Below are 72,089 nucleotides of genomic sequence, written 5' to 3' on the forward strand. Positions count from 1 at the left end.
AATATATTTATATGAAGTTTTTGAAAAGTTTAGCAAAAAACAGATCTGAAATATATGATGAATTCTGATTTACTTCAGAGGAAAAAAATATAAAAGCATAATTCCATTTAAAACTATGTATAACCCTAAAACTTCCTCTTGTCGGTGGAAAAAAAATATATGCAGTAACACATTATCTGTGACATATTTTTTAGTTAAAATGTTTATTCTTTCTCTCTAATGGTTGTCTAGCTCAAGGCTCATCAGCCATGTCCATGAGTTATATGTGTGCACTTTCTGAACCTCTAAAGCTGAATAGAATGTTTGAAAACATGACTCACACCTGTCAGAGACAAGGTCAAATAATTTGGAACAGCAATTTATGCTCATAATATTCGACTCATCATAATATTGAAAGAAGCTTTACCTTACATTTTGATACACTCCTCAGGAAAACATAGAGTCATGTCTTCTTCTAACGTTAGAGTATTTGTGTGATTGCCACAACAGCCAGTGATTAAATTTTTGAAACCTAGAGCACACTTTAAGAAGGTAAGAGGGGGGCACCTGGATGGCTCAGTTGGTGGAGCACGTGACTCTTGATCTCAGGGTCATGAGTTCAAGCCCTATGTTGGGCATAGAGCTTAAATAAACAAATAAATACCATATATACCTCATTTGAAAAAAGAATATAGAAGAGCCACCAGCTTAGGACTAAGTGTATTTACTACTGGGATTCAGGTATGGCTGGTGACAGATTCAGGTATGGCTGGTGACAGACTTCCAAAACCCCATTCCATTCAAAGCTCTGCTGGACATTAGGGTGCATGGCGGCACGTTGGTGTTCAGGAGACAGAGTGCTGCATAAAAAAGGAGGACATCCTTCTAGCTTTTGTGGATAATAAAGCATAACTTTCATTGAATCTGTAGTTCAAGAATAGGGTGTCCATGGGCACCAAGCAGGTTTCAAGGCCTTAATTGTGGTTGTGGAGGCATTGACAAGACACAGCTGTGGGAGCTTCAGCCAGTGGCCGAGTTGGCACCAACGATGTCCTGCACATGCTGCTAGGGGGTAAGCTAACCTGTGGCTAGAAGAGGTCTCAGCAGTGCAGTTGGTGGAACTCAAAGAAGGTAGACACACCCTAATTCTTCTGGTCCTAAAGCCAATTTTCCTTAATCGCCATGCTATGATGTTCGTTATCTTGCTCAAAAGGGGTCATAAGAATCTGACACGCATGCCAGTACCAGCAACAAAACTGGAAATAAATGTTTAAAGTACAGATATGAAGAATTTGATGCTCACGCACTGGTATCTCTAACCAAACTCTTCAATTCTTAAATAGTTAAATGGCAACAAATGAAATCATGCATCTCAATATGCATTCATGTTATTGGGTTGTTTTTTCCCCTTGATAGGGCAATCAGTCTTCAAAAATATTCAGAGCAGTACCTACAGTGGCCACTTGGTGTCAGGAGCTGTTAACTGTTCTTATAAAGGAACAATTCTCCGTCTGGAAAGGAAACAGGAAGAATATTTTTAAATGAGTTGCCTACCTAATTTTCTCCAGTTCTAATGCAATTCCCAATAATTTGGCTTAAGATATTCATAATTAGAACTGTTCTGAGTTTACTAATGTTAAGATGATTAATAAATCTCAGCTGCATATTAATTTAATATTTGTGTTGATCTGTTTGTCAAATCTAGTTATATAATAAGTAACAACTCTGGGGATGCTTGAGTATATGTCCTCCTCAACACCATGACAGAGATAGTCTAAAAAGCACAGGGTAAAGAAGAAAGAGAAAGAGCTTTGGTGTCAAGCAACCCTAGCTTTAGTAGCCCAGCCAACTTTTTTAGCTGTATGATCTTATATAACTAACTTGAGTTTCTCTTTCCTCACTTGAAAAATAAGGATAATAATACCCACCTTAACAGAATTACTGTATTGATTAACTGATATAATCAATATTTGTTAAGTGTCTGGCACAGCATGGGCGCTTACCAAATTACATCTCGCATTATTTTATAATGAGTTAATATCATGTGGACATGACTATTTGAACGTTCTATGATTCAGGTATCCAGAATTGTCTGAGATTTTCTTCAGTCTTTGTTAAATCCTATTCAATGAGGAATCAAAATGGATCAATATCTGATGTTCATTTTATTACATTATTTTAGTTTTCAAAATTATTTTGAAATATTAGGAATGAATTGATTGAATCATCTTTTATGCCCTTTCATCAATACATCATTTCATAAACATAATACATTAATATTAGCAATTATTTAGAGATTTTTTTACCCATTTTTCTCTTGTATGTTGTATCTTCCAACTTATTTATCTCAGTCTTTTTTAAACTTTACTTTGTCCTCAAATTTATACCATTTTTATTTTTTCATGACCCAAGAAACTAAGAAATTTTCCCAAAATGGAAAAAAAGGAAATATAGGTCATAGTGGAAATTCTGAGGATAGGGAAATAAGAGAGTGTATGGAAGTTAGGTTTTCACTCCTGCCCCTCCAATTCTAATAGGCAAGAAGGTATCGGAGTCAAGACAAGGATGAAACAATATATTGCCAAGTAGACAAGGTTAAGTTTTGGCACCATATCTTTATTTAGACTTTTCTTTTTCTTTTTCCCTTTAACTATCCCCATTATAGTGGGGATACATTGTAATCATTAGAGGTGGACTTACAGTCAGACACTTAGGTTCAAATCCCTGCTTTGCCACTTTCTTGCTATGATACTCAGCTTAAGGTACTAATTTTCTCTGAGCCTTAGTACATAATAGAAGTGCATACAGTGATGTAGTGAGTAAATAAGAAAATATGTCAATCTCTCAGCAAGGTGCCTGGAGTATATTTAGAAATCAAGCAAGCAAGCAAGCAATTAATCATACATACCTTTGCTCCAGTTCATGGCCAAAGTTCCATTTGTGAGAGTTGTTTTTAACCCTGGCTCCATAAATCTGCCTACTTTTATTAAAAATATGGGTTCTTTCTAGAAGAGGGAAAAAAAAACATTGTTGGGGGACAGAGAATATTTTGACACTAGTTACAAACTTTAGTTCTACTGGTCAAGACCAAATCCAATATATATTTCATTCTTTCTTAGGGCTGACAATAGAACTTATACCTACTAGCACCCAAAATTGGGAAAATGTAGAGGGAGATCTCTTCCAGAGATAGGGGGGAAGAATTTTGAATGGTTCCTGGAGACCAACACAAGTATAGAAGTCTCAGAAAGCAAAATTCTGCACCTATGAGAGAACTCACGTGGACTTGCGGGAAGAATTCTGGATGTGGACTCAAAGCCAATTAAATTGGTATTTCTATGAAGGTCTGCTAATGTCTTAGAATATGGATATGGAAGGATTTGCAGTGACTGAACTATATATAATGACTCATGTAACAGCTCCTTAGGATGGATTATGCCAAAGCATGTCCTTTGATTTCTGACTAGGAGAATCACCTCAATGTACTCTCCACCAGGTAATTGTATAAAGAGGCTTGCAGGCAAAGAACATCTAAGTAAATTTCTTGAGGAATTATATGGTTCATGGGAACAACCCAAATTCTTGTTGTTTGTAAATATAATTAGGACTAAGGAAAAGAGGAAGCAGTGGCTGAAAAGAGAAAAAGTTTATGTATGGGAGGAATACCTAATGAAACTTACGATCTTGAGAGGTAAGGGTTAACTCCACAAGACGACATTTCCTTGGCATGAAAAATAGGCTCTACTGTCTTGATTTGGTCACATTCTGAGGCCAGCACAGGGTTTGGGTAGGAGACCTCAGTGGAAAGAGGAAATGTGATATGGTCATAACAATGGCTGGGTCTTTCACAGGCCCCAGGGTAAGTGATATAAATCCCAATATAGTGGAAATTGGAGATCATCTCAGTAATTTTTTGGTTTTGATGATAATGACTACCTAGTGGCTCTAGGTCCCCAGAGTTTCTTTTTTTCCTGCATCCCAGAGAATACAGATTTAGGGGAAAAAAGAGCTTAAACTAGAGATGTCATATTTAATTAATGCACAGTTAAAATTGAATCTCAGATCAGCAATGATTTTTTAGTTTAAGTATGTCCCAATATTTCATGGGACATACTTATAATAAAACATTTTTTGTTTAACTGAAAGTCATTTATCTAGGTATATAGTATTTTTACCTGGCAATCATATTTAAGTACTTACATAAATGTGTTTGTTAATAAGAAATTACTATAGTGAGTTCTGTCTGGCTCTACCTAGCATTTTCTCTAGAGTATCTAAGAGGAGGTATACTAATTCCCAACAAAAAAAGTTAGGGGAGGTGTTTTCTATCAATACACAAAGGCTATGAGCAAAACATACTATTAAATATTAAAAAACCTCTTTTATGACATTTGACAACACTGGAAGCATCTACAAAAATGAAAATTTAGAAGACTTCCTCTCTACTTGTGACTAATAGAATGTCAAAACTACTAAAGAAGTATAGCAATAGAATTAATAGGATTGGCTGTTGTTACTAATTTAATGAGGAGTGGGGAGATAGAAGAAAAGTTTGGAATGATTTATGGGTTTCTGGTTCAGCTGGACAAATGGCATCATGAGCCAAGAAGAAAAAGGGGAATATTGAATACTTGAGGAAATACTGAATCCAGTTTTGAAAAGTTGATTGAGATGCCCTGTGAGATGTCTGCCATACAGTTGAATACATGCATTTGGAACCTAAAAGAGGATCTGCGTTAGAGATATGATCGGTAGTTGAAGCCATAGAAATGGGAATAATCGTGGACATATAACGTATAGATAATGAACAGCAAAGGGCCAATGATGGAACTTTGGAGCACATGTATATTTAAGGGAGAGTTAAAGGAAAGAGAACACACAAAATAGACTAAGAAGAAAATATAGAAAGCTGGGAAAAAATGGTGTCATAGAGGGAAAGAGATGAGAGCTTCACAAAGGAAGTGCTCACAAGTGCCAAATGCTGATGAGGTCAAGTAAGATGTAATATAAAAAAAGGTCACTGAATTTGACAAGTGGAATGCCACTGGGGATATGTGCCAAAGTATATTTATATTGAAGCAGTGGGAAGCCAAAGCCAGATTGCTGTGAATTGGCAAGTCACAGAATTAAGGAGGTGGAGAATAGTGAATGCAATCAGACAAGGAGGCTGACTGTGGATAGAGGAGGCAGAGGTGTATTTAAAGAGGACATGGGATTGAAAGAGAGCTCCCTGCTATTTTTTAAAGAGAATATGGGACTGAGACTTTTTCTTTCTTTCTTTCTTTCTCTTTCTTTCCTCTCTCTCTCTTTCAATAGAAACTCGATCCTGTTATGAGTTAGTGAGGTTGAGAGTGAGACTGCAGAAGAAAGGACCACAAAAAATGGTCAGGGTCCTGAAAATAAAGGGGTGGGAACAAAGGGACAGTGGGGGTTTTAGTCTTGGAAGGAGAGATGGCATGTTTTGTATACCATTTCCTGTACTGTGACTAAATAGAAGCAGATGAAAGTCAGTGAATTGTGTGGGTAAAAGGGAAGTAGGAAGAGAAAAATAACGTGGGAAACACATCATCTTGCCCTCTCGTACTTAACCATAGATGAACGTGTCTGCTACATAGAAATACTCAGTCGTGTTTGCAAGTCTTGACTGAAGTCTAAAGAATGACGGACTCAAAACAGACAGAGTCAAAAAACCAGAAAGACTCAACCAAAAGGACTCAACTCAGACAGCACAGCAACTAAGAAAAAGGGTGGGAGGTGCAGAAACTGGCCATGCACATTTCATAGATTCAGGGAGCAGGTGCTCGGTCAGGTCTACCTGGCAGGTATACCATACTGAAAGGTAACATGGACGGTCCTAGTGACGTTCAGCTTTCAAAGATTTTACTTAACTTCCTTTGTTCTTATTTTATTCTAAGAACCTTTTAGAAATACCATTTGCCTGGTGTGGATGGTTATACCATCTTCAATTAACTTGCTCCTTTCAAACGAGTCATTTTGCATTCTGATTTTGACAATTTAGTCTTTTATGAACTAGTGAGTCGACTTCTGTAAGCTAAATGAACAGCAACATGATTAGAGATAACATTTCAACTTGCATATCTGACAGCTGGATGCTGGATTCTGGCATACATAGTTGTCTTGTGAGGCTTCCTAATAACAGTTGGCCCAGCTTTCCCAGGGACACCTCAATCCAGATAAATAATTTTCCTTATTCCAATTCTGCTTGGAATATGACTTTCAAGTCTTTTGTGTACGTATCTCAAGCTTCTGCATCCCACCTTAGCCAAGGGAGCTAGCTTAGAACAGTGTCTCTATATGAGCTCTGAAACCAGACCAACAGAATCAGAATCCATCTCTTCTATTTAAGCTGTGAACTCAGGCAAGTTAACTAACTTCTTGTTACTTTGATTTCCTCATCTTAAAAAAATGGATATAATACTAGTATTTACCTAATATTGTTTTGTTTTGTTTTGTTTTTGAAGATTAAGTGAGTTAATACCATGTAAAACTCTTAGTATAGTGTTCAGCACATAGTAAGTACTTAAATAACATATTAAATAACTAACACTTAAATAACTATTAGTATTAGCTCCAAACTTGCCATTTCCCTAGACATCATAAACCATGTCCAAACTTACTTATTATCTTCTCTCCATTTCTTTCTTTCTTTAATAAATCTTTATGGAGCATCATTTTTATGCTTAACCTCACAGGGCTGGATGCAAAAGAAACAAGGGTGAATAACACAGAAAAAGATCCCTCCCCAAAGAACTTACTATCTGGTGGAGAAAGAGGATGGTCAGATAATAGTTCAGCAAAACACAATAAGATATCACGCCTGTCCTTTAATGCCATAGCATGCAACTCAGTACCCTAAACAAGAAAACCGTATTTTCTGTGACCTCTGTCTTTTCCTACATCCCCTGTACCCAAGTCACCAAGTAGTTTTAACTGTGAATGTTGAGGAATGTGACTTAGCATTTTATTTAGAGTTTAACCTCTTAGAGGCATTCTTTATTTACCTTCGTGTCAGCAGGCCCCCAAGATCTTCTCACCTTTCTGATCTATAATTCTATGTGTAGGTCCTTCACCCTTATACTTATTGCCTCATGGTCACAAGATGGGTGTTGCACATCCAGGCCATTCTGTCCACAGCGCAGGTAAAAAGAAAGGGAAATGGGAAAAAGGATGGCCTTTTCCAAGTGGGCTTTATCCTTGTGAACATGAAAGGGAGCCCTTCCTAGGGACCCAATCTACATCTTTTTAGCCAGAATAACATCATATGGCTGCCCATAGTTGAGAGGAGGCTGTTATATCAGCCACGTAATTAAGTTATACTGCTGCCTTAAACAAACAGGGGTTCTATTAGGAAGAAAAAAGTGTGGAAAGGAAACAAGGGCAAAAATGAACTATCAGGACTTCATCAAGATAAAAAGCTTTTGCACAGCAAAGGAAACAGTCCACAAAACCAAAAGACAACCGGCAGAATGGGAGAAGATATTTGCAAATGACATATCAGATAAAGGGCTAGTATCCAAAATCTATAAAGAACTTATCAAACTCAACACCCAAAGAACAAATGATCCAATCAAGAAATGGGCAGACAACATGAACAGACATTTTTCCAAAGAAGACATCCAAGGGGCCAAGAGACACACGAAAAAGTGCTCAACATTGCTCGGCATCAGGGAAATCCAAATCAAAACCTCAATGAGATACCACCTCACACCAGTCAGAACAGCTAAAATTAACAAGTCAGGAAAAGACAGATGTTGGCAGGAATGCGGAGAAAGGGGAAGTCTCCTACACTGTTGGTGGGAATGCAAGCTGGTGCAGCCCCTCTGAAAAACAGTATGGAGGTTCCTCAAAAAGTTGAAAATAGAGCTACCCTACAACCCAGCAATTGCACTACTGGGTATTTACCCCAAAGATACAAATGTAGGGATCTGAAGGAGTACATGCACCCCGATGTTTATAGCAGCAATGTCCACAATAGCCAAAGTATGGAAAGAGCCAAGATGTCCATCAACAGATGAATGGATAAAGAAGAAGTGGTATATATATACAATGGAATATTATGCAGCCATCAAAAGGAATGAAATCTTGCCATTTGCAATGATGTGGATGGAACTGGAGGGTATTATACCGAGTGAAATAAGTCAATCAGAGAAAGACATGTATCCTATGACCTCACTGATATGCGGAATTCTTAATCTCAGGAAACAAACTGAGGGTTGCTGGAGTGGTGGGGGTGGGAGGGATGGGGGGCTGGGTGATAGACACTGGGGAGGGTATGTGCTATGGTGAGCGCTGTGAATTGTGTAAGACTGATGAATCACAGACCTGTACCTCTGAAACAAATAATACATTATATGTTTAAAAAAAAAAAAAGAAGATAGCAGGAAGGGAAAAATGAAGGGAGGGAGATTGGAGGGGGGACGAACCATGAGAGACTATGGACTCTGAGAAACAACCTGAGGGTTCTAGGGGAGGGAGTTGGGGAGGGTCAGCCTGGTGATGGGTATTAAAGAGGGCACATTCTGCACGGAGCACTGGGTGTTATACGCAAACAATGAATCATGGAACACTACATCAAAAACTAATGATGTAATGTATGGTGATTAACATAACATAATAAAAAAAAAAAAGAACTTCTTATCCAAAAAAAGAAAGAAAGAAAGAAAAATGTCATGGAGTTGCTAGCAGTACTTGCCATGAAAAAAAATAAAAAATAAAAAAATAAAGGAGTACGTGTGGTTTAATACTAAAGGAACTTTTCTCAATCTGGTATTGTTTTTAAGATTTTATTTATGTGAGAGAGAGCACAAGCAGGGGGAAGGTGGTAGGGAGAGGGGAAAGGGGGTTAGGACAGAGACAGAGGGAGAAGCAGACTCCCTGCCGAGCAGGGAGCCTGACATGGGGCTGGATCCCAGGACCCCGGGGATTATGACCTGAGCCAAAGGCAAACGCTTAACCAAATGAGCAACCCAGGCACCCCTCTTAATCTTTTATTTAATAATAATAATACTTCCATGTTCACTGTAATGCAAATACCTACTCTGTAATTTTTCTTTGTTCATCATTACTGACAATATAGTATTTAGGACAATATTTTTACTCCTTAGTAAATACAGTTGCAACTCACATTTTGTAACAAAGGTCAATTTAACAAATAAAAGCCCAATATATTTTTTATTTCCACTTTCACATTATACTTTTCCTGGTACCACTTTGCTTAACCTGAGTGCATTGTAAATCTTTCTATATTTCTTGGTGGTATAGATTAAGTTGATTTTTAAAACTATTAGAAGGCCATTATTTTAAGTATTACTTTGATACCTCAAACAATTAAAATTGTTTTAATTTGTTTACCTGTAGTATTTTCAGCACTATTTATCTGAGTATTTTCAGCATTATTTATCTATTTATCTATGACCTTTGTTGGCTAGAAAACAAAAATTATGTGAATTTGTAAAACCATCATTCTAAAAAAGTCACCATTTCTATTAGAATATGACCTAAGATGTTGGCTATATTTTTAAGCCAAATTGTATAGGCATAGTCATTTAAAAAAAAAAGTTTGGTTAATACCTTTCTCCATAAAGGGTGTTATATATCCAGAGTTTCCAATTGTCACACGTGCCATCCCATGTAAAAGGGCTTAAGGGGCTGCCTCTTTGAAAATAAATTTAAGCACAGATCCAGCATGTAGGGACCTTTGAATCACCAGCACAATGGTGAGCCATTAGGATAATAACAGGAACAAGAGAAAAGACCTTTATATTGAAAATGCCCAACCGTATTCATCTGTTATAGACATCCATTTGTTGTGAATTCCTAAAGTTCTTTATCTCAGAAATTAAAGCCAATTATTATCCCAAATATTCCAAAGGAATACTGAAGTAATGGTGAGGACAACCAAGGTGATTTTGACTAACAGCATGATTTCAGTAACTGCATTAAGAGCTTCTTTTTGAACTGAAAAGCCATTATTCTTCTCTTAAGTTGTTTGTTTTGGTAGAGGAGGGGTTACTACTGCATTCAGTCTGACTTCTAAAGCTACAATTTCCTAACAGAGTAAACATCAATGAGCACTCTGGAGAGCTAATTATAGGGCTGTGGAAAACACTCACAAGCAAGAATGCCCAGAGCAGTATTATTCATCATAGTTCAAACGGGAAATAACCCTAATGCCCATCAATGACAAAAAGGATAAGTAAATTGCAGATTATTTCTAAAATACATACTATACAGCAATAAAAAGAAATTATAGCTACATGCAAAAACATGGATGAATCTTACAAACATAATGTTGAAGCGAAGTCCAGAAAGGGATGTTACAAGTTATAATGGTGGAGATTTTGAAGATGTTGGAAATGTTTTGTTTTTGTTTTGTTTTGTTTTCTATTATCTTAACTGGATACTGATTACATGGGTGTTTCCACTTTGTGAAAATTCATAGAGTTGTACATTAATTTGTATTCTTTTCTATATATATGCTATATTTCAATATCCTTTAACAAAACTGATCCATCTATGGCAAGTGGGGTTTTGGAGAAGCTGATGATAATCTACTTTTTGACCTGGGATATGGTTAATGTGTTCACTCTGTGAATACTTTGTGTACATTCATGATTTGCACACTTGTCTATATGTAAGTTACACTGAAGCTAAAAAACTAAAAAAACAAAAACACTCAAATTGCTGGCCATTATATTGTTATGCTGTCTGGCTAAATGTCTTCTTGCAATGAGATATATGAATCCAGGCTTAGAATTTGACATGGCAAGGGTGCTTGGGTGGTTCAGTCGGTTGAGTGACCAACTCTTGATTTCGGCTGGAGCTGTGATCTCAGACCTTGAGACTGAGCCCAAGTTGGGCTCCACAGTGGGCGGGGACTCTGTTTGGGACGCACATGCCTGTCTGTGCACGCTCTCTCGCTTGCGCTCTCTCTCTCTCATAAAGAAAATGAATAAAATCTTAAAAAAGAAAAAGAATTTGACACTCCAGTGATAGTGAGGAGTAGTTATCATCCCTTCTGTTGTCCCTTCCTTAAAATCAAAGGGACATCTTTCTCCAGTGAATCTTATTGAGGACTCAGTATTCTGGCTACAGATCATGGCATAGCTTACTTGGTTAGGCTGCTGGGAACCTTTCATGTGTGCATAGAATGTCTTTACTTCCTTAATGTTTTGTCAAAATTTATCAGGTTAATTTCTAATACATCTTTCACTGACAAGTAATAAACACTGAATTTTAGCAGAAAGTCTCATGGATATTTTTAGAATAAGAGTCCCATATTTCTTTGGATGTTTTTTCTCCTACTTAGGACAATTACGGCAAAATATCTAGTCACTGAGTCTAGTTTGTTTTTTGCTTTTCATTTGTCAGAAATATTAAGCAGTTTAATATTTTTAAAATCCTATTTTGATGTTCTACTACCCTCTGCTAATTCTCAATGATATGGACAGTCAAATTCTATAGAATTTGTAAAGTTTCATAGACTTAGTTACAAAGGGCATGCCTACCCCTGTCATTTTGATACAGATATTTCAAATTCGGGGAAGAACTTCTTTAAAATCTTTATTAATAGTGGCTTACTATGTCAGCATTGACAAGCTTCCATCCATCAGGAAAATAAACACACAAATAAATATATTCTTTTTTCATCTGAATAAACTCAAGCCAAAGATGATACTATTTGAAGAGAACAAAAATTCTGATTTTTTCTTTTTTTTTTTTTTTTGAGTATCATGATTGATTCATGTCTTCCACAGCCTTGCCTTGCTTTAAGTAACTATAATATTTATTCTTTTTCTGGTAATCCAGTTATCACAACTTGGCAAGTAAGAATCCACAGAGTCCCAGAAATTTAGACATCTTTGTTTTCCTGGCAACCAAATATTCCAAACCATCTTGAATTTTTTATGTCCCCAAATAATGTATCATCTACTTTCTGTACAATCCTAGTTCCTTTTACTAGAAAATAGTATTAGGGACCAAAGCCTAATTATCAGGGATGCAAAGCAGACTAATGAGTATTTATTATAGTAAAATAGTTTTTAGGACATGCTAATAAAAGAGCTAGAAAAATTATATTTGAAAATCATCTATTTAAGGCACTCTCATGTACTGCCAGTTGGATTGCCCATGAAGGAGAACTGATACCATTAAAATTACAAATATAGTTATAGTAATTTATAGTTTGGGACTAGCAATCCCACTTTGGGGAATTATCATATAAATATATTTGCATCAGTAAAAAAATGACATGTTGTTTGTAATGACAAAAAGATTTGAAAACACCCAAGGTTCTTATCAAAAGACGATCAGTATATTCATAGAATAGACTACTTAAAAAAAAAAAGAGGTTATGTCATTGGCATGGCTGCAAGAGAGGCCACTGCAGGGAAAATGGTGGAAGGGTAGTCAGGAAAGAACTGGAGCCACCAGAGTAATGAGGGGAAAATTCCAGTTGTCATGCCTAGAAGCTGTGAGCTCCAGAAGCAGCTGTGGACTTCCAAACAAAGCTTACAATGATCTGCAAGTCTGGATTTACTAGAGTCAGACAACAAAGATTCCATCAAACTTGGATCAAGTAAGCCTAAGGAAATTGTTCCAACTCTTGCTCCAAAAGCCCTCTTTGTAGCAGCAGCTGTTAATGGAGCTGAAGATAGTGAAGCACAGGAAATACCACCAGAAGCGAAGATGAGCATGAATAATGTTGGATGGGATACACCACCCCCAGCAGCCCGATTGCCTTCCATAAAGGAACACATGGGTTTTCTGATAACCAGAAACTATGGGAGCAAAATATAAAATTTCATCTTGGAAATGTCCATGACCAGTACAATCAAATGTATGAGTTTTGAAATTGGGTATGAGGACAGTATGAAGTTAAAAGAAATAGTTTCCTTTTATTTTTTTTTAAGATTTTACTTATTTATCTATTTGACAGACAGAGATAGCGAGAGGGAACACAAGCAGGGGGAGTGGGAGAGGGAGAAGCAGGCTTCCCCGCTGATGCGGGGCTCCATCTCAGGACCCCGGGATCATGACCTAAGCCAAAGGCGGACGCTTAACGACTGAGCCACCCAGGTGCCCCAATAGCTTCCTTCTTAAAAGACCAGTAGAAAACTCTTTGGAGTCAGAGCCAAGTGTTTTGTTTGTTTGTTTTATTTTTTAAGACTGAGTTGTACACTAATAAATGAGAGGTGCTTTGTTTTACGGATAGATTTCAAGACATTTGTTAATTTTGTAGTTTTATGGGATTAGTTTCCAAAAGTTATACAGGTAATAAAGAAACCAGAAATGCTATCTTTTTTAAGATTTGCATACTTCTTAGACCCAACTATTAGCCATAGTAAGAGAGAAGCAAAAGTTATTGTCTATTTAAACTGCAAGCAGTTTCTCTCTAACTTGCACTCTCATTCTCTAAACTGTCTGGCTCCCAGAAATAGCCACATAGAGAGGGAATATTGTATTAGGAGGAAAATATTACTGGACTATTGCCAGAATTAAGTAGTTCCTATAAGAATTTAAAAAAAAAATAGGAAGTTCTCTTTGCACTGATACAGAAAAATCTCCAAGATATATTGTTCAATGAAAGCAAACAAGGTACAGAATAGAATGGTTTTTATACAAAATCACATGTAAGAAAAGGTGAAAACTTAACCATATTTGCAAAGGGAATCTCTGAAAAAACTGATAAGAAACTGTTCATGTGTTACGGTTAGGGTTTGGAACAGAGTGACTAGCAGACAGGATATTATCAAGACAATTTACTGTATACTATTTTAATTTTTTTAAAAGCATGTGTTTTGAATTATGTGTATTACCTATTCAAAAATTTAGAAACATAAATAAAACATGTAGACACACTAAAAAATAAGTAACTAAATAAAATGTAAAGCTTAAAAGATATGCTTATGCATCTGTATTGATCTCATTAACATTTCTCTGCAACATAATCACATAATTTTTTAACCACTCAAGTGAGGTATAATTGTACTCTCTTTTCTTTTATAATTTAATAAGCCATATAGTTTTCCATCTAAGTGAAAAGCTGATGCAAACTAATGTAATTACTTATTTATTTTCTATACTAACACAAAATACAAATCCAATATAACAATACTTAAACTACGGAATGAATAATATTAATATTATAGTTTCTTTTGGCAGCCATCCTTTGAATATATCCACAACCATTGTGCAATCAAATTACTTTGCTCGAGTCAACAGTAGTAATTCCTCATTCTGTTGTGATTATGTCAAATTTCCTATTAGATACTGTGTTACAATATTTTAGGTTCATTTTATATTTAAAACTGCTGTTGTTCTGATAACAGAAAGTGTTTACTTGATAGCAGCTTTTAACTACTAGCTCTTACATACAGAGCAGTGGAAGCTATTCCTACCCTTGCAAATATTTAAAGTATCTTTTAGCCATTGGGGCAAACAATATCAGTGATCACCATTGTTGTGTTTTTGTTTTTGTTTTTTTTCTTTTCCTCTTCTTCCTAACAACCTTTTTCTTTTCAATGTTTCTTATCATTAAACAGTATGATCGTTTGACTGAATTTTGGCCAATACAGTGAGAGGTCAATGATGTTGTTACTTTTAGGTCTGGTTCATAAAAACCTCCCATCTACAATTTTCTTTTTCTTTTTCTTTTTTTTTTCAATCCATGGACTAAGTGAAGAGGAGTTTCTGGAGAGAAGGGCATGAACAAAATGGAAAAGAGACTGGATCTCTGAATGACTGCATGGAGCAGAAACGGCCCACATCCCCTTCAACAACATTCGTTGGGCTCAATAAGTATTCAGTATTGATGGTGTTAAGTCTTTGACAATTTGTTGTTATTATAGCAGTTTGTCTACCTGACTGATCGAGACAAACCATCTGATATATTTGAGATATGATTACAATTAGCAAAATTTTATAGACTAGAGAGAGTATAACAGTATGTTTGACTAAGCACTCAGGTTTGCATGTCCCATTCAAGTTGAACCTCATTAAAATCTTGTCCTGTGGGGCATAGGTTTTAATTTACCTTTGGTCTTTTCTGAGTTATTACCATTTTTCTCTATATCATATTTATTTTCTCACTAACTTTACTATATGATATGTTGATATAACAAAGTCTTTAAATATCACTATTTCCAAATCTTACAATTTTAACATGATTTAATCTTACTCTGTTTATTAATAATCTTATTTAAGTTTTGGCTTTAGGATGAGAATACAGATAAGGATACAAAAATGGAGCTCATATGGAGATTATAACAAATTTTGCTTTTTTGTTTTTATTCTCCTTGTTAATATTATCTAGTATTTAGCAAATTATTAGGTATCTAAAAAGAAAAAGTACCATTTGAGAGTTATAAAGGAAGAGAGACATCAGTGAAAATTAGAATATTATAATATTTTTAGAAAAGTTTAAATTTAATAATTTAAAACATATACATACATATTTTAGTGGTTTTATGTGAAATTCTCTTAACCCTTTATCTTTATGAACTAAGCCTGTGTGCATGTGCACACACGTGTGTGTGTGTGCTTGTGAACACTGTGTGCATGTGCACACACGTGTGTAAACCTTGTGTGTGTGTGCGTGCTCGTGAACCCTGTGTGCGTGTGCACACACGTGTGTGTGTGCTTGTGTATTTACTACTGCCATGGATGGCTTAGCATTATAAATTTAAAATGTTACCAAACTGAGAAATAATTTTATCAATCAAAACCTAACCTGAAGGCACTAGAAAAGGAAGCACAAACTAAATTCAAATCTAGCAGAAGGAAAATAATAAAGATAAAAGTAGAGATACACAAAATAGAGAATACAAAAACAAAGAATAATAGAGATTTGAGATTAGGTGAAAAGTATGATGTAGTGTAATTGGAATACCAAAAAGGGAGGAGAGAGAGAGAGAATATTAAGAGATCATTGCTAAGAATTGTCCAGACTCCTTAACCTGCCTTTTAAGGCCTTTCACAGTCTAGATCCCACAGCTTTCTAGTTTTGTCTTCTGCCTCCTCCCAGAGAAAGAAAAATGGCTCTTCCTGATCTTTGCTCAGGATGTCTTCTGCCTGACAATGTCCCTCTTCACTTATCTGCATGTTGAAATCCTACTTCTCTCTCTTTGGGCAATTGAAATGTTTTCTGGTGTCTTCCTAATTCCCTAACTGTTTTCATCATTGGAATTTCACAAGCTCTTTGCTTCTTTTCAAATATAGAACTTTCTGTAGTCTGACTCCTATAATTCTTTCAGTCACCTTTCTTCTCCGTTACACTGTTCAAAGAAAGTTTTGTGATATTTTTATCTTTCACCAGAAAAGCAGTGGCCAAAAGAAATTTAATGCTCAAGGAAACTTGTTAAGTCAATCACAGAAGTATGAAAGAAAGACAACCTACTAAGATTCTAGCACTCTCATAGGCATATCCCAAATAAATAAGGAAATAAGAAGACATCATAAGGGAGGGAGGAGTCTAATAGCATTAAGATTATAAATTTCAGGTTCCTGGTGGCTCAGTAGGTTAAGTGTCTGCTTTTGGCTCAGGTCATGATCCCAGGGTCCTGGGATCGAGTCCCACATTGGGCTCCCTGCTCAGCAGGGAGTCTGCTTCTCCCTCTACCCCTTCCTCCTCGTGACCTCTCTCTCTCTCACTCTCTCTAATAAATAAATAAATAAAATCTTTAATAAAATTTAAAAAATTGTTTACAAAAAGATTATAAATTTCCAGGGGAACTGTGTAGGTTTAGACTATATCTAATAGAATATTGGTAACCTCAGTGTTTGATTTCCTGCATTGTATAGAAGGACATTAGCCATCAACTCTGCTTGTGTCTGCAGAGACAGATTATATTATTCTGTCTGTCCCCAAGTGTTCATCACATCACATAGTGAGTATGACATTAATAAGGGAAGAAAAAAGCTTAGAAATGAGATACAGGGGGTGCCAGGGTGGCTCAGTCAGTTGAGCATACAACTCTTGATTTTAGCTCAGGTCATGATCCTGGGGTGGTGAAATCAAGCCCCATGACGTGCTCAGCCTGTTTGGGATTCTCTCTCCCCCTCTCCCCTACTCCTCCCTAAACCTGCTTACACTCTCGCACTCTCTCTCTTTTTCTAAAAGAAAGAAAGGAAGGAAGGAAGAAAGAAAGGAGATACTATTGTAAGATTTTTCTCAAGAAGTGGTCAAGTTAAAAAAAAGAAAAGTGTTACAAGAGTGATCAAAAGCTTCCTCAAAATGTGTATCACCAATAAAAAAAATTGTATTAAGTGCCTACTTGTGAGTCATTAAGTGGCGACTCTTCTGTAGGCACATAATAAACAAGAAACAGATTTAATTTGGAACCACAGCATTCACTGAATTTTTATATCTTATTAACAATTCCTTCAGAGATCCCAGTAGAATTCTGAGGATATACAATACAATTTATTATTTGAATAGTAAGTACACTTTGTTAACGTAGCTATGGCAATTCATTTCCTGAAATTCAATTGCGTTAACCTTGTGAAAATAGCAAAAGGTAAATGTAACAACATGAGATTCTTTCTTAGAACTTAATTCAATTTTTTGGTAAGACAAATTGCAAAATAGGAGGAATAGAATCCTAAGGAAATAAAAGCGTTTAAAGGTTCAATTACAAAGGTTTCCTCCTCTCAACTTACCTGGAAACAGGTGAGCCAGAAAAATACACATGCCTTTTCCTCATGCAATATTCTTTGACTTAACTCTTTGTAATGTGCTCCCTTTAACAGACAGACGGGGATCTGATATTAAGCTGTACTTTAGGAGGATAAAAATTCACTCTAACACCATTTCTCACATTCAGTGGGGAGAGTGGAGAGTTGAATGGGGAAGAGGGGAAGAAGTCAAACTCTGAATGAGACAATTACTGCTTAACTGCTCAACAAGAGATTTGTTGTCTACTTTGGGCCTTGAAAGAATAGAGTTGAATGTCTGCAGATGCAGGTGGGATTTGTATGGGATTTGAACTTCCTTCTCTATACAGTGCAAGAAATTAAACAGGTTACTAATGTTCTCAGTAACTCAGGTTACTAATGTTCTCTCTGATACAATCTAAACCTTCACAGGTCTCCTGATAGTTTGTAATCTGGAGGTTATTAGACTCAAGCTTCTTCATGTCAAACTCGATTTATATTAGAAGCCAGGGAATCTGGACAGGAGTAGAAAATCTCTGAAGATGTATTTGGGGAAGAAAGCATATGGAAGGTGAAATTCCCACTAAGGTGCTGATCCATTTCCAAGACAAGTAGTAAAAAACATCAGTGTTTTAGATTCTTTGGCAAGATGTTTGGCCCAATGTTTCCTCTCAGTGAGATGTACCTAGGTCTTTAGATTTTTTAGCATAGGTTTTTAATATTTACAAATATTTTGTAGCTGATCTCAACAGAAGTAAACTGATCTCAATATAACTCCTTTTAAAATTGTCATAGCTTCATGGTGAAGAAACGCCGGCAATGGCCAGCCATCCCTTTACCTACGGATGAAAGATGACTCCAAATTTTACTGTGAAAGAGAGAAGAAGGCAAGGGGGTCAATGCTCAGAGACGAAGACCCTCTGCTTTTCTTTGCTCTCACCTTTATTAGTGCTTCAGGGTAATCATAAATCTTTATTACTCTGTTTCTCAAGCACGTGATGTGTGGCAAGTGTTCTTACAGAAAATAGAAGAGTCTGATTACGGGAAAGATACAATGTGCTGATCAGCTGTTCTACGAGTTCTGCTAAACATAGCTTTAGGGGACAATGCAAACATTTCTTAGATCGCAGGGCGGCTGTTTCGGCTAAGGAAGCTTCCGGGAAGGCAGCTCCCTGCATTCCTACTGCAGAATGGTCCCCCCCGGGCCCCGGGCCTCGGCATTCCAAAGGCCCATGCCCTTCTCAGAAACGTTCCCTCGCCCCCAGCAGCCTCTGTGTTACATTTTAGCAAGTCAGGTATTAGGGCTGATTTCATGCTCTACATTAACCCCAACAAAGAAACAATGAATCAGAATCAAACAGACGTCCAATGAAGTCGTGTTTCTATGGAGAATGAAGTGCAAAGACTGCTTTTCAGGAAACAGACCACTTAATCAACCAGCTCTCTGATGCACTATTATGCTTTACAGTTAATGCCAAGACTGTATATGATCCGTCAAGATGTCCTGTATGATGTTACTTCAGAAACTAGTCGCTTCTCATCACCTTTACTCCTACCAAGCCACCATCCTCTCTTACCTGGATTACTGTGATAGTCTTTTCTTCTTCTATTCTCTGTTCCCACGCCTTTTCTCCCTGAGTCTCTTCCAACACAAGTGTGAGAAGAGCGATTCTAATTATAAGCCAGATAATGTCACTTCCCAAACCCTGTAGTAGCTCCCATTTCACTCACAGACTAAAAGCTAAAGTCCTTAAAACAACTGACTTAATTTGGGTTCTTTAAAAGCAAAGCCCGAGATGAGGATTCTTGTAAAAGAGCTACGGTGAAGGTGTACTCCCAGGTGCACCTGTAAGGGAGACGAAGCAGGATAAAGCAGGGGAAAGAACTGAGCAAGGATGTAATCTCAGCTAAAGTCTCCCTTGGCTTGATGCACAGCAATAGGGCTCTGGTACACAAATGGATCATAGAGGAGACCAGCTTTCTAAATACTCATATCTGTCAACACATTGCACACTGGCTGTATGCACAGGGGCAACTTCCAGGTCATGTGGTTCCTATCAGCTGGGCAGCAGTGCATATGCAGTACATATATTTTTTTAAGATTTATTTATGTATTTGAGAGAGAGCACACATGAGCAGGGGGAGGGGCAGAGGGAAAGAACCTCAAGCCGACTCCCCGACAACAGCGGAGTCCCTTGTGAGGTTCAACCCCATGACCCAGAGATCATGACCTGAGCCAAAATCAAGAGTCAAATGCTCAACCCTGTGAATCACCCAGGTACCCCAATATTCAGTACATATTTTTTAAAGGTAGCATTTATTTAACACAACTGATTTATAAAAGTGTTTCATGAGCTTTTTGGTTCCAAAATGAGTTTCATTCTTCCTTTGATAACATATTCTAACTTATCAGTAGATTCAATGTCTGCACCTAAAAAAACACCTCCTTTTTACAATCAGATATACTTGCCAGGAAAATAGCAAAAACTCACTTCATCAGTTTAAAAGTATACTTCAGGGGCATCTACATGGCTCAGTCAGTTAAATGGTTAAGCATCTGCTTTCAGCTCAGGTCATGATCCTGGGATCCGGGATGGAGACCCACATCAGGGTCCCTGCTCAGTGGGGAGCCTGTTTCTCTCTCTCCCTCTGCTGCTCCCTCTGCCTCTCCCTCTCTCTTTCTCAAATAAATAAATAAAATCTTTTAAAAAGTATACTTCATATAGCAAGTAAGAGACCTTGATGGGTATTAAGGAGGGCACGTACTGCATGGAGCACTGGGTGTTATACGAAAACAATGGATCGTGGATCACCACATCAAAAACTAATGATGTATTGTATGGTGACTAATATAACATAATAAAATTTAAAAAATTTTTTAAAATGTTGATTTGAAAACACAGACCATAATACAAAAGGAGAAAACAATAGTCATTATCAAGAGCTAAAAAAACCCCAAAAAACTATTTTTCTTGAAAGAAGAATTCCAAAACCCACTTTAATTCTATCTGGTTTATCTTGCTCTACAATTCTAGGAGATAACCATGGCTTACTGTCTGTACTCTGCTCTAAGTATGCACACCTTAGAGACAGATGTAAAAAGAAAGGAGAAGGACTCCTGAATAGGTAGTGGTATCCTGAACTTCTCATGTACACTCGCTTCACCGAAATGCACACGCACATGCACACACATACACACATACCCCACACTTGAACACAATTTTCCCAGCTTGGAAAAATTCAGTATGCCATCCTTCCCCTTTCTGACCTTTATTCCATCTCTTTCCACTTCCCACATTTCCCTCTTATTCCCTTATTTATTACCATATTGTCATCTTCAAGCACCCCCTCTCTGATGGCCCACGAGAAGGTGCCTTGTGGGAAAGCATCCTCAAGTCTCTCCCTCTCCATGAAGACCCGAGGACTCCTCTTGCTTTATTCATTCATTGATTTGGCAGCTACGGGTGCATTCTAAGTGACAGGTACTGGAGAGGCGAAGATGAACAGGTTGGCCTCACCTGGATCTAGCCAAACTAGTTATGTACCCACATCGATCATGTTCTATATATACTCTTGTCCCATTTACTTCTCGCAAAAACAAAAGTATTCTCCTCTGCTCTGAGAGATAAGAAAATTATTTCACTAAAGTTCAACAATTTTCCAATGTCACCCAGCTAGTAAGTAGAAGAGCTGAATTAACCCGTTTCTGACCCCAAAGCCAAAGGTCTTTCTGCTGCACTTCTGATTGCCCTGACCAACTAATCTAGCCCAGTGAGCCCTCATAGCACAGTGTGGCTGCTTGTGTGATCTGAGTCCTAACGTGCTCCCCTTTATCCATAGGGTATGGGGGTTGTTGAGATTCTTGCTTCCATCAGAGCCAGAAAGTAATTTCCTCAATGACCAAATCTTACCTGCAAGATCTTCTCCCTGTATCCCTGTTTCCTCCTTCTGTTCCTCCAGTGTTATATCACTTGACTTTTTGTAATCCCCACCCTACCTCACCTGCCCCGTATAAAGTGAAGATGATCCTCATGCACTTTGCATAAGGTGGGACGTTCAATAGTGATTCCTTATAAATGTAAAACAATTTCGACTCCTAATTCTAGGTTTAGGAGTTCTCGTTTTTGGGTTCTCAAATTTTTAGGTTCTCAAATTTTTGTGTTATCGCTGAGATAAATGGTATAAATGAGGTATAAACTTTGTAAACAGAGATAATACAGGTTTGGTCTCCAGTGATTTTTGAGGAGCCATCCTTTATCACTATTAAACTTAGGCTTTTCCTATGCTTATTAGGGGTAATGGGTAGAAATCTAGACCTTCTTTATGAATACTCCCCATCTGACACCCTACAGAAACCTCTGTAAGTCTACAAACTCACTCTTGAAACTTCTAGTTCTCTGACTGTATGAGTCACTCCTCCAGGTCCCTAGCATCTGCCCTCAAAATGAATTGTTTGCTATCACTTTTGTATTATTTTAAAAACCTGTTTTCAAGAAAGTGTGGTTTGGTTTGGTTTTAATCAGAAACAACTATAGTGCTCTCTGATAAGTGCTTTGGCTGAAGTCCATTTTTATCTCTTATTTGTTACCTCGATCTTAATAGGTATGCAACTTGGCAAAGTTTTGGAAAGAGAAAAAGCAGCTCAACCAAAAAAATCTCATGATCTATTCTTTATTTTTAACTTGATATTTATGATTAGAAATATATAAACTCTTGTAAAAATAAATAAAAAAGAAACTGAGACTACAGACACATTTAAGATAAAAGAAAAGACCCTTTATATCATATTACCAGGACAAATTACTTCAAAACTTGGGTAAATGTCTTTTTAGACCTCTATGCATTTCACTGAAATGGGAAAAATGAACAGAAATGATCAAAGTATTTAAAACATGTTGTCTAGTGGTATGCATCTTCCATGGCAAGGTAAGGCTATATCAGAAACTCTGTTTTTTTAGCTTTTGTTTATTTATTTGAGAGAGAGAGCAGGAGCAGGGGGAGGGACAGAAGGAGAGAAGCAGATTCCCTGCTGAGTGTGGAGCCAATGCGGGGCTTGATCCCAGGACCCTGAGATCATGATGTGAACCAAAGTCAGACACTGAACCAACTGAGTCACCCAGGCACCCCTATGTTAGAAATTCTTGTCCTCGCATCTATTTAGACAGAAATTAAAAGTCTGATTTAATTAAACTTATGGGAACACTAGGGTAATATCAAGTTTGCCTAGATTTGGAGATGCTAGTGGAAGACAGTTATTCCACACTTAAGAATGCTTGACTCCTAATTCTTCACCTAATCCTCAAATGTTCTAACTCAAGATGCTAACTGGGATCCTTTTGTTTTCCAAACCCTTAGTATGAGTGCTCTTATCTATCTCCATGGCTTCCCATATGTAAGATAACCCTCAAAGAAACTTAAAAACTAGTAGAAGAGAATGAAAAATATGAAATAAACACACTACAAGGCAAAAGTCAGCCAGGACTATAAGAGGGATAAAACAAAGTTAATTGTGTGTTCCAAGGAGGGCAAGAACACATTCAATGTTTTCTAGAAGAAAAGAGGAAGAGTATAGGAATGGTCCATATAAGAAGTACCTTTGGTGCTGGACCCTGAAGCATGGGCAGGATTGAGCCAGGTGGTGAAGGAGGAAGATAATTCTACGTAAAGAAGCAAGCAAGAGTGACATAAAGGGGGGAAACCCACAAAGAGAGTTCGGAGTTCTTTTTCTTTGTTTTCCTGGAATACAGGTCACATATAAGAAACTACTCAGAAATAAGAATAGAGGTATAAAGATTATATTGTAAAGCACCCTGAATTCCAAACTAAAACATCTCTAATTTTATTTGGTAGGAAATACGGAGCCTTAGAATATTTCTGAAGAATGTGTAACAAGAGGGGCGCCTGGGTGGCTCAGTCAGTTAAGTGTCTGCCTTCAGCTCAGGTCATGATCTCAGGGTCCTGGGATCAAGCCCCGTGTTGGGCTTCCCTGCTCAGAGGTGAGTTGCTTCTCCCTCTACACCTCCCCCTGCTTGTGCTCTCTTTCCCTCTCTCTCAAATAAATAAATAAAATCTTAAAAAAAAAAAAAAAAGAATGTGTAACAAGATAATGACTACACGTTAGGTAAATTAAACAGCAACATCCTCAAGGGGCCTGAAATAGGAATGCAAGGAGCATTGTACTCTAGGAATGTAGGCATAAGATTTGGAAACAATTGGTTGAATATGAAGAGGTAGGTGATAGAAAGGGAAAATCAAAACTTTTAAGCCCTCGTGACTGGACAGCTGATAGTAGGCCAATACTAGAAATGATAAAGTGAGGGGGAAGCCACTTTCTTTGATACTATGAAAGACTTTGCGTTATATTTTTATAGTGCCCATAAACATCCTACATAGAGATATAGTATTTGGAATCATCAGTATAGCTAATTCCTTTGGAATAATGAGATCTCTGAGGTAGGGAATGTATAAACAGATAAAGATAATAAGGGCAGAATAGGAACAAAACAGATGACAGAGAGAGCTCCATCAGGGCTGTAGAACTACAGGATCCAATTCAGTAGCCACTGGTCAATATGTATTTGGAACACCTGTGATATGACTAGTCCAAATGAAGGTGTATCGTAAAATATGTACTAGGTTTCCAAGAGTTAGTATGAAAAAGGCAGCTCTCAGGGGAAGAAGCTTGTGTTCCCTCCAGTGTTACAAAGCATATAAAAAAAAATTATCCATAGCTGAGCAGAATGCAAACAAAACAAAACAAAACAAAACCAATAACAAACACGCACGCGCGCGCGCGCACACACACACACACACACACACACACACACACACACACACACAAAATGAAGATGAAGAAAAAACTTTAACCACGCATATTTGTTTACCTGGATGATGCAATGTTGGTAAAGGGGAAACAATATTATCTAAATAGAATGGATCGATCAGGTTTCTGAGAGCCACTACTCTCCCCCAAAAAACACGTATAACAGGCATATAATTGGAATTTAATAAATATTTGTCAAGTGGATGAATGAACATTACTGGATAATTCAGGTTCCTGGCATAAAATGGATGCCACACTCATGTAGGGAATTGAAGAGAATTTGATAAAAGAACTATTTATAAATAAGTGGGCAGGGTAAAAAATAAAAACAGGGAGTGACAACATTGTGAAGCTATTTCCACCACCAGGTCTGAAGAGACATGGAGAGGAAGCAGTTATTGAAATTTGGGACATCCATAGTGGATTGCCTTGTAGAAGCTTGACCCAAGTTGGAAAGATTCAGCCAAGTGAAGATGACCTCAAAGGAGGAAGCCCGTGGAATAATTACTCTGCCCTCCTTCCACCAGCTTGTTGATCCTTCACCAGTGCTGACCACTGGCTGAAACCAGCCCAAAACCCTATGGCAAGGGAGCCTCCTGGATGTAATCCTTCAAGCCAATTTCTAAGAGCCATGTGGATGTGGAGAGGCAATCATAAATTACCCAGTACAAATTCTTATAAGCTTTCATTATTATTATTTTCAATCCAACTAGAGACACTTTTATTTTTCCTGAGGAATACTCATGATTTTGTCCTCATCATTGATCAAGTGGTGAGAAAAAATTTAAGCACCTAGACAATGTTCTAGACACTGGGAATATGATGATAACCAAAAAAGACTAGGTCCCCCACCCTGAGTGAGCAGATAGTCTGGTGGGGGAAGAAAAAACATCCTAGAGCTCCATAGATCCCCTTTGTAGAGAGAAAATCATAGACTTTAGAATCAAACGGAAACATTATTTGGCAACTAACCTACTTACACTGAGTCTCCGCTTCATATGTTAAAAGGAAATTGTGACACCTCTTTCTTAAGAGTTACTGTGTAATTTAAAGGCTATGTATGCAGCATGCTTAATATAGGTACAGGCAAAGAATACCTAATTATGATTTTAAAAATGGCAAGAGATATACCTCTACATTATAAAGATCTCACCAATAGGTTTATATTTTCTCACATCGCCTCTTCTTAGGCAGCCCCTGCCCATGTCCTCCCCACTTTAGTTCTCTGCTTGCAAAGGACTGTGTATTAGTCAGGATTCTTCAGAGAAGAAGAACCAATAGGAGATATACAGAAAGAAATGTATTATAGAAATCAGCTCCCATGACTATGGAAGCTGAGAATTCTCATGATCTGCTATCTGCAAGCTAGAGGCCCAAGGAAGCTGATAAGGTAGTTCCAGTCCAAACCCAAAGGCCGAGAACCAGGGGAGCCAACGGTGTAAGTACCCATCTGAGACCAAAGGTCTGAGAACTGGGAGCAGCAATGTTGGAAGACAGAAGATGGATGTCCTTCCTAGCTTAAACAGAGACCAAATTTGCCTTTCTTCCACCTTTTTGTTCTATTTAGGCCCTCAATAGATTGCATGGTGCCCACCCACACTGATGAGGGTGATCTTCTTTACTCTGTCTACCAATTCAAATGCTAACCTCTTCTGACAGACATACCCGGAAATTATGTTTTTTTCAACTCTCTGGGCATCCCCGTAGCCCAGTGAATCTGACATGTAAAATGAGCCACAGCCTGCAGAGCACTGAACACAAACATGGCTGGCCATTAACTGACCATAACTGCAGCACTGTCTTCCCTCCACAGCACATCATTTCTCTTCCATTTTACCAAACATGGGAACGATGGTTGGGGGTGAGTGTAGCTTCATGTGTCCAGGGGACGCAGGAAGTGGAGAATTCCTGTTGCGACGTTTTGGGTTGTCCCAGGCCGTCATCTGCCCAGGGAGGGCCTGCACTGGGAGCATGTGGAGCATGGCCATGGGGGCAGCGAGCTCTTTCTCTGTTCACAGGACACAGCCCTGATCTCCCCTGAACTTGTCTACTATTGGAATGCTTACTAAACGAACTGCGTGCAGAACAACAGCCTAAGGTCTTCTGAGTAATAAGCAAATAATCTTCTTTATTTTTTATAAATGTTGCATGACCTTGTTTAAGAGACTTTATGCTAGATGCTAAAAGAAAAATTCAGGTGAATAATCAGTATAACTATGAAAGAGAAAATGAAACACTTCAAATTGTGAGGGAGAAAAAGAAAAAAAGAAGAAACCATCTTAGCAACAATGCATAATAAAAGTTATTTTAATGACCCAAACAGCAGGTTGTTTTTTTAACACATTGGAGAACAAGCCAATGCTTTATTATAACAACTATAAAATAGAAATTTTTCGACATCAATATGTCCAAAAGGAACTGAAAGCTGTTTTACAAATCTTTTTAAAAATACTTTCTTAGGTGTGAAGACCACATATAAGATGCCAGGTCTGTAATCCTCTTGGTTTTCTTTAGTTTCCCAGCTAGACAGAGGGCTCCTCTCCACTAAATTTAACGTTAATACAATTTGATTCTTGCAGATCTCAAAAAACAAACTAACAGAAAATTATTCAGGCCTCCTTCTGCTTCAAGTTTTATATTTTTACTTCCTCTAGGCCTCTATGTAACAGATTGTTAAGTATAGCAGATGTTTACATTTGTTGTGAACTGATGGCAAATGAGGCTCAGGCTACGTTTGCTGAATATGTAGAAGTAGGCCAGCACACCTAAAGAAAAAATTACAGCTTCGGTTATTTGGCAGGATTCTTTATTCATTTCTTAATTCACCATGCACTCATTCAACACTAATTTTCTTCACTTACACGTGCAAAGTATTAAGTTAGAAGCAGTGAAAGGAGGACTTATATGGCATGGTATCTGCTTTTTTAAATATATATATATTAAAAATTTTATTTATTTATTTGAGAGAGAGAGAGAGAAAGCATGCATACAAGCTGGGGAGAGGCAGAGGGAGAAAGAATCCCAAGAAGGCTCTACACCCAGGGCAGAGCCCAATGCAGGGTTCGATCCCACAACCCTATGAATCATGACCTGAGCCAAAATCAAGAGTCAGATGCTTAACTGATTGAGCCACCCAGGCACCCCAGGCATGGTATCTGCCTTGAAGAAGTTGATGTTTCTGCTAAAATAACTGCGCATGACCAAACCTTCCATTAGGTGAGGGTTCAAGAGTTATTACAGAGATCCCAATGTTTTTAATTTTTTAAAAAAGGTTTGTCTACGTGGTAATGTCACTTGTATGCAATCAAATCAAGAGACTGAGAAAATGAAGTTCAAAATTGTCAAGTTTGTTAAGTGTCCCTGTATATCAGCACACTCATCTTTCCTTGCAACTTTCCTCTAAAATGGTTTGCATTACATATGCAGAAATGAATTATCAGGAAACTATATATAATCATAATTGTTTTCTTATTCATATATATCGTGTAGTGTGACCCTACCATGTGTTATTACATTATATTGTCAATATTTTATTTTTCTCTGAGGCTATGGACATGCAAATGACATATTTCTTGTTTCCTCCATATCTACTATTCAGTATCTTTTGCATGAATAGCACTGTATAACCTTTGCCTTGTCAGGAATGTGTGAGAACAGTTTGCTTTGTTCTCTCATGGTACAGTGTGGACTGTTAAACAGCAGTGCCCCTGTAACAGAAGGCAGCAAACATGGAGGTGATTTAGCAAGGGTATTTTCCTCCTGTGGATCTCACAGGAGATCAGCCATGGTCTCTGTCTATACCGTATCCAGACTGACATGCATAAAAGACAAAGTTCTCTTTGCCCCTTCCCTGCTGGGTGTCTGTCAACAATGCTTAATTACTAGAAGGATGGAAAGCAAATTCTTCAATATGGCCACAGGCCCAACAGGGTCTGCTCGCAGCCTACCTCTCCAATTTCAAGTTCCTCTCTCTGCCTTCTTTCCCAAGGTCCAGCTACTCCAGCCTTCTTCCAATCTTTATGCTCCCAGATTCTGGAGCTGGACTGCCTAGGTTTCAGTCCTCACTTGGCCACTTCCTAGCTCTGTGATCTTAGACAAGTTATGTGATATATATCTGTGCCTCAGTTTCCTCATCTGTAAAATGGATGCAATGATGGTACTCACTTGACAGTTTTGTTATTATGGAGATCAAATGTGACATGTGAAAGTGTCTATTTGTGTCTGGCACACAGAAAGGGCTATGAGAAGATTTTTATTATGTGCTATTCTTGCCTAAGAGACTTAATACATGCTTTTGTCTCTGTTTGCAATGCTGCTTCTGGATCTTTTTCTTTAGCTAAAGAACATTTATTCTGTATATATCAGCCTAAATGTTCTGTCTGGAAAACATTTCCTTCCTGTCATACCAGATCAGAACTCCCTGTTATATACTCTCCTAGCATCCTGTATGTCCTTGGTAGCACTTACTGCAATAATGAAATTAACTGTTCATTCTTTTCATTGTTTTGCTTGTGTCCGTCTTTGCTGCTCCCTGAGGGCAGAAAGCCCGTCCATCCTGCTTACCACTTTGTGGCCTTTCTACTCTCTCACCCCCAACATACGAGCAACTCTCAGTAGCTTAACTGATTAATTTCACTTGTTTTCTCTCTCTCTTCCTGTCCTTTCAGGTGGATAGTAGCAAGGAACGATCTGGCTATCGGGGAGGCATCGGGAACACCAGGACACATCTGTGCTCTGAAATGCACTCTGCACCACATCATCATGAAGGAAAAATGGAACCATTTGGAGACATGGAGAACAATAAATGAAGGAAAAGTTAGGTCAGAAAGGATGTCAACAGCACATTTTCTCATAAAGGAATGGAGAGTTATCCCGGTGGTGTTCCTGATGTTGGGGCAAGGCATGGCAATCATAAATGGTCCAGAAGGTACAAATGGGAACTCCTACCCAGACCTCTCGAATCTAACCTTAACTCTGCCTCTGGACCACAGCAAAAACAATAGTGTGATTGTCAAAGTATCCAATAACCTCTTTCCCACATCTCTTGTAAGAACTCCGGAGCATTAATCTTTCATCAAGAACATTTACGATCGATGTACTTCCTCGTGCTCATTTCCTGGATGGTCTCTTCATTTATGTTTTATCTTGCCCACTTTCTTCAAGGCCAGAATCAATTCCGGTAAACTCCACCAAATATCTGTTAGGCTATATGCTCACTCTCTCTTTATAAAAAGAATGAATCTGTCCATCTGTGAATAGCTTTCTGTTATTCCCATATATTTCTTTTTTCTTTTTGTTACCAGTGTTCAACAGTTAAACCCACAAGGACCATTCATTTCTTTCTGATGCTTCAACCTTTCTGCACTACTCAGAGTTAGCCAGAAGATGTCAGTCTTATAACTCAAACCGATTTTGGTCCCTCTCCTAAATAACCTAAAAACAAGTCAACTTAAGATAGAAGGGCAAAAAGACTTTAAATCCCCTAAAACTCCACAATGAGCATACAATTCAATACGCTAAGAATTTCTTTATACTTACATACATCTTGTCTGTTTTGGGTTTACAGAGACGTAATCCATAGGCGGGTAACTTATTCACACACCTTTTCTAAATAACTGAAGCCAAACCAGTATTGAGACTAAATAACCACAGAACCGTGGAGTTCGGAGGGCCTTAGAGTTCCTTAACTTTACCCTCTACCCTCTCTGCATGAGTTTCTTTTATCCAAGAATGAAAAGTGACTTCTTAGTACAAACTCATTCCCTTATTCATACATTTATTCATTCATCAGTTTTTTGTTGAGCATGTTCTATGTGTTTGGCAGTGGATAATTGCTAAGGCATCCAAAGGTAAAAGTTGAAATAGACACAATCCTTGCCCACTGGTATGGGTTGAATGGTGCCGGCCCCCCAAAGAAAGAGCAGATACATTGAAATTCCAGCATCTCAGAATGCAAACTTATTTAGAAATAGAATCATTGCAGGTGTAAATAGTTAAGATACTGGAGTAGGGCGGGCCCTTAATGCAACATGACCAGTGTCCTTATAGGAGGAGGAAGAGACGGTCACGTGATGACTGAGGAAGAGACTGAAGCGGTGCACCTCCAAGCCAAGGAATGAGGAGGATTTCTGGCAAACACCAGAAGCTAGAGGTGACAAGGAAAGAATCTCCCCTGTAGGTTTCAGAGAGGGCATGGCCCTGTTGACACCATGATTTTAGACTTCCATTCTCCAGAGCTGTGAGATAATAAATTTCTGTTGTCTTAAGCCACCCAATTTGTTACAACAGCCCTAGGAAACTAATACACCCACAAAAAGACCCAATACAAACAGCTGAGTCTACTACAATGTGATAAGTGCTATTATAATTGAAGTATGGGATGTGATGGGAAAATATGAGAAATGCCCATTAGAGGAGACAAGAGAATTTCTGGAGGAATTGGCCCCCATTCTAAAAACCAAAATAAAAAAGATGTCACAGTAAATTATTGTGACACACTTGAGCCATTTTATAAATGGAGAATAGCACTCAATTCTCTCACCTACCTACAGTCCTTCTTTGCCCAGCTCACAACTTTGATCAAGAATCAAAATATTGGGGCGCCTGGGCAGCTCAGTCATTAAGCGTCTGCCTTCGGCTTGGGTCATGATCCCAGGGTCCTGGGATAGAGCCCTGCATCAGGCTCCCTGCTCAGCAGGAAGCCTGCTTCTCCCTCTCCCACTCCCCCTGCTTGCGTTCCCTCTCTTGCTATCTCTCTTTCTCTCTCTCTCTGTCAAATAAATAAATAAAATCTTAAAAAAAAAAAAAAGAACCAAACGTTACTAGACGTGACTTTCAACTCACATGTTCTGGGACTCTGTACCAGATTTTATTTGTAGTCAGCTTTATTCTCCTATATTATGTCACTAAAGAAAACACAAAGAAAACAACTCTTTTGTACCTCTAGTGACTAGAGCAACCAATTTGTACTAGAACCCTTGTAATTTCACTGAGCCTTTATTTTAACCCCTTTCCTCTTCCTTCTGAACCTGCCCTTTGCCCTTAACCTCTGCCCCATCAGTGCTCTGGGCTCCTTCTTTCTCTCTGTTTTAGCTCTGCATCTGATTTGACTGAATTTCTGCTGTTTGGTCTTCAGTATTTCCTCATTGCACGTGCATCTTCTAGAACCTCTCATGGGCCCAGCAGAGTTTTTGTTTACCACCACCCCGTTCTTGCTCCAAGATCACCGTCTTCCCTCTAAACCTCTGTAGTAGCCAGGGTTCTCCAGAGAAACAGAACCAATAGGAGATATCTCTACCTATAACTACACTTACCCTATGTCAATACCTAGAGCCGTCCATATCTCTATCTCCATCTCTACACCAAGCCTGTCGATGTAGATCTAAATGTAGATATCGGTATAGATCTAGATAAAGAGAGATTTATTATGAGGAATTGACTCACAGGATGATGGAGGAGACTAAGTCTCAAGATTGCCATCTGCCACCTGGAAGCCCAGGAAAGGTGGTTATGAAATTCAGTCTGAATCCAAAGGCCTGAGAAGCAGGAGGGTCAACGGTGTAAAGTTCAGTCACAGCACAGGAAAAGATGAGATGTCCCAGCTCAAGGAGCGAAGAAGGGAAAAGGGGTGAAATCTCCCTTCCTCCCTCCTATTCATACCCTCAGAGCTCTGGGTATTTTCCCTGCACTTTGGGGAGGGCAATTGGCTTCATTGAGTTCCCGATTCAAATGCTAATCTCTTGAAGAAACACCCCCACAGACACACCCAGAACAATGTTCAGTCCAGGCTTCCGCCAGTCAGGAGGACGTAGAAAATTCACTATCCTGGCCTCTAAGTCTTTTGGGGCTTCCCGTCATCCATGTCCCTCCAGCTATGCTAGTTACACTCCTGGGGAGGCCAAGCTGAGGAAAGTGCCCGGAGCAGAGCTGCCCAGTGCATCTCTCGGAGCCCTTCTCTTCCGCACTCTCTGAGGCACAGAGCGAGGAAACGCCCACCAGCTCTGCAGTGTCACTTGATTCTTTAGGTCATTGATTTCAATGGTTATTATGATGTCTACTATTATCCCCAGCTGGAGAAATCTCCACCCAAATATGATTTGGGTTGAGAAGATGACTCAGGTACATAATATCTTCCTTGCAGAGCTTTTCATAGCACTTGGTAGCTTTACAGGAAATCTGGAGGATGCAAACTAGACAAGGCTTCCTGCAGACTGTAAATGCAACCCACACCAAACTACACACATACTGCTTCTCCTTTCCCCACGCTTAGAATGGAAAGATACTGATAATGGTGTTTACTATGAGCTAATTGTATTACTAAAAAAGCAAGATTAATGGTTAGGTAAGTGATGAGGGAATTCTGATATTATACATCCATTTATGAAATAATTATGAAGACTTTGTGGCAACCTAGAAAACATTTTTGATATACAAACTGAGAAAAAAGTAGAATACAAAATTCTTAAACACCTAAGGTTAAAAAAAAATAAGCAAAATATTTTGCTCCTACAAATGATGTAAACCATAGCTTTCATTTAAAATAACCCACAGGAAAATTACTTACAATCCCATCATTCTAAAAAATCAAATACTTTCATTTTCTTTGTCATTTTTGGCTCATCATGCACTTACCAGATTCTCTCTTTGCTTCTTTGCTTTTGGACATGCTTCTCCATCACCTTGGAATACCTTTTATCATATTCTCTAACTAGAAAATTAATTTACTTAATCATTTGGCATATATTTATTACAGTCCCTGTAATACAAGCTAGGAAGATAGTAATGAAATATCTAGAGAAGCATTTGCTCTTCTTATTAAGTCAAACTTCAAGGGGAATTCCCTTTGTGATGCCTTCTTCTTTGAATCAATTGGGTGTTTCCTCCTCTGTATATAGCATTATCTGAGCATTTATTAAATTCAATTGTAATGATTGTTTACCGTATTTCTCTTTAGCTAGACTCTGAGCATATTGAAAACAAAGACCGTCTTATTTCTTGTTGTAAGTTCTAGGTCTAAAAATGTACCCAGTTTCTAAAGAGAATAAGTGATAGATGAAAGAAAGAAAAATATAGAAAGAGCAGGGGGAAGAGAAGGGCGAGGTGAGAAATTTAGTGCTGGGAGGAAATAAATGAGTTTGGTACATGCAGGTATGGTTTGATGATAGCTCAGGGAATAGCAGCTTCAAAACATCAAAAAAGCAATTCTAATGGTCTTGCAAAGGGGTGACATCCATGCCCTTTTTCATTCACCTGCTGCTTGTTACACTCGATGGTCAACCCTATTATCCTACAATGTAAATTGTATTTGTTTTATGATCTATCTTTAGCTAGAACGATATAAATAGTGGAGTATCATTATGGGAATTTAATTACCTCTAATGATTAATAAGAGAGATGTTTTGAAGATACTGTTTACCTTTTAGAATAATAAAACTGCAGATGTTTTTTCTTATTACTTTGGAACAAATACAAAGTATGGTTTGTTTTGTTTAAGATTATCCACAAACTTGGATTTTAGTAACAATTTATCAAGATTATATGCACAAGAAGAAAATACATATGCATAGTCTCTCTGTCTCTCTCCTCTTTCACCCACCTCCCCCTCACCCCTCTCTCACACACAACACCTTACCTCAGTGTCAGAGGGAAAAAGCTTTCCTTTCTTTTGTTAGGCTTCCCAAGAAATCCATAATAAGGATTAAAAAGTCCTTTCCATAGCATATATATATATATAAAATTTATAGATCACTAAACGCCTTCTCACAAATTTAGTTTAGAGGGAGGTTTAAATTGTTTATCCTTTTGTTAAAAGCAATATTGTTTGGTCCTAGCCTATGATGATGACATGATTTTGGTAATAAATAGTCTTTTGAGACTCTTCTTACTAGATATTAGACATTTAAAGGTCCCCATGATTTTTCAGTCTGAACTTGTGTGTAGTCAGTTTTTCATTAATTTATTCATCCATTCATTCAATTCCTTATGAAACCAACACTCGTTGAATGCTTGTGTGCATGACTGGGACTGGGCTATGTCACAGAGATATAATTTTTTTAAAGATTTATTTACTTATTTTAGGGAGAGAGAGAGCATGAGGGGGGCAGGGGTAGATGGAGAGAGGAAGAGAGAACCTTCAAGCAGACTCTCCGCTGAGCGCGGAGCCCAGTATGGGGCTTGATCTCACGACCCCGAGATCATGACCCAAGCCCAAATCAAGAGTCAGACGCTTAACTGACTGAGCCACCCAGGTCCCCTGAGATACAAATATTAAGAAGATAAGATCACTTGCTCTTAAATATCTCTCAACTTAGAAGGGAAAGAAAAATTAGTAAATTCAATAAAAGAAAAGTCTATACAAGATGGTACAGAAGAGAGAAGAATAGAGGATCTGCTTCTGTCTCTAAGGATCGGGGAGCACTGGTGAAGATTTTCTGTTAAATCCAGACCCTAAATTTATAATGAATTCATTGTGAGGTTCAGCAGGTGATCGCAAATCACCTACCTTAAAGAGTTAGAAGAACAAAGTTCCCTTCATGTGTGTGATTAGTGTAATGACAAATGTGAAAAGTAGGCGTAGGTTGCCAGAAAAGGCCCCAGAGATGAAAAAAATAAGACTTAAACTCATCTAAATGGTACAGACAGAAATCAGGGCAATAAGGAAGTGTAAAAGCAAGAACCAGTAAAAGAATATGCTTGTAGACCCTAGATATAGAATAGTTGTCGACAATAATATATGATAAGAGTAAGAGTTAATCAGACTCTGAACTAGTTTTCTGCAAGCCAATCCTTATATATATTTAGCTGGAGTGACCCAGGAAGTAGTCTGACCTGGAAAAATGCTCAAGACCACTGTTCCAGGGCCTGATGCAGTTACTGAAGCATAAGGTAACACCAGGAACATAATGAGTGCCAGTGTCCCATACAGAGAACACTGAAGCTGGAACAAGCCTCATCCATCACTCTCCACCTCCTCATGCAATACAGCTTCTGACAGGTGCATTCATGAATTCATTACTGTAGAACCAGAATCAGATCAGTTACCCAGATGTCTTGGAGAGTCATGATAGAAAGTACTTAGACATTCTTGGAGACTATCCTGCAGTGTATTAATTAGATTCTTTGGCAAGTGGGGAAGAGCTAGCAAAAGAAACACTCCAGAACTGGCCAGAGGTACTACAGGAGGGCAGAGAAATCTAACAGAATGCAAAGGCAGAGATGTTGCTGAGCCTCATGAAAAGACTGGAAGCACTAGACACCATCATCTCTTTGCAGCTCTCCCACAGGCTTCTCACTCTTTATTCTCAGTCCAGAAGCCAACTTTTTCTTCCTCCCACTCCATTTGACATAGCTTGTTTTCAAGAGATTTGCCAGATTAAAGCTATAATCTCTCATGCACCTTTAAAAATTCCTAAGGCCAGATTAATTTGCCATAGCTAAATTCAGATATTCAAACCTGGTACTATGTGGATTGAGATGTACAGTTTTGAAAAAAGGAGATTGGAAATCATTATTCCCAAATTTTCCGTATTCTCTTAAGTAATACATAGAATAAATATGAAAAAAGAAATTCCAACAATGAGAGCTCTATTTTTCATCAAAAAGAAAATTTCTGTTTGTTCAATCACAGAAATGAAATGATCTGGAAAGCAACCACAGTTGAACAAATTTAGTGTCAATTTTATTACAGAACTTGGGAACAAATCAAACTTGACACTGAAAATTTTAAAGATATATATTTACAACCAAAATCATGTGAGAATATATGCCTTAAAAAAGATGATTCTGACTTCTATGATATTGCATATTGCTGCACATTTCTACAAACGCTGGCACCTCTAATCATGCATTCATTCTTTTTTTTCACTAATGACTGGGTGATTTAAAAAGAAAAAAATGAAAACCAAAATTGGTGAACTAGAAGATTTATGAAGAAGTTTGACTTGACAAGGTTAAGAGCTTGTCTAAAAATGAACATTTTAATGACATGTGTCAAATCTCTCTCTTATCACCAAGGTTTATGTCATTTCCAGTAGAGACCCCAAATTATGAGAGGCTACATGAGGACAATGCAACAATGTAAGGTTTAGTCATTTCAATTTTTACTTTAAATCAAAAGGAAAATACGTTTTGCTGGGCTGTCTGAACATCCTCAGCTGCAGGAACATTTCCAGGGATGCTGTCTGAACCCGGTAGAGAAAATCTTGTTTAGTTCCTCTTTGGATTCCTATCTTGGACATAGAAAATTTCTCACTCTGTACTGGGAAGGAATTGAGCACCCCCTCTGCTGAAGTTGATTCATAGGTAGTCAAGAAACTGGGTGGCTTGATAACAAAGGGCTCTTTTTCTCTTTTCCCTTTTTTTCCTTTTTTCTTTATTATTTTCATGAAAGGGCTTTATTTTATGTTTCTCTTTGGCAGAAATCTCTGACTCACAGGTCATCTGTTCTTTGTAACAGCTATAGTTTCCACACCACAGCATGACTCAGGATATTAAGGATACTAGAGACAGACTCTCAACGTGTATAAATCATACCGACTAAATGTCAAGTCGTGGAGAGAATGTGCACGGTAAAGGGAGACTATGGGAGGCTGGGAGAAGACAGGAAAATGCAAAAATGATATATAATTGGATACCTGAAGTGAGTAATGAAAATTCCATTACAATTTTAGGACTAATTTTCCTAACTAATCTTCCTAACTAATCGTCAGGGTAACTCAAGCCTAAATTGAAGGAACCCTTTTCCAAGTCAATCAGCGTTCTGTGCAGTGAATCGAAGGCTTGCTGTCTAGGCACTGGTTCCCTGCAGCACAGCCTTGCTCATTGCCTCCTTCTCCAAGCCCTACAAAGACTCTAGGCCTTAGGCATCCAGGAGAAAGTATTTCAGACATTTGTATGTCCCAGCATTATGCTATTTGAATCTTCTTTTTTAAATTTTATTTATTTATTTGATAGAGAGAGAGAGAGACAGCGAGAAAGGGAACCCAAGCAGGGGGAGTGGGAGAGGGAGAAGCAGGCTTCCCACCGAGCAGGGAGCCCGATGCGGGGCTCGATCCCAGGTCGCGGGGATCATGACCTGAGCCGAAGGCAGACGCTTAACCAACTGAGCCACCCAGGCGCCCCGCATTATGCTATTTGAAAGATCACTTCCCGAGGCACCTGGCTGGCCCAGTCTGAAGAACATGCGACTCTTGATCTTGGGGTCATGAGTTCGAGGCCTGCCTTAGGGGTAGAGATTACTTACATAAATAAAGCTTTAAAAAAAGAAAGAAAGAAAGAAATATCACTGTCCACAGAAAAGCCTTAGGAAGCAATCTGATTTACCAGATAGTTACTGGATTAGTAACATTACCTCTAGTCACTCCTCTATCAAAGGAATGGTTTAGGTGTTAATAATCTACATCTAGAGGCAAACCTCCCACGTTTATATTCTGGCTCTGCCACTCACCAGCTTTTAGGCGACTGTACTTACTTAGTAACATATGTATATAATAAAATGTACATAGTATGGTGACAAATTAACATCTCTATAGAAAATGTTTGTTGGAGGCTATTACATGCTTTCACTACACAAAATACATGTTACTATATAACAGCCTCCAGTGAATATTTCTCATCTGAAAGCTCTCCAGTTTTTGGCTCAGAATCATAGACCATTAGTCTAGCTGGATAATTTCCAGAGCTTTAAAAAAAATGAACAAAATATCAAGGCAAGTTAGGATATTTTGTAAATAAATAGGCATCTTACATCCCTCCACTTTGCTATTTTATTTCTCTTGATCAATGAGATTGATATTTGTTTGCCAGGACATAACCTTAAATTGTTCCTATTTTCTCCTTTGCAGGAAGATTTCATTTAGTGGACTTCCCTGCAGAATTTCACATTTTGACCTTTTTCTTGAACTTTTCTCCGCCTCAATATCCTTGACTTCCTTAATATCCTTAAGTCCTTGTTCTTCTCCTAAAATTCACGTCATTCTAAGTCTTCATCATTTCTCTTGTTCCCTCTTCTCATTAAAAATATCACCTTTCCTCAGGATTTACCCTCAGCTGTTTTCCATTCTGAATTTATCTCAGCCTTTCTGAGTTAAAAATCTCTTTAAAAATCTGTTGAAGGCCAGGAACTCTTTCAGAGGAGATGAGGATTGGAGAAGACAGGTTCCCAAATTTTGCATTTAGTTCTCCCCTCTGCTTACAACCCCTGCTGGGAAAACTCACCTACTCTCAAGCTTCAATATCCCATCTGTGTTGATTGACCCAAATCTGCATTTTTATTCCCAATCTCTTTCCAGTACTCCAGACCTGTATGTACTCAACTAGTGAATGTGTCCATTCGGAAATGGCAGAGGCACCTCAAACTCAACCTGCCTAAACTAAATACATCTTCTCATCTAAATCCACTATTCTCTGTCTTGTTGTTTGACACAGTGGATGATACCACCACTCACCCAGGCATCCAGGCTTGAAATGTTGGTCACCCTAGACTTTTCCTTCTCCCTCATTTCCTACAACTAATTATTCAGCAAGTTCTGTCATTTTTACTTCCTAAGATCTCAAGGATGCTGTTTTCTCCCAGTCGTTGTATTTCAGATCCTCATAACTTCTTGCCCATTTTAGTAACTGAGATTCCTTATTTTTAATTCATAATTAATAAGCATTTTCTCATTGAAAAAGATCCAACAGAAGTACAAAGGGTAAATGGTCTCTTTCCATACTGCCTTATTCCACTCGATCTCTCTCCTCCCACAGGTATATCCACTATTAAGCATTTGGTGCGTGTCCCTTTAGTTCTTGTTCCTTCCAATTGCATGCATATGCATGTGCAGATGCAAAGATACAGGGTTTGTTTTACCCAAATGGGAACATGCTTTATATGAAAGATTTGGAGAAATTTCCATTTCAGTACATATGGATGCTACAGAGGCTGCTTTCAGGCAAACAGGCCTGAGCAATGGAATGCGGAAAGGGCCACGGTGACCACCTGGCTGAATAGCAACAGGCGCACAGGGTGACCCACGCCTAAATGTCCATAGGCCCTAATTCGCCAATGGGTTCCTTACAACTAGGCACGGTTCCCAGAAGAAGGAATATTCCGTGTGTTGCCATACCTCATCTTTCCCCTTTAAAAACAGCCCCCTCCCACTGTCTCCTTGCAGCCAGCCTCCCCAACGCTGTTCTGCCCGGGCTCCCTTGCGGTGTACTCCACAAACCTCTATCTCCTGCGTTCTGCCTCAGGTGAATCCCTTCACCACCCAGGCCACCAGCCTCCACCGGATCGTTGCCCCACATTTGGGGGCCCCCCATCTGATGGAGAGACACCCCATTTAGGCAGCACGTTTGGTGGCCCGAAAGGGAAGACTTTGTGGCCCCCCGCAAGAGGAGCCCTTGCCCGTCCAGGGCTCTCCCGGATTCCTTGGGAACTTGAACTTTCCCTCAGAGGACCCACTTGGGGAACTGACCACCTCTGCGGAGGTTACAGCTTGGTGAGGATCCGAAGCCCCGGGGGGAACCAGCCAGCCGCCCTTGCCGGAAGAGGTGAGGGATTTCCCCTTTTGCTCTTCAGAGGGACCCTTCCCTCCTCTCTCTTTTCGGCCCTTTGGGGGTCTAACCCTAGAACTCCTCAGACAACTGAAGGCCCTTGGCCAGGGCGGTTCCCTGGTGTGGTCTGAGGGTCTGAGGGCGAACAGGTCACACTCTCTGCGCCTGTGAGGGCAAAGGGCGTCTTTCCTCCGCTTTCTCACTGCGTCCCCCGAGGTGTGGCGCAATTGGCAGCTCACCCAGGGCCTATTCGCACAGGTTCCGGGCTGGAGGGGCCCCTTTCCTGAAGCGGGCTGCGTCTCAGCCGCCGGCTTCCTCCCGCGTCCGCCCCTTCTCGTAGTTCCCGGGAATCCAGCCGCTGCTTGATCTGTGGGCAGACGTGTTCGCAGGCTCTGAGTGATGAGTCCTCCCCCTCCTTTTTCCCACCGTGTCTGGCCAAACCGGTGTCGGCTCTGTCGCTAGGGGATGCCCCAACAGGAAGTGCCATGCCACATTTGCCGCCACCTTCTTGGTGGGACACCCCAGATGGTGGGACACCCCAAAACCCAGTTGCCTCCTATTTGCCACGAGTCCTGTCCATGGTGGGATGCAACCAGAAAAGTCTGTCGCCTCGTATAGGCCTGGGCCTTTTTCAGGTCAGCTGGACGCCCTGACTGAAATCGTGACCATAAATCAGAGCTCCATTCCCTTTGGCGGGTCGCCCCTTTGGGAACTGGCAGCCAGTCTTTCCCACCCCCTCTCTTCCTTGGGACTCACCCTTGGGCTGTGTTCTTAAAAGCTGGAACACCTTTGACCCCCCCCCCAGTGGCCTCAATACAAACTCCCAGATCAAGAGGCATGGCCCTCCCACAGAACTCTCACTTCTTAATACTATTTTCCACCTCCTTTGCTAGAACTCCAAATGGTCGGAAGTCCCATACGTGTCTTGTTCAGTTTCATGGCTGTAAATCAGGACCCTGACCTAAGAGCCTCTTGGCAGAACGCATCCGGCTGATAACCAGCCATCTCCCAACAATATTGCCCGCTGACTCTCTCGCTGTTCCTCCTCCTCATAGATGTGGGGGCTTCTCCCTCCTCCATTTCCCAGGTTTATGGCTCTGATCATTGGAGCCAAATATGATTGTCTACCTTGGGTCGGGGACTTTGGGGAATATTCCCAAGCAGCTGCTGAAACTCCTTTTGTTTCAAGGAAATTCCCTGTCTTCTCTGGCCTCACGAGGACCGCCTATTTCCATTTTGGTGAAAAAACGGCATCTGCTCTTCTGTGGAGCCGAGGAGGTTTAGAACTAGGCGCTCCTCTTCTGCTTCCACCCTCCCCCCAACACACCACCTTGGGTGTGTCCTCGCATACACCTCCCATTTCAGATTTACCCACTGATGCCTGGTAAACCTGACAATTGGGAACAGATTGGCTTTTAAGTGGACCCGGGTGGAACATAATTCGGCACTTAAACTAATTGAAACATTATTCTACTAAGGATTACTGAAGGTCAAATAAGCTTGAGTTTATCTTTTGCCATTTGTTAGCAAAAAGATGACTTAAAAATAAGGGTTAATTTTGTCCGTCTCAAAATTTTCATGGGTAATTGTTAGGATAGCTTTCAAAGGCTTTGGTGACCTGAAACTTCAAAGATTTGCTTGGATGATAGACTGGATTGAATTCATTGGACATCTGGGTCTTTCCAAGTAGGGTGAAATACTAAAGCATTGATTACTAAACATAAGGTTTGTACCTTTGACTTCGTATTGCAAAGAAACTAAGGATATTTGGATGGGTCTGTTGGAAAACACGCTTTGTGCTTAATTGATTCATAAATTTGCCATCTAAAGAATTCTGGTGTGACAGTTCACAATTGGTCACTACTAAGTTTTCACTAGAGACTAAGGCTTCCAAGAGTTAAAATTTTGCTAAATGTAATTCAGGCTGATGGAAATAAGGGAAGCAATTCTGTGTAAGAAAGATATAAGGAATGGAGATCATTTTTGTCGAAGGAGAAGGACAGTTGTACAAGGTTTGTGAAGGGAACTCTTTGGACAGAATTTTACGTTCGGACAGACTAAGATTAAAGTGAATGAATTTTAAAAGTCTACTAGTATAAAATTGAAATTCTGCTTTCTCTCTGTTAAAAAGACAGGTAAACAAAGTTGTTTTCTCTTTGCCCAGAAAAACCAATTTCCATATTTTGTCTTTATCAGGTCTTTAATGATCCATAATCCTATTTAGGCTTTGTGCTTTAAAACTTTATAAGGTTTTAACAAACTTCCCCGAGATTTAAAATTATAGACAGGCTTTTTGACTAGTTAGGCTTGTTTATTTGGTATATTACCTTCGGGTATAAAGTCATCACTCGATATTCTGATTATTGAAATGTTGTATGTCACAGAAATAATTGAATTTCCTTGCCGGTTGCATCATAGTGAACTCTCCTATTAGATCGTTAACAGTGTCCATTTCTGAGTTTTTTGTCATTTATAATTGTTCTTATTCTCTTGCAAAATGAGTTTTGTCTTCAAGGAGATTCATAAAAAGAGCTTTTGATAAATAATAGGGATTTGATATCTTTAAGATCAGAAAACTGAAATGGGTGAGAATTTCCAGAACTAAAAAGCTGCTTTCAAACTGAAAAAGAATTAGTAACGTGGGGCTAAATGAATTGGTACAAATGATTATAGTTTTTGTGACCCTTGTTTGAAACATTGCTGACTCTCTAATGTTTGCTCTTTATGACTTACAGAAATATACCATATTTGTGAACAAATTGAAGCATTTAATTTTTCTCTCTCCCTGACCCCTCTGAAATTCAAAGTCTCAGTAAGCTTTCTTTCATGGCAATCATGGTCATTTGCATAAGTTCAATAAGAATCTGTTTTCCCTGTAACAGGACACCATTAAAAACACTGGTTATCTTACCAAGGCTTTGGTAAGAGAGACATGCATAGACTCAGATATGACCAAATAGCTTTAAGGAACTAAGGCTGATTTTATGAAACATGGAGCCATTAAAGCCCCTGGAAGATGTTGGCCTGATACCTTGCTTCTAGAGTTCCCAGCAGCCTCACCAGGTGAGTCAAAAATGTCACTTCCTGGCAGGTGCAGGAACCTCAGGATATTTGGGGACCTTGAAAAGAGGAAGTTGCCCAAATCTACAGGTATTGCAGGCATGTCTGAGGGCAAGCACTTGGCTTGGCTACTGGCCTAGAGAGGCTACTAAAAGTTTGAGATTCCTTAAAAAGTCCAGCAAAGCAGATTTTTGAAAGAGCTCTATGGCTAATCTCTATTCTTGCTCAGCTTATGTATGTAGTTAGGCCAAGTTTGTTAAAAATTGGACTTGTTTTGCAAACAAATTAGTCTTAATTTGGCTATCTCTGGAAATAAGGGTGATTTTTAGAGAAGAAAATTATGTTTCAGTAACACATCTTTGTGGATGTTAAATTCTAGCTCTGTTTTTGAATGTTGCCTAGACAATTTGAGGTAAACTTAAGAGAAACTGCCACAATAGTTCATATATAGACCATCTTCATGCTTGTTCTGTGGGGGTAATAACAGGACCCCATGGGCAGATGATTATTTGAACAGCTGGAAAATGGGATTGATTCCCCAACAATAGTATAACGCACCTAGCACTTTGACCAATTCTGTGTGGCTGGAATGACCAAAATCATTCCCTGAAAGCCAGAGTGTACCCCACTCTCTGGAGTTAACCATGGACTTGTAGAGATAATGGATGGTCCCTGTTTCCCTGTGATTGGATTAGGTGATACACTTGGGGACGCCCTTATCTCCTTCTCCCATTTGCCAGTGACTCTTTGTAATTAGGATATTGTTATGGCTAAACATCAAGCAAAGACGGCTTCTTGATAGTTTTATCCCTTAGCCATATTTACTCTAGGAGCAGCCTCTATTGATACAAAATTGCAAGTAGAGGCTTTAGCCAAGCATACAGCAGCGCCTTTAACTAAGCTTGACATGCAGTCACCCACAGATTCAAAAGCTGACCCTCCAAAACCAAAATGGCCCTCGATATCCTGACTGCAGCTCAAGGAGGAACCTATGCTTTATTAGAACAGAGTGTTGTGTATATACTCCAGATTACCACAAAAATGTGACAGGGTTACCAGATGACATGAATACTCAAATTGGCGCTTTAACCAATTCCTCTCTTTTAATGATTGGTTAAAATCCTGAACTGGGGGAAGATTTTTGTCAACTATCAAAGGATCTCCCTAGGGCAAACTGTTTCCACCATTAATGACCACCAAAACTAGTACAATCCAAAACCTGACCGCTCTTTCTTAGGTAAATATATCCAAAACTTACATCCAGGGATTTGGTATACCTTAAGACTCTTTGTAGGACAAAAAGCCATTTGAGCCTCTGTGGAGTGGGTCCTTCACAGCTTCTCCCTGTGGATTCCTCTTTCCAAAATAAAACCCCAGATGAGAAGCCCTCTGCCAAGTACAGGTGCTAGCCCATTGGAGATCTATTCAAAGGAGACTCAATTATTCTGATATTATCGTAGAAAAACTCCCTGAATACTTTTCCTCCTAAAACTCTCACGATTTCTCCTTCCTAATTCCAAGACTTCATTTTCGACCTTTTCCTTCAGGGTGACTTCTCCGAATTTATTTGGTCAGAAATCATAACTTACCTGGAGCTGTTCCCCTTGATGTTCTGCTTTCATAATACAATCATCACCCCTTTTTGGCCCAAGCTTTGTCTTTCTTACTGTAACCTTCATTTGGTTTCTGCCTTCCAGACCATGCAACACAAGGATGTTTTTCCTGCAAAGAAACCTGTTCATGGCTATCCTGACTCCTTCCCTTAGGACCCCTGGCCTCAATACTCCTAATTACTGTACCCCTCCCCAAATCCCATGGACCTGACCACCAAGGAATTTCATTCAAATTGCCTATCAGCACATTAATATAATATCATGCTCTGATCTATAACTGCACAGAACCCCTGATGGACGGGCAGGTTTGGGGTAGGGACATCTCTATGCCCCTCATTCAGCAGGAAGAAGCTACTGAAGACGAGACCTCTGCCCAATTGCCAAAGATTTGTCATTGTCGGTATGTCAGGGGGGAGCCTTGAGGCTCCTTTCTGATAAACAGGCTTGAGCAATGGAACACAGAAAGGGCCACGGTGACTACCTGGCTTTATAGAAACAGGCCCATCAGGTGACCCACCCCGAAATATCCATAGGCCCTAGCTGACCCATGGGCTACTTACAGCTAGGTACAGTCTCAAAAAGGTTAGATTTCATATGTCATCATACCTCCTCATCTTCCTCCTTTAAAAATGGCCCCCACCCACTGCCTCATAGCAGACAATCTCTCCTCTGCTGTCCTGCCCACCACTCCCTTGTGGTTTACTCAGTAAACCTCAATCTCCTTTGTTCTGCCTCAGGTGAATCCTTTTACCACCCGTGCCACCAGCCTGCACCCGATTGTTGCCCCACATTTGGGGGTCCCCATCCAATCAAGACACCCCATTTAGACACCACAGATGCATGTGATATTTTTAATAGCTAATTCCATTATAAGTGATGCAGGAGATGTAATTTAACCTTCTGATGAGAATGTGGCATGATTCCATTTTTCACTGTTATAAATCACTGTCATCCTTGTGCATACCTGCTGTGCACAGGGGAAGATACTTTTGAAGTTGATTCCTAGCAGTGGATGCCAGAGGCTCCTATCTGCTCTCCTACTTCTGCCCCAGTCCTTTACCATCCACCTGCATTTAGTCACCGTCACTCAGTAATAAGAAAAAAAAATCTTAGCATCTACAATTCTTCAGCCACTGTGCTGGACATCTGGTAACGGAAGAACCAGCTGATCATGTTTTTGTTAGGAGTTCATTGGACAGTTAGATAGTCAGGGACAGGGTTCCCAACAAGAAGATATGGAGTCAGGACAGCTAAAGTAAAATAGCACTGACATCCTGCTTTGCAGCTTAGACAGGACTGCACTGACATTTCTGTTTTGCAGCCTTTGTAGAAATGACTTCTGCAAAACATCCTAAAATAAGACCGTTAACCACAAAAGCATTTGTCAATATTAAAGGCAAGGGGCAGTTAAGACCTAAGCCCCCAGATATCAGCAAAAAAACAAAAGACCATCAGCATTTGGACATTAACCTAACAGGTAGACAGATATGTGACCAAAGCCCTGATTGGCACAACTCAGCACACATTGATTGCCTTAAGAAAGTTCCACAAAAGATGGGGTACCTGGGTCAGTCGTTAAGTGTCTGCCTTCAACTCAGGTCGTGATCCCAGGGTCCTGGGATCGAGCCTCACATTGGGCTCCCTGCTTTGCAGGAAGCCTGCTTCTCCCTCTCCCACCCACCCACCCGCTTGTGTTCCATCTATCTCTGTCAAATAAATAATAAAATCTTAAAAAAAAAAAAAAAAAGTTCCGCAAAAGAGCTCATAAAAACCCCTTAACTTAGAAACTCTGGGGACAACCCAGTCGGGTCCCCTCCCTCTCCGGGAGCTTTACGCTCTTGCTCAGTAAACTTTGCTTTGCTGCCCACCACTCTTTATCTGCCCTGCCTCTTCATTCTTTGAAGCGGCGTGACCAAGAACCGTGGACACTAAGGGGGCACAAAATCCTGTAACACTTTCAGAGAGTTCAAAAATAAAATAGGCAAGAGACAAGCAAACAGACGACTAAGTGCAGTATGACAGGGACAAGACAGAAATATACGCAAGGTGGGCGCCTGAGTGGCTCAGTTTGTTAAGCGACTGCCTTCGGCTCAGGTCATGGTCCTGGAGTCCCGGGATCGAGTCCCACATCGGGCTCCATGCTCAGCAGGGTGTCTGCTTCTCCCTCTGACCCTCTTCCCTCTCGTGCTCTCTATCTTTCATTCTCTCTCTCTCTCGAATAAATAAAAATAAAAAAAATCTTAAAAAAAAAAGAAATATACGCAAGGTGCTCTCAGCATCAAGTAAGAAAACATGCTCATTGAAAAGTAGGTGAGACTAAAGCAAAAGAGATCCCTAGGTACCACTTGAAGTTGGAATTGGCTTGATATAGAAATGGTGGGACTTTCCAGCAGAAGGAAAACCTTTGATTTATTTCTTGAGTGTCGATGTGTGCCATGCACTGTTCTAGGTACCAGAATTACAGAAGTGAACAGGATAAAAGTCCCCACTTTTTTGGCACTATCCTTGTAACTGGGGGGATTGATACAGAGACGCACAAGAAAGTGTATGATACAAATTCAAATCATGGCAAGCATTCTGAGAAAGAAAGCAGAGCAATGGGCTGTGAGAGGTGTTGGGGTAAACTATTAAGACATAGAAACATCCGTAAAGGGTATGCGCAGGTTACATTTGCCTTGAGACGTGGCCAGTCAGAAGGAGGCAGCCACAACCAAATCCAGAAGAGGTACTAAGAAGAAACAGCAAGTTCAAAGACCCTGAGGGAGGAATGCACCACAGGAACAGAGGAAGGAAAGGAAGGCCAGTTACATAGTTAAGAGAGAGAGTGTATATTCAGGGAACTGTAAGCATTTATGTGTGAGGAGAACCACAGAATGCCTGAGAGGATCCTTTATGATCTGGTCTCTGGCTCCCACCTTCTCCCAACATCACCTCTGTCACCCCTCAGATGATCTTTAAGCTCCAGATGCACAGTTGTTTTCGGTTACCTGAAACAACCACACTTTTACCTTTGCTCATGTTCTTTTCACTGACTTGATGCATCTTCTTCGCCCAGCTAACTCCAAATTTCCCTTCAGGGCTCAGCTCAGCAACCTGCAGTCCTTCTCCAGCCCTCCCCAGCTGTATTAGGAAGCAGTCCTTTCTACAGCCTAGTAGCCTGGGCGTGAATAGCCCTCTTAATGAACTGCATTTCCCCTGAAGGCAGAGCTCCTGTCATCTGCACTTGTATCCATACAATTTGGCCTAAGACAGGACCTCTTTGTAGAGGGTGTGTCCGCTGATTGGAGCTGACTCCTGTCTTTGTTCTCTATGGCTCCCCTTCCTCATCTGGGGTTATGAATTCTATCTCACAACCCTTCCTGTAGATGCCCAAGGAAAAAGTATGTCTCAACACAGATGATACTTAAGGAGTTCTGCATACTTATTATAGATTTGATCTCTTTGGAATATGCATCTTCTAAAAGCTTGCAGTCCCTATTTTTTATATTTCTTTTCTTTTCCTTGCATTTGCATTTTCAGGAAAGGGAAGGAAAACGACTTTCTTTGTGACAAAATGTATTATGTGCTAGTCCATTGGCTCAAGTCTTCACCTGTTACCTTATAGAAGGCTCAAAGTACCACTAAGACGCAGTTATCTCTTCTCTTAGGAATGGGAACCTGAGGCTCAAACAAAAAGCTGAGTTACAATCCAACACAGTCAGTCTGCCTCCCTCAGTAAAATCACAAGAACCTCTGTCTAAAGTCTCTTCATAACACATAAATTCATAATGAATTCATTGAATTCATAATTGATAAAATAATTTCTTAATTCAGTATTAATAAAATGAGAACATTAACACAAATAATAAAAACAATCTTGATGTAAAAATATCTAAGATAAAAATTGTTGAAAAACTATGGAGACTTGGGAAAGAATATAATCGACATTATATAAAAGCAAGCTCTTATTCCTGCCTGATTATTACTGTGAGTACAAACCAGAGCGAAATGCCAAACCAAGCAACATATCATTACAAACCAAAAGGATATTTTTCTTTTTCCGCTATTCACAGTGAAAGGTAAAAATGACCATAAATATCACTCCTAATGATGAGTGCTTAAGGATTCTTTATTACATATAGAAGAAGCAGTCATCCTTACAAAGGTCCAGAGTCAGACTGCATTTGAGAAGTACTTCTTATTCCACACACACACAAAAATTCTTCATATTGTCACCAGTACTTCATCATAAGTAACACTAAAAAGATAGCATATTACAATTTGTTCCATCCAGACCCTCCTCTAATTGCATATTTTAGCCTGTACAAGAATTTCACCATTACTTACATGTACCATGAAAGCTTTCTCCGATGGCAAAATGTATTTCAATTACACAAATCATTTTGAAGTACCTAATAAATTTGAGTAGCTGTTCCGTAAAGCTCAAACACAAACTTCAGCAAAACATGGTCTCTGCCCTCAAGAAATTTATGGTCTAATGAAAGGTACCTACAAATGGAGCTTAGTGCAATTTAAATATTCTGTATACAGTTTGCTCACCTCTAGTATAAGGGAGGGTTCTTCTGTTAAGGCCATTCTCTGAGGTTCTAGAGGTGCAAAATCAGCACTTAATGGAATAAGACTAAGTTGTTGTAAGGACTACATTCCAAGGCTATTTGGATGTTTAGTGTCAATTGTTAATTACATTGTTTCTTCTCTCAGGCTAAAGGAATGTAGTATATTGTATGATCTCAATCACATAAATACAGTCATGCATAGAGAAATCATTGAGGAAATAACCCAAAGCATTACTGAAGTTATTTCTGGGTATTAATAAATATTTTAAAAAATACCATTTTAGGACACTTAATATGAAAAAGTTATTTAGATGTTCAAACACATAAAATATGATCGATATTGGTTACAAAGAGATACTATAAGCCCTGCTATTGTAGTTTTTGTATAAGACATCCATTTCACTAAAATAAAATGTTTAGCTTCTGTATTTTTACAGGTTTGTACAAATATATTTTTAAATTTTAAGCATAAGTTCTATTTTGACTGATAAAATTTTAGAACACATTTCAATGCTGACGAATTAGGGCAGAGGTTGGCAAGCTGCAACCCTCTGGCCAAATCTGGAACTCTGCCTGTTTTTGTGAATACAGTTTTATTGGAACATAGCCATGCTCTTTTGTTATGGATTTTTCTCTTCCTGCTTTTGCACTAAACAGTAGAATTGAGTAGTTGCATCAAAAACCGTGCAGCCTGCAAAGCCTAAAATGTTTAGTATCTGGCACTTTACAAGACACAGATTTGCCAACCCCTCAGTTAAGAGTACACCACAACAAATTCCAAGCATGATATTTGTGTCATGAGTTTCTTAATTATTGATACTGTTTTTACAATGATGCCATGCTCCACCAAAATTTGTATTCATATTTTCCCCACAAAACGAGTAACTTTACCTTTACCAATGAACTTCTTAACTGAATTCACAACAGTAATCACAGTATGACAGAATGAACTTCCAAGAGTTTAACTTTGATTCCATGAAATGGGTGAAAGAAAGTCAACCAGTTACTGGAATTAACTAATTTTCCATTTAAAGCAGTAGATGATTGTCAGAAGAAGCAGACCCAGACAATTTCAGTGGTTGGGAGGCTTACTAAGGATTATTCTTGGGATCAGCTCCTGTGAAAGAGTCAGGAAAGAAGCAGGATTAGGCAAATAGAGATGTCAAGTGGGCCCAAAGATAGCCTCTGCCATCTCATCAGACTTACTCTCCTTCGGAACGAAATGGCTGGTCTTTTATATTCATTCCTTGATCAGCCAGCCCCAAGATACATGTGACCTTGGCCAAGCAGCTCTCTGCCGCTGAAGCAATCCCTCAAGGACTGATAGCTGTAAACCGTCTGCCAGCAGCCCTCCCCAGTAGCTTCATTAACAGGTCCTTCCTCAGAGGGAGCCCCAGGAGGTGCATCACCATGTTATGCGCATCCAGTTCTTCACATGTGTTGGAGGAGGAGCTCCTCCAGGATTCTGACAGGTCTCTCTCCTGAGGGAAAACTTAGAAGAGGACGCTTAATGGTGCTGCTATGATTCCTACAGCTACAGCTGATCCAAAGGTCACAGCTGAGACTCATCGGTTTTTACCTTTACTACCCATTCTAAATTCCCTTTACCCTCATGAAGCACCTCCGGCAGGCTTGGCTGGCTGCAATGCACTTTTCAGATTGAGGTTGCCTGAGAATCATCATTTTCCATCAAAATTGGGCAAGGGGATACCAAGTGGTGCCCAGTTGGATCATCTAGGTGTCCCTGTTCCTCCATTGTGTTAACAGCAAGCCTTCCTCCTGCTGATGATCAGAGTCAAATATCCTTGCCAAGAAGATGATTCCTCTTCTTGTTTGATAACTTCTGGATACAGGAGCCTGAAATGCCCAGGCATCCGTCATAACTTTTTTCTGTCTCCTTGTAGAAGTATCCTCTCATAAGGAACCAGGACTTATAAGCCTAAAGAACCCAGAGCTGTTGGGACAGAAGGCACGGATTCCTCCAGTTGGTTATTGGGAATGATGATAAGTAAGAGCTACTCCTGGTTCTACCCCCTAATTCTTGGACCAATCATTTTCTTCCCATTCAAGACATAGTTCCACATAAAGTTCTTTGATTTAACATATATACGGTGACCTGGAAGATGGTGCCCCATGCTCATAAAAGTATCACCTCTGAACTAGGGCCTCCAAAAGTCTGTTTCCAGTGCTCTCTATGAGGCAGCTGCTTCTGGGTGGTGTGGTATGTGATATGACCAGTGGGTTCTATGGTCATGGGCTCACTCCTCTTTCTCTGTAAAGTGAGTTTCTATTCTTTTTTTTTTTTTAAGATTTTATTTATTTATTTATTTCAAGAGAGAGTCGGGGGAGGGGCAGAGGGAGAGAGAAAATCTCCAGCAGACTCCACACTGAGTGCAGAGCCCGACGTGAGGCTCAATCTCAGGACCCTGAGATCATGACCTGAGCTAAAATCAAGAGTCGGACACTTAACTGACTGAGCCACCCAGGCGCCCAGGTCTTTTTCATACAGTAATGTGCTTCATCTATAAATTGAACTGAAAGATTTATGTGATGAATCTTAATGCAGGAGAACTCAGGGCAAACCTGGCTGTCAACTGCTTGCATTAGTTAGGGTTCTCCAGAGAAACAGAACTAATAAGATACACACACACACACACGCACACACATGCACAGATTATATATATACATGAGCCAATTATATGGGCCAATTCATACATATATGGTGGTGTATATATTACACATGTAATAAATTTCATAAATATAACATACATAATACTCATATATGTGTATATATATATATGGAGATGTATTATATATGTATGCATATATATGAGGAAATTTATTACAGGAATTGGCTCCTGTGATTATGGAAGCTGAAAAGTCCCACAATCTGCCATCTGCAAGCTCCGGAGAACTGGAAAGCTAGTGGTATACAATTCAGTCGTAGTCTGAAGGCCCGAGAATCTGGGGATGGATAGTGTAAGTCCCATTCTTCGTTCAGAGACCTGAGAACCAGGGGCACTGATGTCTCAGGACAGGAGAAGATAGATGTTCCAGCTCCAAGCGGATAGAACAAATTTAACCTTCTTCCTTTTTGTTCTACTCAGGCCCTCAAACAACTGGATTATAAAAGATGATGGCACTGGCATTGGTGAGGAAAATATTCTTTATTCAGTCTACTGATTCACATCCTAATCTCTTCCAGAAACATCCTCTCAGACAAACCCCAAAATCACGTTTTATCTGGGTATCAGCTATCCCTTGGTCTCCTCACGTTGACACATAAAATTTACCATCACACAGGTAAAAGCCATCAGTAAACAAACCAGCATAGCTGTCCTCAGGGACATTTTGGACTTGAAACAGCGCATCACAAATCCCACTACCCTTACCGTGGCCAAGAGCCAAAGTCAGACATCCAGATACCTTCAGAAAGAATCATAGAGCAGTCTCAGTTCTCTGTATACAGATTCTCAGCAAATGCTTGTTTGGGTTAAGGAGTTTTTTACTGAATAAAGTTATTTGTTCACATTTCCAGTCCATTTATGCCTACATAAAGCTATGAAAGATGCTTTCTTAGACTCTTTGTAAACCTTTCAAACAATTACCTAAAGTAGGGAGAAGATGGTTGATTTTGCATCCTAAATCTTGACTTTTCTGTTGAATCTTCTTCGAAGAGAGGGAAATTTTAATCCTGTGACATATATTCTAGTTTATAAGACATGACTGTGAATGCTTCATTTTGTGTTTAGTAAGTTCTTTTTAAAGTCTTAGATTAGCAAAGACATAATAAGTGAATGGCCATTGTGCCAACAGCAAAGTGCCTTCATTTAGAAGCATGAAATTAATTTAAACTGCCTTTTGCCTGAAGATGGTACTACAACCAGGAACATGCCACAGAGTACATTTTTAATAATGACTATAAATCCAGACATTTCACTGTTACAAATATAGGATCCTGGCAAATGCACGGCCACTTGAGGGTTCAGGTGACTGACCTAAGATAATACATTGCTGTAAAGCAGCACTTTCTGAAACTCGGAGAGTAGATCTAGCTGCTTTGGTCCTGGAAGAGCACGCCCTCGAGTCATATGGAAGTTAATAGACTAAAAGTGCTGTGAGGATAGAATCCTTGTCTACCTCACTCGCGGTTGTATCTCCAGTGCTTAGCATACAGATGGCACATGATGAACATTCAATATACATTTGTTGAACGAGTGAATGAAATGGGGAAAAAAGCATGAATAAAGCCTTGCCTGTAACTGTGGCCTAAATGTTCGGTCAAGGTAAAGCCAGAGGTGGAAATGGAAGTTAGAATTCCATTTCCTTGGAAAGACCTCAGTAAGACTCAGATGGTCTTTTTAGGGGGAATCAGGACTGGCTCCAGAGTCTCCCCGTCAATTCCACCTCTTAGATGGAGATGCTTAACACTATCACCATTCCTCACAAGTGAGCAAAGCACATTTTCAGCTTTACTCAGGTTCTGGTAAAGGCAGGTAAATGTGGGGACTAGGGAGATAATGATTTTGGCAAATGAAAGAATAAAGATAATATCCTTTTAAAATGTAAATCAACACTCCTCTCTGCCTGTCCTCACTCCTCAATGTCTTACTCTGATCTACGAGGACCCACAGGATCTGTCCCCTAGCTTCCTTTGGAGCTTATCTCCCAGAGCTCTTCCCCTTGCCCTTGAGATCAGTCTCACTGGCTTTCTTGCCAATTTTCAAATATACCAAGAACATTTGTAAACTTGATATCCTCTGTCTGTACACTCTTCCTCCGGGCCTCTGTGGCCCTGGTTCCCTGGCTTCCTATAAGTCGCTGTCCAACAATATGTACTTAGAGTCACCAGCTCTGATAGGCATAGTATCTATGACTCCCGGGTATTATATTATTAATTTAGTTACTCGCTTATTATTTGAATTCCCCACCAGAATGTACATTCCTCAAAGGTAGGAACTTTGTCTTTTGGCAATGTTGTTTTGCTTTTGTTTGTTTTCTTCATGCTGTTTCCCCAGTTCTTAAAACAATGGATAATACGCACTCAATAATTACTTGTTATGTAAATGAATGATAGTAGAGATGGATGAATAAATGCTGTGATCACTGGGTAGGCCCTAAGACAGATAAGAGGAAATTCCCTTGATGTCACATAAGCAATATCATACTGAACCATAACAACAAGCAAGACAATGATGGAGAGAAAAACACTGAACCATTTTTCTATAATTTCCCTTTCTTCAGATAAACTTGACCTTCCCTGTGCTTGGGGGTTGTGTCCCTGGGGTCAATAATGATACACAATTCTTGGTATTTCCCCAATTGTTCAGGTAAATAAGGCTAATTAACATGCCATCCAGGAATGCCCGTAAACAGTTTAAGGCAAGACTTGCATGTCTTTTCTTGACAGATTGTATTTTAAAAATTAACAAGAAGACAAATAACTTCATTTTTCTAAAAAAAAGAAAAAATATATACCCTTAGTTGGTTTACTATTGTTGAATAATTTCAACAGTTCCTTGAAGGAATCATTAAAATTTCACTGGGGAACAGAAACACGTTTGCATTGGGCCCTAACAGAATCACTAAGAAGCAATGGTTAAAAAAAAAAAAAAAAAAAAAAAAATTCAGCATTATTTAATTATTTATTTTATTTATCTATTTTTTTAAGATTTTATTTATTTATTTCACAAAGAGGTAGCGAGAGCAGGAACACAAGCGGGGGAATGGGAGAAAGAGAAGCAGGCTTCCCGCTGAGCAGGGAGCCCAATGCGGGGCTCGATCCTGGGACCCTGGGATCATGACCTGAGCCGAAGGCAGACGCTTAATGACTGAGCCACCCAGGCACCCCCAAAAAATTCAGCATTTTTTAATACCAAAAACAACCAAAACTATTTACATTTATGAATTCCTTTGGATGTAAGAAATATAAATAATATAAATATATATAAACAACAATCTCTTCCTTTAATTTTTCTTCCTTAATATAATTGCATCTGAAGCAGATATAAATAAGAATTAAATTTCAATAATTATTTACCACTACCATTAAAAGAACACAGATAAATCCTTATCAAATCATACTCTGTGCTAGACATTATTCTACATTATTTTTATGCACTAATTCATTTACTCTTCATAACCACCCAGTGAAATAAAGAAATGTTACCATTCCTGTTTTAAAGTTGAGGAAATGAGGTACAAGGGAATTAAATAATTTGCCCTTAATTACAAAGCCAGAAAGTGGTAGAACTGAGCTTTAAACCCAGGTGGTCTTAATCAATACACTACATTGTCTATGACCAACACATTCTATTCCTCTCAATGTACAATAAAGCATACTAAAGACAATGGGTTTTTTTTAAGATTTTATTTATTTTTTTAATTTTTTATTGTTATGTTAGTCACCATACATTACATCATTAGTTCTTGATGTAGTGTTCCATGATTCATTGTTTGTGCATAACACCCAATGCTCCACGCAGAATGTGCCCTCTTTAATACCCATCACCAGACTAACCCAAACCCCCACGCTCCTCCCCTCTAGAACCCTCAGTTTGTTTTTCAGAGTCCATCTTCTCTCATGGTTCATCTCCCCCTCCGACTTATTCCCCTTCATTCTTCCCCTCCTGCTATCTTCTTCTTTTTCTTTTTTCTTAACATATGTTGCATTATTTGTTTCAGAAGTACAGATCTGTGATTCAACAGTCTTGCACAATTCACAGCGCTCACCATAGCACATGCCCTTACCCAATGTCTATCACCCAGCCACCCCATCCCTCCCACCCCCCGCCATTCCAGCAACCCTCAGTTTGTTTCCTGAGATTAAGAATTCCTCATATCAGTGAGGTCATATGATACATGTCTTTCTCTGATTGACTTATTTCACTCAGTATAACACCCTCTAGTTCTATCCACGTCGTTGCTAATGGCAAAAATCTCATTCCTTTTAATGGCTGCATAATATTCCATTGTATATATATACCACTTCTTCTTTATCCATTCATCTGTCAATGGACATCTTGGCTCTTTCCACAGTTTGGCTATTGTGGACATTGCTGCTATAAACATTGGGGTGCACGCCCTTCGGATCCCTACATTTGTATCTTTGTGCTAAATACCCAGTAGTGCAATTGCTGGATCGTATGGTAGCTCTATTTTCAACTGTTTGAGGAACCTCCATACTGTTTTCCAGAGTGGTTGCACCAGCTTGCATTCCCACCAACAGAGTAGGAGGGTTCCCCTTTCTCCGCATCCCCGCCAACATCTGTCGTTTTTCTGACTTGTTAATTTTAGCCATTCTGACGGGTGTGAGGTGGTATCTCATTGAGGTTTTGATTTGGATTTCCCTGATGCCGAGCAATGTTGAGCACTTTTTCATGTGTCTGTTGGCCATTTGGATGTCTTCTTTGGAAAAATGTCTGTTCATGTCTTCTGCCCATTTCTTGATTGGATTATTTGTTCTTTGGGTGTTGAGTTTGATAAGTTCTTTATAGATTTTGGATACTAGCCCTTTATCTGATATGTCATTTGCAAATATTTTCTCCCATTCTGTCGGTTGTCTTTTGGTTTTGTGGACTGTTTCTTTTGCTGTGCAAAAGCTTTTTATCTTGATGAAATCCCAATAGTTCATTTTTGCCCTTGCTTCCCTTGCCTTTGGCGATGTTTCTAGGAAGAAGTTGCTGCGGCTGAGGTCGAAGAGGTTGCTGCCTGTGTTCTCCTTTAGGATTTTGATGGACTCCTGTCTCACGTTTAGGTCTTTCAACCATGTGGAGTCTATTTTTGTGTGTGGTGTAAGGAAATGGTCCAGTTTCATTCTTCTGCATGTGGCTGTCCAATTTTCCCGACACCATTTGTTGGAGAGACTGTCTTTTTTCCACTGGACATTCTTTCCTGCTTTGTCGAAGATGAGTTGACCATAGAGTTGAGGGTCCATTTCTGGGCTCTCGATTCTGTTCCATTGATCTATGTGTCTGTTTTTGTGCCAGTACCATACTGTCTTGATGATGACAGCTTTGTAATAGAGCTGGAAGTCCAGAATTGTGATGCCACCAGCTTTGCTTCTCTTTTTCAAGATTCCACTGGCTATTTGAGGTCTCTTCTGGTTCCATACAAATTTTAGGATTATTTGTTCCATTTCTTTGAAAAAAGTGGATGGTATTTTGATGGGGATTGCATTGAATGTGTAGATTGCTCTAGGTAGCATTGACATCTTCACAATGTTTATTCTTCCAATCCATGAGCATGGAACATTTTTCCATTTCTTTGTGTCTTCTTCAATTTCTTTCATGAGTATTTTATACTTTTGGGAGTACAGATCCTTTGTCTCTTTGGTTAAATTTTTTCCTAGGTATCTTATGGTTTTGGGTGCAATTGTAAATGGGATCGACTCCTTGATTTGTCTCTCTTCTGCCTTGGTGGTGGTGTATAGGAATGCCACTGATTTCTGTGCATTGATTTTATATCCTGCTACTTGACTGAATTCCTGTATGAGTTCTAGCAGTTTTGGGGCGGAGTCTTTTGGGTTTTCCACATACAGTATCATATCATCTGCAAAGAGTGAGAGTTTGACTTCCTCCTTGCCGATTTGGATGCCTTTGATTTCTTATTGTTGTCTGATTGCTGTGGCTAGGACTTCCAATACTATGTTGAATAGCAGTGGTGATAGTGGACATCCTTACCGCATTCCTGACCTTAGGGGAAAAGCTCTCAGCTTTTCCCCATTGAGAATGATATTCACTGTAGGTTTTTCATACATGGCTTTTATGATGTTGAGGTATGTACCCTCTATCCCTATACTCTGAAGAATTTTGATCAAGAAAGGATGCTGTACTTTGTCAAATGCTTTTTCTGCATCTATTGAGAGGATCCTATGATTCTTCTTCTTTCTTTTGTTAATGTATTGTATCATGTTGATTGATTTGGGGATGTTGAACCAGCCTTGCAGCCGAGGGATAAATCCCACTTGGTCATGGTGAATAATCCTTTTAATATACTGTTGGATCCTATTGGCTAGTATTTTGGTGAGCATTTTTGCATCCATGTTCATCAAGGATATTGGTCTGTAATTCTCCTTTTTGATGGGGTCTTTGTCTGGTTTTGGGATCAAGGTAATGCTGGCCTCATAAAATGTGTTTGGAAATTTTCCTTCCATTTCTATTTTTTGGAACAGTTTCCGGAGAATAGGTATTAATTCTTTTTTAAATGTCTGATAGAATTCCGCTGGGAAGCCATCTGGCCCTGAGCTTTTGTTTGTTGGGAGATTTTTGATGACTGCTTCAATTTCCTTAGTGGTTATAGGTCTGTTCAGGTTTTCTATTTCTTCCTGGTTCAATTTTGGTAGTTGATACATCTCTAGGAATGCACCCATTTCTTCCAGGTTATCTAATTTGCTGGCATAGAGTTGCTCATAATATGTTCTTATAATTGTTTGTATGTCTTTGGTGTTGGTTGTGATCTCTCCTCTTTCATTCATGATTTTGTTGATTTGGGTCATTTCTCTTTTCTTTTTGATAAGTCTGGCCAGGGGTTTATCAATCTTGTTAATTCTTTCAGAGAACCAGCTCCTAGTTTCGTGGATCTGTTCTGCTGTTCTTTTGGTTTCTATTTCATTGATTTCTGCTCTGATCTTTATTATTTCTCTTCTCCTGTTGGGTTTAGGCTTTATTCGCTGTTCTTTCTCCAGCTCCTTTAGGTGTAGGGTTAGGTTGTGTATTTGAGACCTTTCTTGTTTCTTGAGAAAGGCTTGTATTGCTATATACTTTCCTCTCAGGACTGCCTTTGCTGTATCCCAAAGATTTTGAACAGTTGTGTTTTCATTTTCATTGGTTTCCATGAATTTTTTTAATTCTTCTTTAATTTCCTGGTGGACCCATTCATTCTTTAGTAGGATGCTCTTTAGCGTCCATGTATCTGAGTTCTTTCCGACTTTCCTCTTTTGATTGAGTTCTAGTTTCAAAGCATGGTGGTCTGAAAATAGGCAGGGAATGATCCCAATGTTTTGGTACCGGTTGAGACCTGATTTGTGACCTAGGATGTGATCAATTCTGGAGAATGTTTCATGCGCACTAGAGAAGAATGTGTATTCCGTTGCTTTGGGATGGAATGTTCTGAATATGTCTGTGAAGTCCATTTGGTCCACTGTGTCATTTAAAGTCTTTATTTCCTTGTTGATCTTTTGCTTAGATGATCTGTCCATTTCAGTCAGGGGGATGTTAAAGTCCCCCACTATTATTGTATTCTTGTCAATGTGTTTCTTCACTTTTGTATTAATTGCCTTATATAATTGGCTGCTCCCATGTTAGGGGCATAGATACTTACAATTGTTAGATCTTCTTGTAGGATAGACCCTTTAAGTAGGATATAGTGTCCTTCTTCATCTCTTATTACAGTCTTTGTTTTAAAATCTAATTTGTCTGATAGAAGGATTGCCACCCCAGCTTTCTTTTGGTGTTCATTAGCATGGTAAATGGTTTTCCACCCCTTCACTTTCAATCTGGGAGTGTCTTTGGGTCTAAAATGAGTCTCTTGCAGACAGCATATCGATGGGTCTTGTTTTTTAATCCAATCTGATAGCCTGTGTCTTTTGATTGGGCATTTAGCCCATTTACATTGAGGGTAACTATTGAAAGGTATGAATTTAGTGCCTTTGTATTGCCTGTAAGGTGACTGTTACTGTATATTGTCTGTGTTCCTTTCTGATCTATGCTGCTTTTAGACTCTCTCTTTGCTTAGAGGACCCCTTTCAAGATTTCTTGGAGGGCTGGTTTCGTGTTTGCAAATTCCTTTAGTTTTTGTTTGTCCTGGAAGCTTTTTATCTCTCCTTCAATTTTCCATGACAGCCTAGCTGGATATGGTACTCTTGGCTGCATATTTTTCTCGTTTAGTGCTCTGAAGATATCATGCCAATCCTTTCTGGCCTGTCAGGTCTCTGTGGATAGGTCTGTTGCCAATCTAATATTTCTACCATTGTAGGTTACATATCTCTTCTCCCGAGCTGCTTTCAGGATTTTCTCTTTGTCTCTGAGACTTGTAAGTTTTATTATTAGATGTCAGGGTGTTGACCTATTTTTATTGATTTTGAGAGGGGTTCTCTGTGCCTCCTGGATTTTGATGCCTGTTTCCTTCCTCACATTAGGGAAGGTCTCTGCTATTATTTGCTCCAATATACCTTCTGCCCCTCTCTGTCTTTCTTCTTCTTCTGGGATCCCAATTATTCTAATGTTGTTTCGTCTTATTGTATCGCTTATCTCTCGAATTCTGCTCTCGTGTTCCTGTAGTTGTTTCTCTCTCTTTTTCTCAGCCTCTTTATTTTCCATCATTTGGTCTTCTCTATCGCTGATTCTCTCTTCTGCCTCATTTATCCTAGCAGTTAGTGCCCCATATTTGATTGCACCTCATGAATAGCCTTTTTGATTTCAACTTGGTTAGATTTTAGTTCTTTTATTTCTCCAGAAAGGTTTCTCTAATAACTTCCACACTTTTTTCAAGCCCAGCTAGTATCTTTAAAGTTATGATTCTGAACTCTAGGTCCGACATCGTACTAATGTCCGTATTGAGTAGGTCCCTGGTTGACGGTACTATCTCTTGTTCTTTTTGCTGAGGTGATTTTTTTCGTCTTGTCATTTTGTCCAGAGGGGAATAGATGAATGAGAGAACAAAATGCCAACAGGTTAACAACGTCCCCAGCAAATATACTCTATACAAATCAGAAAAGACCTGAAACCAGGGGAAAAGAAAGGGAAAGAAAGAAGAAGGAAGAGAAAAGAATGAAAAAAAAAAAAAAAACAAAAAGTAAAAGATAAATACAAAAACAGAACAATACGAAAAAAACCGAATATGATCAAATATGATCAGGCTAGTGCATAGATCAGTGGCCCACACTAGATTTTGGGTGTATTTTGGTCTGTTAGAATAAAGTGTCTCATAAAACTTGAAGAAAGACTTATATATGTACAAAATAAGGGTTGATACAATGAAAGGATGGATGATGACTGTAAAGATGAAAATTATTAAAGATTTTATAAAAGGAATTGATACGATAAGAAGTTGTTTGAAAAAAGAAAGAAGAAAAAAAAGAAAAAGAAAAAAAAGGAAGAGAATGTGATCAAGCAGGAGACTAGAACAAAGGCATACACTAGTGATTTAGGGTATATTTTGATCTGTTAGAAGAAACTGTATCTCAAAATATTTAAGAGAGAACCACATATATATATATATGCCAAAAATAAGGGTAACTACTATGAAGGGATAAAATATGACTCTAAAAATGAAAAATAAAGAATTTTTTTTTTAAAAAAGGGATTGATAAGATGTTGGTTGAAAAAGGGAAAAAGAAAAATTCAAAAAAAAACCCTTTAAAAAATTAACTTTGAAAAACTAATGAATCATGGTAAAAAAAAAGCCATGAATTCTATGTGCAGTATTCCCCTAGTGCTGGAGTTCTCCCGTTCTCCTTGATCGGTAAACTTGATCTTGGCTTGCCGGCTGTTCGTCCTGATCTTCTGGGGGAGGGGCCTGTTGCCGTGGTTCCCAAATGTCTTTGCCGGAGGCAGAATTGCCCCGCCCTTGTCGGTCCGGGCTAAGCAAGCTGCTCCGGTTTGCTCTCAGGAGCTTTTGTTCCCTGCAAGCTCTGGTACAGCTTTGGAGGACCAGGGTGAAAATGGTGGCCTCCCAATCTCCACTTGGAGGAGCTGAGAACTCGGGGCCCCGCTCCTCAGTGCGCCCCCAGAGAAAAGCAGTCACTCCCGTCTTCCCGGTCTCCAGCCGCACTCCGTGCTCACCGGGCCTATGACCTAGCGTTTCTATCTCTGGCACCCGACCCCGTGTGGAGTCTCCTACCCAGCAGATCCCTGTGGTGCGCTCCCGCGCCGCTCCTCCCGGGGGAGGGAGGGGAGTCTCCCCGGATCTGCCGCTTGTTGGGTCCCTGCTGGAGGAGCAGTGGCCCGACTGGGCCGCGGATCACAGTTTATGGCAACCCCGAGCGGAGAGCCCGCGCCTCAGCTCTGTCTCTGCAGCCGGCTTCCCCACTCCAATATCTGGGAGCTCTGCTGCACTCAGGCACCCCCGGTCTTTCTGTGACCCCGAGGGTACTGAGACCACACTGTCCCATGAGGGTTCCATCCCCTGCTTAGCCACTGGAGCGACATCTCTCAGCGGAGCCGATTTCTAAAAGTTCCGATTTTGTGCTCTGTGGCTCTATCACTTGCCAGAAGCAGCCAACGGAGGCCCCTCCCCCGCCGTCTATCCTCCCGAATATCGCCTCGGATTCACTTCTCCGCACGTCCTACCTTCCAGTAAGTGGTCGCTTCTCTGTTCAGAGAGTTTTTGTTACTCTCTTCTTCTGTCTCCTGTTGAGTTCGTAGGTGTTCAGAATGGTTTGATCCCTATTCAGCTGAATTCCTGAGACCAGGCGAAATCCAGGTCTCCTACTCCTCCGCCATCTTGCTCCGCCCCCTGAAATGATCTTATTTATTTGACAGAGAAAGCAAGAGAGCACAAATAGGAGGAGCACTAGAAGGAGAGGGAGAAGCAGTCTCCATGCTGATGCAGGGATCCCGATGCGGGACTTGATCCCAGCACCCTGGGATCATGACCTGAGCCAAAGGCAGACATCTAACCATCTGAGCCACCCAGGCACCCCTAAAGGCAAAGTTTCTATAAACTAGGGGTGAGTAAAGTAAGGTACAGGAAAGGTGTGTGATTTCCCTGTAATAAATTAAGAAACAACATGGGAAAAAGATAAAAATTTGTATATGGTACAAAAGGCAGAACAGGAAACAACACAGAAGGACCAAAACCTGATGGATACTACAGTGGTTTTTAAGTTGATTCAGTTTATACATATTAAATAATAGAAATTATATTCACAAATATTTATAATTATATTTATGTAATAAATATGTAGGAAAATGAAAAGGCACCTTTTTCGAGAAGGAAGAATAAATGTAAACAATTTATCATACTAATATTATCTTCAGATTAATATTATACTATAGTATAATTCCAGTTAGAATCCTCAGGAGATTTTTTGTTGTTTTTATTTGTGGTGTGTGTGGGATCTAGATAAAAAGATATTATGTTTTATATTGAAGAGAAATTGCCCAAAAGTAGTGAAAAAAAGAATGAAGAGAGCAATGGGGTTGAGGTCCTGACTAACAGATATAAGAAAATTGTAGGAAGTCATTGTAATAGAATCAGTGTTGGCACAGTGATAGACACAAGATTAGCAGATCAGGAAAGGGAATCTAGAATTAGATCCCAGTCTATAGGATGGCTAAATTGGTATATATGACTAACTTGGCAGTTCAATTCAGTGTGTGTGTGTGGGGGGATTATTAATAAATGATATTATTATCATTATATGTGTGAAAGAAAATTAAATTATGCTGCAAATGCAAAAAATAAATTACATATGAATTAAACACTCATCTACAAAGTAAATCAACAGAAATCTTCCAAGAGAATGAAGTAGAATTCATACCTGATCAAGTGTTAATGGAGACCTTTTGGAAAACCAAAAGCTAGAAAACATAAGATGTAGGTATTTGTCTGTGAAAGAATGAAAAACTATTGTGTAGAGGAAGTTAACATAAACAGAAAGAAAATACAAATAATCGATATAGAAAAAAGTGTTCACAAGGAGGACAGGAAGAAGTTGTAGCACAGAAAACGCCATGTGTCTAGCATCCCACTTTCTCCTCCTAAGTACATTTGGGGCAATGAGACTAAATTCTGGCCAATGGGACATGGGCAGATATGATATGCCACTTGTTGGCCATAAAAATACTCTGTTCTATCCTTGTATTAGTTATTTGTTGCTATATAACAAATTACCCTAAAACTTAGAGGCATAAAACAATAAACATTTACTATCTCACAGTTATTGTGAGTCAGGAATCTGGATGAGGCTTGGCTAGGTCTGCTGGTTCAAGATCTCTCATAGGTTGCAACCGAAGTGTTGGCCCATGCTTTCATCTCCTCTGAAGGCTCTGTTGGGGGAGGATTCACTTCTAAACTCGTTCATGCAGTTAGCAGGATTCAGTTCCTCAGGGGCTGTTGGACTGAAGATGTCAGTTCCTTGCTGTCTGTTGGCTGAAGAGACCTCTCGCAGTTCCTTGTTAAGTTGGGCGGCTCGCTTCTCTCAGAGTGAGCAAAAGGAAGGCACTATGGAGAAGCCAAGGTCTTTTTTGAAGCCTGATCTGAAATGAGACTTCCCATCATCTCTACTACACTCTGCTACACACGAGTCATGAAATCCAGCCCCTGCTCAAGGAGAGGGGATTACATAAGTGCCTGAAAACCAAGAGCCTTAGGGCACCGCGGTGGCTCAGTCAGTTAAGCAACCAACTCTTGATTTTGGCTCAGGTCATGATCTCAGGGTCATGCTGCATCACTGAGCCTGGAGCCTGCTTGGGATTCTCTCTCTGTCCCTCCCCGTGCATGCACTGGGCACCCTGTCTCTCTCAAAAAAGAAAAGAAAAAGGAAAAAGAAAAACACCAAGAGCCACCTACCACAACCCTCCAGATCTCTCTTTTCCTGCAACAATGATTTTAGAAGCAACATTTCCTGATGTCATATCTACAAGGTGAAGGAGGACTTCTTGACCCACAAGAAACTCTGGCAAGTTGAGAAATAAACTTTCATTGTGCTGAGCCATTGAGATGTTAACATGATGTAACATAGCCAATCATGACTAACAGAGTGTTAATATTTACAGTATACACAGAGTATTTACAACTTGATGTGATTGGGATGGATAACCCAATCAAAAAACAGGCAGTGGAAATAAAATTTAATTCACAGATTTGCAATAGAAACATAAAAAAGATGCTATAATAATAGTAGGTGTAGGAGTAGTAATAATATTAAGCAATATTTATTGAGAGTTTACTTTGTACCAGTTACTGCTCTGATTTACATTGGTTAACACATTTAATCTCCACAAAAATAAAAGAGATGAAGTAGTTGTTCCTGTTATCTCCTGCTGACATATGAAGTACCTGAGGCCCAGAGAGGTTAACAGAATTGTCCAAGGTCACACAGCTAGTAAGTGTTGGAACCAGACTTGAAATCCAGGAAGTCTGGCATCTGAGCAGTATTTCTAACCACTAAGTCATGCCTTTAGTGTACTAGTCAGGAAAATACCAATGAAAGGAACAGTTGTCACGTATCAGTCTAGCTAAAATTCGAGAGTGAAAACACCCATCGAATACAGCAATAGAGAAAATTGTTGGCAAAAACATCAATAATACAGGCTTTGTGGGAAGCAGCTCTAAAATAATTATCATTTAATATACATGTTTCCTTGGTTCCAGCATTCCTACTCCTGGGAAACTACCCAATTGGAATAGAAGTGGAAGGATGTTAATTCCCACAACATTTATCACAGCAAAAAAGAACTGCATACAAATATTTGCTCATAAGATGGAAATATTTTAATAAATTTTTGCATATTCAGGGGTGCCTGGGTGGCTCAGTCATTTAAGCGTCTGCCTTCAGCTTAGGTCATGATCTCAGGGTCCTGGGATCTAGCCCCACATTGGACTCCTTGCTCAGCAGGGAGCCTGCTTCTCCCTTTCCCTCTGCCCGCTGCTCCCCCTGCTTGTGCATGCGCATGCACTCTGTCAAATAAATAAATAAAATATTTTTAAAAATTTTGCATATTCACTCCACAGTATATAACAGACATTAAGAAAAATGAAACAGGAGAGTGCCTGGGTGGCTCAGTTGGTTAAGCAACTGCCTTCAGCTCAGGTCATGATCCTGGAGTCCCAGGATCGAGTTCCACATCGGGCTCCCTGCTCAGCGGGGAGTCTGCGTCTCCCTCTGCTCTTCCCTGCCTCATGCTCTCTCTCATTCTCTCTCTCTCAAATAAATAAATAAAATCTTAAAAAAAAAAAATGAAACAGAGCTATACCAATTGACTTAAAGGGATTTCCATGAAGTGTTGTTGCATTGAAATGGCAATATATAGAAAACTGTGAATGATATGACCTGACTTTCTTAGAATAAAACCAAAAGATATTCTATATATTTATTCATTCTATGTGATTCTATGCACTTGGGCATAGAACAGTGATGAAACAGTCAAAGGCCAAACTTCAGAGATTGGGGAGCGGCCAGGAAAGGTAGCTGAGAAAGAATGACCGGTAAGTGGAGTAGAAAGAGAAAGAAGAGAGCAGGTTCCAGGAGTCCAGATAAAGAACTTGGTTCAAAAAGAGGAGGAGCAAAGTTGCTGCTAGAGAGCATAGGATGAGGACATTGGCTTTAGTAACATGGCAATCACTTACACATTTATGTTTTCAAGATTTGTGTTGTGGGTGCTGGGAATGGATGCCTGACTTGAAAGGGTTCAAGACAGAATGGGAGAATAAGAGAAATAAGGAACAGCTACAGTCACATCTCACAAGAGAGATTTGATTTAAAGGAGAAAGAGCAATACAGTAATCTAGCAGTAGCTGGAAGGGATGCTTTGTTTTGTTTTGATTTTTAAGATGGCAGATATTTCAGATCGGTTGTATGCTAACAAAAACCATCAGTAGGGAAAAATTCCTGATGGAAGAGAGAGGAGGCAACCACTAGAATGATGTTCCAAGGTAACTAAGTGGAAATGGATTTTGGTACACAGATGGAATGGTCTGAGAAGGTGATGAAGGTTTCCGTGTTACAGACAAAAAGGAAGACAGAGTATACGGTATAGATCCCTGGTGTTGGCAGATGAGAGTGCGTGGAAGATGTCCTCTAATTTCTTCCATTTACATAGTGAAGTACAGAAGCAAGGTCATCAGCTGAGGGTGAAGATGGAAGGAAATATTGGGAGTTTGAAGAGGAAAGGTATGGGAAGTCATCTGGAGGAGTGGCAGGGAGAAGGACCATAAAATGCAGTGGGATTTTTCCATCACCACCAATGATCTTCTTGAGGTGATACATTTCAGGTGAGTGTAGTCAGCTAAGGATTGTCCCCAGCCACGCTCAGCTGCCTGGGAACACACCTGGAGTCGGCAGAGTTGAACATAAACAGGGTAGGGTGACACAAAGATGGGCCCTGTAGGAAGGATCCCATGACATGAAAGGGGTGAGGGATAACAAACAGTGACAGGATCAAGAGATTATAGTCCCAGATGGATCAGAGCTTTTTTGGAGGTGGGGCATTAGGGGAATTATCTGAAAAAATTGGAAGGGGCGCCTGGGTGGCTCAGTTGGTTAAGTGTCTGATTTCAGCTCAGGTCATGATCTCAGGGACCTGGGATCAAACCCTGCATTGGGCTCCCTGCTCAGCCGGGAGTCTGCTTCTCCCTCTCTCCCTCTGCCTCTCCCCCTGCTCATGCTCTCTCCCTCTCTCTCTCTCAAATAAATAAATAAAACCTTTTAAAAAGACAGCGGTCTGAGTGAAATGCTTAAAATTTGAGATTGTGAAGGGGATACAGTTTTTTATTAGCATCAGTGTTACTAGTATTGGTATTCACAAGATCTAGTATATCATCATGGAACTGAAAAGCTGAGGTGGAGTGAAGTTATAGAGGAGAGGAGGTTGAGAGACTGAGAAACCAGAGTACTAGAAAGACTGCATGCACGGGTATTGAAATCACCAAGAATCATAACAGGAATAGTGTTAGGAGGAGTCAGGGCGCGTGGTGTAAAAATCTTCAGGAGTAGCTCGAGGGTCTGTGGATGAGAGCCAACGTGGGGGATGGAGGGGGCAGTATGGTAGCATGAGCTCTGAAGTTGGCATCTTTTGGAAGGACACAGAGACAGTGGTGTTGATGAAGATCAAGGATGACACTTACCTCACTTTTGGGCTGTGAGAAATTTAAAAACAAGCAAGCAAGCAAACAAAAACCTAGCCGCCTTTGGAGCGTCCTGAAGCAGCAGCAGATTCCTTAGGGAAGAATCAGGTTTGAGATAGAGGAAGCAGATTGTTGTTGGCTGAATAATAGCCCCCAAAGGTATCAATTCATAATCCCTGGAACCTGTAAATGTTACCTTACTTGGAAAAAGAGTCTTTGCAAATAAAGGTAATTAAGTTAAGGATTTTAAGATTGGGAGAGTATCCTGGTTTGTCCAGGTGGGTCCTGAATGCAGTCCATCACATGCATCCTTGTAAGAGAGAGGCAGAGGGAAATGTAACACAGACAGAGGAAAAGGTACTCAGAGAAGGTGGGGTGAAGATGGATCGGAGAAAGATTTGAAAATAACTTGAAGTTCGGAGTGATGTGATAAGCCAAGCAATGCCGGCAGTCACAAAAAGCTTTAAGAGGCAAGGCATGCCTTCGTCCCTAAAGCCTCTTGAGGAGACACAGCCCTGCTAACACTTGAATTTCAGCACAATGATACTGATACTGGACTTCTGGACTTGATAATGGAGAGAGTAAATTTCTGTTTTAGGTCACCAACTTTGTAATAATTTTTATAACAGCCACAGAAAAGTAATACACAGGTGAAGGAAACATTCACAGGAGAGAATGGGAAGACCGTGGATTTTGTTGAGGATGGACCATAAGTTCCAGAAAGCTCAGGGAGAAGTGAGAAGACAGAAGTGTAGAGAGCTGATGAATTCATATGGAGCTGCGAGACTGGTGATAATCAGCTGGAGATCCCTAGGCCGCTGTGGCTACCCATTGCATAGGGATGAGAGAGTGATGGCATTAGCCTGAGGACCTAGAGGCCAACTCTGAAGTGATGCAGAGGGTATACTGTGCCAGGAAAAGGCGTTTTGGAGGCCCCTCTTCATTTCTACAGATGAAAGTGGGAGAAAGAGAAAGAACTTTACCAAGAGCACAAGATATATGTACACATTTATAGATGTGTATATATGTACATATTTGTGGATGTAGATACAGGTACATATATTTCACTATACATAATATGTCTATATATGAGTTCTATGTATATTTATCATGTGCATGTAAATACATTAACATATGCATATGAATGGGTGCATTTGCAATTATTTTTAAAGCATGGAGAAGAATGGAACAATAACAGTTTGGGTAGGGTAAGAGAATAATGGAAACAAAGAGGGAGAGAAAAATTCTGGCATTCAGAAAACAAAGCAAAACATGATAGGATATGCAAGGCATTTATGTAAAACCGCATACGTGTGTAAATATATGAGCAATTTTTTAAAAAATGAAGTTAAAATAAATTTATAAAAATATAGTTTGTATAGCAAAAAAAGTGCCAAAAGAGCTTCTTAAAAGTTACATCCAAATGTACATGGTGCAAACAATCTAATCTTAGTTTCCTTTGCATTTGCTCATTTTTATTTGTAGTTCACTACATTTATGGTTCTAAACTGATCTGGGTGTGCAGACAATTCAACTTACAACAGCTCTAGCTCCCCGTCTCTGAGTTGCCTCTGGACCCCTCCTTTGTGTCTTTGAAAGAAGGAGGCTGTCAGTACTCAGTGGCATCTGTGTGCTTGAAGGAATCTGTCTGAGAGGACCTAAGGTAGGTCTACTTTGGGAACCTGGTCTATTATTAGGACACAATGATAATATGGCTAAGAATTCCTGGAAATGGGTGTCTACCTAAAACCAAACCAAACCAAACAAAACAAAACAACAGCCTGGCCATCCAAATTTTCTTCTTATTAATACCATTTACCACCAAACAGGGTTATAATTTCAAGTCTTTCTTACTCTTATACTGCAAGGCTAAAGGCTTTTTACTTTGTTAGCATCTCGTGGGCTCAAAGTGTCACTCATTTAACAGTTGAATGCAAGTCCCAGGGCTGTGCATTCCTATCCTGGATCTTCATCATCCAGAGGCAGACTAGGGAAGAAAACAATGCATGGAGGATTTCTGGAAAAGTATGGATTTATCATAGGTCATTTCTTTCTCTTTTTTAAAGATTTTATTTATTTATTTATTTATTTATTTGAGAGAGAGCATGAGCAGGGGGAGAAGTAGAGGGAGAGGGAGAAGCAGGCTTCCCGCTGAGCAGGGAGCATGATGCAGGGCTGGATTCCGGGATCATGACCTGAGCAGAAGGCAGATGCTTAACTGAGCCACCCAGACGACCCTATCATGGGCCATTTCTATTCACATATTCCATTACTGCATACTAGTCAGTCACAGACTCTGGAGCCAGACTACATGGGGTCAAATTCTGACTTTCTCACTAACTGGCTGTGTGTCCTTGAGTAAGATACTTAATCTCCGTGCCCAAACTCTTCAACTGTATAAAATGTGATGATAATTATCAATGGCAGTGACCTCATTAGTTTGTCGTGAAGAGTAAATAAACTAATCCATGCACTGCACTTAGTTCTTGGCACATAGTAAATACCAGGTAGATATGAACTGTTCTTTGTTGTTTTATTTTGATGATGATGATGATGACGATGATGATGATGATAATTGGTGAGTGTGTGGGGAAATAATCTCCCCAAAGAGTAGATGAGTGGACACCAAAGAAAGGATGAGATAAAAGCTAAAAAGAATAAGGGAAAGAAAAGCCTATGACCTTGGTTAGGATTTGGGAGGCTGGAAGTATTTTGGAAGAAATGTAGTCTCCCAGAAAAAACAAACACACACACACACACAAAGAATAAGAACAGGGGACTGGTGACTTGAATTGCATAGAAATGTGATGTCAGTACAGTAAATCCTGATGTCAGGAAACAGGTAATGAGTATTTGTGGGTGAAGTTTTGGGTTCTAGAAACAAAAATCAATGTATAAAATCACTTTCAAGAAGGCTAAACATGTATCTCTCAAGTAAAGTTAGAAAAAATGAAAAAGACCACATAAATACATACTTAAATTGTATACAGTAAGAATGATAGGAAAATACATCTTTACACATATTTTTCAACAACTTATCGGGACAGCAGAACTTCCATGTAGATGGCCTGGTACACAGTTCCCTTGCTTATTCACTCATCTGATAGCTTGGCAACAGATAAATTGGCTTTTAACTTCATGTTGCCCAAGGACAACTTTCTCATCGTGAAAGGAGCTTTTAGTTCCAGTTCATAATAAATACCTCTACTTGTATTTACATTTTTATTTTAGAGAACACATGTGAGTTCTTGGCAGGCAGTGGGGCTACTAATGAGGCCCACTGGCTCACAATCTTATCAGTCTTTTAAATTAGCAGTCAAATAAATTTGTCAAGGAACATAGCATGCCTTACACAAAGATATATCTTGTATTCATCGATTATTCTATTTCTGGGTTCTTCTAATATAAAGTGGAATCTGATCTTTTATATGGACTGCTAAAAGGAACTTTTCTTCTCAGCTTTACTTCTGTTCTTCTGAAACACTTTCAAAGAGCTGTTTGAGTTGCCTTAGGCATGGTCTTTTAGAAGTTTTTTGTGTGGTGGTGGGGGGAGTTGATGGCCTCTTGAAAGAGAAGTGCCAAAATAGAGTAACCAAAATTGTCATTATATTAAAAGTTGATATTTGTTTAACACTTGCAGTAAAAAAATACAATTATGCAATTCCAACACAATTACAAGGTTTTTTTAAAAAGTTATATTGATTGGCACTTCAAGGTGATGTGGTAATATAATGCAGCAAAAGGAAAACTTGTGTAACAAATATCTTCATTGTCCAAAACCACATTTCCTACAGGAGCCCCGTCCTCTCCTTCCCGTGCCCTCTCCGTATGCATAACTTATTCCTTTGGCAAGCATTGAATATTCATCTATATTCTTTTTGGTGCTGAGAGTAGGGAACTTGTAAGATAATGGGTGGCTGTTATCCTGGAGAAAGGTTTTCACAAGATGGCTGGATTGGCAGCTTCAGGAAGCAGTTCCCTCTCAGAAGGAAGTGTTGGAGGTGATGCAGGCAGGCTGAGTCCAAGAAACCTGGGGACCATCCCAGAGGACCTTGTCTTCAT

This window comes from Zalophus californianus, chromosome 4 (assembly GCF_009762305.2).
Source record: "Zalophus californianus isolate mZalCal1 chromosome 4, mZalCal1.pri.v2, whole genome shotgun sequence".
Taxonomy (NCBI): domain Eukaryota; kingdom Metazoa; phylum Chordata; class Mammalia; order Carnivora; family Otariidae; genus Zalophus; species Zalophus californianus.